This window comes from Schistocerca americana, chromosome 1 (genome assembly GCF_021461395.2).
Source record: "Schistocerca americana isolate TAMUIC-IGC-003095 chromosome 1, iqSchAmer2.1, whole genome shotgun sequence".
NCBI classification, from domain to species: domain Eukaryota; kingdom Metazoa; phylum Arthropoda; class Insecta; order Orthoptera; family Acrididae; genus Schistocerca; species Schistocerca americana.
In genome coordinates this window covers 568,079,528-568,151,616 of record NC_060119.1, presented here as the reverse complement: position 1 = coordinate 568,151,616, position 72,089 = coordinate 568,079,528, and the positions used below count along the sequence as shown (strand labels likewise).

Sequence of the window (72,089 nt, the reverse complement as noted above, 5' to 3'; positions counted from 1 at the left end):
TATCAGCAAAACTTTGTAAAAGCTGGTTTTTATATGCAGATGTGAATTAGGCTTTTGTACATGTTTCAAACTCTTCTTAAGAGGAGGTGAGGAAATAGGATTTACAGAATATTACTTGATAGTGCTAGTGAAAGCTCATTCACCTACAAATCCATAACCATTAATGTAAACTCTCAGAGTGTTGTTAAGCAGAATGGAAATGTATTAAAAAACTAAAAACCCACTTCGATTGTGAAAAAAGCACCTAGTGTTAACCCAGGTTTCGGCGTAGATAACTACACCTTCTTCAGAACAGCAATAAAACCCACAAGTGCCTAAGAAGACCTTTGTCAATGACTAAAAGAACACCATAGCTATACATTTATAAACAAAAAAGAAAAGGAAAACACAAACAGTACATATGTACAAAGTGAAAACCGCTTCTTAACTAAATAGGGTACGCTCCACCTCACACCGACCTATGTTTGATGGGCCATGACCCGCCATAAACTGCAGCTACAAATTAAATTTTTCTCAAACTAATTTTATATGTTCACAATCGTCGTATCTTATTTCACAGTCATTAAGCTTATTCTGTTGATGGAATCTGTGTTCCTTCAAATTTCTTCCAACTATGCATATAATCATATGGATAACACCTTTCTTGCTTACTAGATTGAATAGATTTTGTAGAAAAAATTTCTTAATATTTTTCATTTTACTCCTTTGAGATTTGATGAAACTTTGTCAAGGTTTGAAGACATGAACTGAAATGTGTCAGTAAAACTCATATTCGAATTTTCTGTCGTGTTTCAAAAACTAATACACTTTGCCTTCATTTTTGGTATTCAATCTATATCCTTTCAATCATAACAAAGTTCTTTTACAGACAAATGAGAATTGTATCGTGAAAGATTATGTAAATAAACTGGTACAAAACTTCAGTTCTTTGATGTATGACTGGATCCTTGTAGTGTCTATTGATGTATTTAATATACTAACAGAAACCACTTGGTTCATGTTCGTGATATTTCATTGTATGTGAGTTTTCGAGATTCAGTTGACAATTATTCATCTTTAACAGCAAACTTTGAAAATCTCCAAAAATAATGAATGGAACATTCTGTGATTGTTGATAATTTTTAAAACTTACATATGAATCTGTCTCTCATAATTCTACTTCTATTGATTCGTTAACTAAACAGTTTGTTATGTGAATGTATAATTTTTTCTTACTGTTGAAGTGAAGTAAACACATATTACAAATAAATTTTACTTCTTCATGGTTCGTAATTTGACTTAAAACAAGCCCACACCAAGTGAGGTGGCACAATGGTTAGCACATAGGAGAGGCGTTTGGGAGGTTGATGGTCCTGACCTGTGTCCGGCCATGCTAATGCTGGGACAGTTCCTTCTCCATCCTTGATGCTGTCCAAGCTTGAGCTCAGTCTCAAACGACCTCAAATTCTACGAGACATTAAACTCAGTCTTCCTTCCTTCCTTATTCAAAACAAGCCTAGTTATCTATTTTTGTAACAGTAGTGTGATTTTTCACCATTTTTGGAATAAAGCGATTTTCTGTTTCTCTTTTTTACGTTTTATTTTTAACGGATATACTTAATTTTTTCTTCAAATGAATAAACATTAATAGATACCTTAACTCTAGTCTCAATTGTTGGTATATTATCAAACAGTAAAGGAAATTTAAAGTTTTCAAGTTTTTGATCTAGATCAACAGATTTATATTTTGTGACTCTAGCTGCATTTTTATTTACAGAATATAATGCAGTTTTTATGGACCAAAGAAAACATTTTGTATCATTATTTTTTTTACATTAATAGAAGATTTCATATTTTTACTCTTCTGGCAAGTCAATATAAGACGAACCTTTTAATGGAATGTAAGTAGTAATTCCTAACTTCAAGCTGATTATTCTGTTTAATGAGCAACCTGATTCTTGAGCTTGAAAATTAGACATTTTTGATATGATATTTTGTTTGCCTTTTTAAATTTTTTATTAACTCTCTCTCTCTCTCTCTCTCTCTCTCTGGTGAATTTATAGTTTTATGTTTGAAATCGAAGTTCCATAATATTTCCACTTGCCTACATTCTGTACTCACAAAAATGTTTAAATTTTAATTTGGACCCATGATTTATTTTAAGATAATTTTTAACGGTTTTCATAATTTTTGGCGCCTTCAAGAAGTAGTTTGTGTCAAGCAAGTTTCGATTCTTCTCATAATTTATAGTTTCTAGTCTTTTTGCAAAAGCTTTATCGACTAGATAAGAATCTAATTGTTCTTCTGTTTCTTATATCCTCAAATACTTAAGTAGGAAAGGAGATATTTCTTGTAGTTTCTACTTTCATTATTTTGAAGAATTTCACCTCATTTCCAATTTTAGAATAAGTAAATTGTTTCCAAAAATTTCAATCCTGGTGACTATTAATATGTGTAATTAGAAAAGCATTAGTTAATTTACTATATCAAGTTAAATTTTTTTTGTGCAATGATCACCAAGTTGGGCAATCATGAACTGACCCAGTTTAGTCTCTTATTCAACCCTAAAAGTTTTACTAAGGAATTTTAAAAAAGGCTCAGTCAGATTATTTATTCTGATATTTTTTGAGTACATTATTTTCTATTTACTGGTAAGGTTGTCTTTACAAGATGTGTTTGGGTAACAACAATCTATCTTTAATTTCTTGACAATTTTCACAATTTTTTGAATTTGTATTTTCTTCATCGTTTTTTCTATGTTTTGATCATTTTTAATCGATGATAATACTTTTTATGTTCTTCACGCAGGATTCGTTTTAAGCGAATTTTATAACGCTAATGTATATACTTTTTTCACAAGCACAAGGAATTCTTTTACCATAATGGTCTCTTATAAGATATTTATTTATACATTGCCTACAATTGCTCTATAACTATCTTCTGTATATTTCTGTGACGAATAATTGTCAATTGATTTTCCCCCTCCACAATATTCTCATATTTTATGTCTCATGGCTGCCATTTATTTAGAAAAAACTCTTATTAGGAACTTGAAAAATTTGTATGTTCTAATTTTTGCAATGCATTTTTTTAAATAGTCATTACCTCTGGAATTAATCCTGATGTTTTACTGCTGTCAATACCAAATAGTGACAGATCTCTTGGAACCAGCTGTAACTACTTTTGGGTGAATTTATTATATTCATAGAAACTATCATCCTTGAAAAATACAACGATCCATTAATGTACCTAAAATGAATTTATTACAGTAGGTATTCCTGGAAATTCTCTTGCTATAACTCCTTGTGTTGTATATTTAAAATTGCATTCATTTATCTACACATAGAAAATTTCGTTAAAGAATGAAAATGTTCTAAGTACAAATGTGTTGGGTACACCATTTAATAAATTCTTTTTATATAATTCTGTACTAGATATTGGTTTAGGATATCCTAAAGCTAATTTTAAAGTATGAAAATTCATCATATATATCATATGATCAACAAATAACACCACTTCACCATGAAGTCTTTGATATACTCAATCTGTTTTTTTGAGGATTGCGAGGTAAGAATGTTAACCAATTAGTTATTAATTGAGATTTCATATCTCTACCTACACACCCACATCTGATAACAGATATAGAAATCTCCATCCATAAATAGTAAGTGATCAAAATGCTTCTGTGATTCAGTTGGTTCAGGTATCATAATTGGTACAGTTTCTGAAATAGTTGATTGTGCTGCTGTTGCTTTAACATACAAGCTTTGAATAACATAAATATCATTTTGAGATAATTCTAAATTCCTCTGTAAACATCAGTGTGCTCTAGACCTAACATCTGACCAGTTTCATGAACTAGAACTTCAGATAGATTTGTTTCATCTTTTGGTGTATTCTCATCAGTGTCCAAAGATCACAAATCTTCATCATCCATATGAATTTCCACTGGATCATTATTCATGTTTGTGAAAAAAATGCAAGACCTAACACAGCACTTTTCCCATCTAGATCCTTTGAACAATGATGGCCATATATGTCATAACTGTATACACATACTTTCTTTATTACAAAAATAACAAAATTATTGGTACCCTGATGAAACTGAATGTCAATTAACTTTTGCCATAAATGAAATAGTGCTTTTCTTATCTATAATACCTTTTCAGTTGCACCTTTGTAATACCATTTCAACTTTTGTTATTCCACTTATACATACTAGTTCAGTAGCCAGTATTTGTATCTTTTGCACCACATCTAGGTTTATTCATAACATATAAATTATCTTCACTTGACTCAAAATTTATTCCAAGGCTGTGCGTGTTCTGAAATATCATTCATTCTTCTTAGAATACATCACTCACTAGGGTTTTCCATCTGTTATTGAAATACACAAATAAAAAAATCATTTAAATATTTTTTGCATTACCCCTGTCTCCAACTACTATTTTTACAAGCAGCAATAGTAGAAGTGTCTTCATTTATTAATAACAAGCTTTCACATAATAGTAAACAAGTATTTATAATTATTGATGAAAAGAATAGCCCATAATTTTATGCATATCAAGTTGCTGATTTTTAGGATATGACTGTCCAAAGATAGGAATTCAGAACCATGTAATACAAAAACATTGTTAAACATACAATAATTTTGGTAGTCCCTTTTTTGTACTACCTAAATATGTACAAAATTCTACAATATTTACCAATGAATCTTGTCTGTATTTTTAAGTTATGAGGTCCAATATGGCTCTTGCAGAAAAGGTCCATGTTTGGTTTTGTGAAGAAGTTTCACCTTAAATTTGTAAACATGGAGTGCATAAAATAAAAAAAAACCAAGTGACAGAAATGTAACAATGCCAAAAAATCTCACTTAGGAAATTTAAATCAAATTAAAGATGATGGAATTAAAATTTGAGATGACCATATAGATCATTTAATTGAGTTGGTTGATAATGCATTAAAATTAGTACAAAGAAGAAATAGAGAAATTATCTCATTTTGTACCTGAAACGACTAATGATGATTTCAACCAATTCTCACACTTTTAAAATTATTTGATAAAAACTTTGAATATAATTATTATGTAATTGGAATGCAAAGAAGAACCTTACAGAGGCAATTGTATAGAATTGTAGATAGAGAACCAAATCGTGTAGAAATGATAAGACTTAATTACAATTCTAATTCAGTAAATTTGTACCAAACAATGAAAGGATCTTTAAGAACTGATTATTTGCACAGTTATTTGATTATTTTGGATGACTACACATGAGAACAACTAATTAAACATAATAAATCTTCACCAGGTGTAACAGTCTGGGAAATATTTCTCATGCCGCTAATTTTATCTACATTTCTACACACTGGAAAAGAAGAACTATCTACTAACTATTTATCAGCACATTCTTTCTGAAATAAATTACTACGTTCTGTTCTTACAAATTGATGATGTTGATCAATACAACATGTAGAAAAATCTTCTGTTTGTGACGTATAATTTTATACACTCCTGGAAATGGAAAAAAGAACACATTGTCACCGGTGTGTCAGACCCACCATACTTGCTCCGGACACTGTGAGAGGGCTGTACAAGCAATGATCACACGCACGGCACAGCGGACACACCAGGAACCGCGGTGTTGGCCGTCGAATGGCGCAAGCTGCGCAGCATTTGTGCACCGCCGCCGTCAGTGTCAGCCAGTTTGCCGTGGCATACGGAGCTCCACCGCAGTCTTTAACACTGGTAGCATGCCGCGACAGCGTGGACGTGAACCGTATGTGCAGTTGACGGACTTTGAGCGAGGGCGTATAGTGGGCATGCGGGAGGCCGGGTGGACGTACCGCCGAATTGCTCAACACGTGGGGCGTGAGGTCTCCACAGTACATCGATGTTGTCGCCAGTGGTCGGCGGAAGGTGCACGTGCCCCTCGACCTGGGACCGAACCGCAGCGACGCACGGATGCACGCCAAGACCGTAGGATCCTACGCAGTGCCGTAGGGGACCGCACCGCCACTTCCCAGCAAATTAGGGACACTGTTGCTCCTGGGGTATCGGCGAGGACCATTCGCAACCGTCTCCATGAAGCTGGGCTACGGTCCCGCACACCGTTAGGCCGTCTTCCGCTCACGCCCCAACATCGTGCAGCCCGCCTCCAGTGCTGTCGCGACAGGCGTGAATGGAGGCACGAATGGAGACGTGTCGTCTTCAGCGATGAGAGTCGCTTCTGCCTTGGTGCCAATGATGGTCGTATGCGTGTTTGGCGCCGTGCAGGTGAGCGCCACAATCAGGACTGCATACGACCGAGGCACACAGGGCCAACACCCGGCATCATGGTGTGGGGAGCGATCTCCTACACTGGCCGTACGCCACTGGTGATCGTCGAGGGAACACTGAATAGTGCACGGTACATCCAAACCGTCATCGAACCCATCGTTCTACCATTCCTAGACCGGCAAGGGAACTTGCTGTTCCAACAGGACAATGCACGTCCGCATGTATCCCGTGCCACCCAACGTGCTCTACAAGGTGTAAGTCAACTACCCTGGCCAGCAAGATCTCCGGATCTGTCCCCCATTGAGCATGTTTGGGACTGGATGAAGCGTCGTCTCACGCGGTCTGCACGTCCAGCACGAACGCTGGTCCAACTGAGGCGCCAGGTGGAAATGGCATGGCAAGCCGTTCCACAGGACTACATCCAGCACCTCTACGATCGTCTCCATGGGAGAATAGCAGCCTGCATTGCTGCGAAAGGTGGATATACACTGTACTAGTGCCGACATTGTGCGTGCTCTGTTGCCTGTGTCTATGTGCCTGTGGTTCTGTCAGTGTGATCATGTGATGTATCTGACCCCAGGAATGTGTCAATAAAGTTTCCCCTTCCTGGGACAATGAATTCACGGTGTTCTTATTTCAATTTCCAGGAGTGTATATACAGGGTGTTACATAAAGGTACGGCCAAACTTTCAGGAAACATTCCACACACACAAAGAAAGAAAATATCATATGTGGACATGTGTCTGGAAACACTTACTTTCCATGTTAGAGCTCATTTTATTACTTCTCTTCAAATCACAATCATGGAAGTGAAACACACAGCAACAGAACGTACCAGCATGACTTCAAACACTTTGTTACAGGAAATGTACAAAATGTCCTCCATTAGCGAGGATACATGCATCCACCCTCCATCGCATGGAGTCCCTGATGCGCTGATATAGCCCTGGAGAATGGCGTATTGTATCACAGCCGTCCACAATATGAGCACGAAGAGTCTCTACATTTGGTACCGGGGTTGCGTAGACAAGAGCTTTCAAATGTCCCCATAAATGAAAGTCAAGAGGGTTGAGGTCAGGAGAGCGTGGAGGCCATGGAATTGGTTCGCCTCTACCAATCCATCGGTCACCGAATCTGTTGTTGAGAAGCGTACGAACACTTCGACTGAAATGTGCAGGAGCTCCATCGTGCATGAACCACATATTGTGTCGTACTTACAAAGGCACATGTTCTAGCAGCACAGGTAGAGTATCCCGTACGAAATCATGATAACGTGCTCTATTGAGTGTAGGTGGAAAAACATGGGGCCCAATCAAGAAATCACCGACAATGCCTGCCCAAACGTTCACAGAAAGTCTGTGTTGATGACATGATTGCGCAATTGCGTGCGGATTCTCGTCAGCCCACACATAAAGAGAACATTTGCACTGAAATGAGGATTGACACATTGTTGGATGAACCATTCGCAGAAGTGTACCTGTGGAGGCCAATCAGCTGCTGATAGTGCCTGCACACGCTGTACATGGTACGGAAACAACTGGTTCTCCCGTAGCACTCTCCATACAGTGATGTGATCAACGTTACCTTGTACAGCAGCAACTTCTCTGACGCTGACATTAGGGTTATCGTCAACTGCATGAAGAATTGCCTCGTTCATTGCAGGTGTCCTCGTCGTTCTACGACTTCCCCAGTCGCGAGTCACAGGCTGGAATGTTCCGTGCTCCTAAGACGCTGATCAATTGCTTCGAACGTCTTCCTGTCAGGACACTTTCGTTCTGGACATCTGTCTCGATACAAACGTACCGCGCCACGGCTATTGCCCCGTGCTAATCCATACATCAAATGGGCAACTGCCAACTCTGGATTTGTAAACATTGCACTGACTGCAAAACCACGTTCGTGATTAACACTAACCTGTACTGATGTGCTTGATGCTAGTACTGTAGAGCAATGAGTTGCGTGTTAATACAAGCAGCGAAGTCAACATTACCTTCCTTCAATTGGGCCAACTGGCGGTGAATCGAGGAAGTACAGTACATACTGACGAAACTAAAATGAGCTCTAACGCGGAAATTAAGTGTTTCCGGACACATGTCCACATAACATCTTTTCTTTATTTGTGTGTGAGGAATGTTTTCTGGAAGTTTGGCCGTACCTTTTTGTAACACCCTGTATAAATTTTCGGTGCCTACAATGTCACGTCTTTCAGTGTCACATAAATTTTTATTTTTAAAGAGGATCACTTAAGACTATTTCCATGGGTTCGCCCCTCAAATTTCTCCCTTATATCACAAAATTGATGTCTGATGTAGAACAAACTGAAAAAAAATTCCTTTTAAAGCACAGTTTCGTATATAATTTATATTCAAAATCTTACACCTGTGTCACAGAACAAATCCTACATCGAGAATACTTTACGCAAGTTTAAGGGAAGAAATGCTTCTGATAATTATTGCAGTATTTAATGAACATCAAAATATGAACAGGCTGAAAGGAACAAACAGTACATGAGACTATGTTAATCAATTCAACCGTAAAAAGCTAAGGAGCATATTATTAGCAAAATGAGAAATATGCGAAAGTGAAATGCCAAAATGAGCACTTCTCAATTGGGAGTAAATCAAAACAATCAGAATGGCTGAAAGAGAGCACAATAACATCAGCCATAAACGAATAAGAACTAAGCAAAAAAGAGAATAGGCAAAAATGAGATGCAACAAAAATGAGAGCTGGTCGAATTCCGTCGGCACTTATATAAAGTTGCGCTCGTGGCGGCACCTCACGGCCTGTACGCAACACGCGCGCTTGCGATCGAAATGCACTCTTAGCGCTCGCGGCGCGTCTAGCGGTCCGTACGCAAGTTGTGCGATTGCTATCGATCCTTAATCTATGATGTTACATGTGGTAGATAATATCTCATAAGACTTATTATTTCTTGTGTGAATGGTTTAGATAAATTTTGATCACTTAAAATATTATCGCAGTTACCTTTATGTTTAAATTACATTATAATATATTCTGCTTTTTTGTTCAACTGGCATTTCATCCCAAATTATTTTGTCATGAAATTTTCTCTTCAAATCTTCAGATAAACTCTGAAAGATTGATATATCATTCCAAATTAATTTTCCTTGAAGTTTTCTTACAAAATCTTCAGGCAGTTTATGCCCACCTGATATTTGACTCCAGTCAATTGTCTCATGAAATTCTATGATAAAATCTTCAGGTAATTTTTGTTACTTTGATATACATGTTCAGGCATATTAAGTAAATGTAATTTTCTTTTTAATATAATCAACTACTACAGTTCTCTATGTTTCATTTTTTAAATACAATTCATATTATTGTTCAAAATCAAAATATTTACACATAGGATGAATGATTTGAATATGTTGTTGTTCTTTAGCTTTTCGTTCATTCACCTCATTATTATTATTGTTGTCATTAAAATCTATACATTGTTGTTTTCTGAGTTTAGAATAACCTTTTATCTCTAGCTGTTGTCTCTAGCTTTTAATTCGATTACTTTTAGGCTCTCCATTATCAATATTAATTTTTTGTAAGAAAAATTAAAGCTACCTATTTCCAGAAAAGAGGCGAATCGGTTCCTCTGAAGAAATTGAATAATATTTTACAAAAATCATAAAAAATTATTTTCTTTAAATAAAACCAAAAGCCAAGTAATCTAATTAGGGATGGGCTATGATGGCGCTCGTGAAACGCATAACGCGATTGCAATTTCTTGAGAAGGTCTCGGGTATGCTCGAGAAGTGGACAGTGCTGTGCTCTCTGAGAAATTGTGCAATCCTTCACTACATGAAGCACTGAGCCACAGCGGTCATACTCGTCGTACGTATGTGCACAGAAAACTTTGAAATTCTATGATTGATATCAACTGTACTACTGTTATTAATGTGTACTGAAGTATTACTATATGTCTCATAAGACAAAAATCGTAGAATTGTTGTTTAAAACAAAGCACAGAATTCGCATGAAACAGAAGCTTTATTCTTACAAAATAAATTACCTTGTACATTCTACACGTATGCATGCATGCTTGAATGTAAAAGAGAAGTGCTATAGCCTTTTATATGCAGAAACTGCATACATGCGTTTAATTACTGAAGAAAGAAAGGAATTAAAAGTTGTTCAGCAGAAGGTATTTTTACATCCCACTGGTGCACTGCCGTCGATTTTTGTTTAGAAATATGATTTTATTAACCAATTGGACTTTTAGTCTGCTTCTTTGTTTGTTTATAAGTAGTACTGTTTTCGAAAATATTCTTTCACAGGGAACAGAAGTTGCAGGTATTGCAAGATATTTTTTGTCACGACAGCTAGACCTGGGTAACTGTTTTCATTTTTTTTCCAGTGGTGTAAAGGATTATCCGTGTGTTGTAGGTATGGTTCTTCCAAATATCGTTGTACCTCCATGTCTATGCTATCACAACCGCTTTTCATTAGATTTTTATTGGAAACCTCTTCATCGAAAGAAGCCCACAAGGAAATACTTGTATTTTGTACGAAATGGTACTCGTGGCTAGTGTTGTTAGCAGCCGAATGAGTAGATCGTACGGTCTCTACGATGTTTGTGCACTCTGCAATTAGGCTTGCAACAGCATGTACTTTTTTTGTTTGTATTAATCCTAGCCAGGCTATTAGGGAGTTGTGCAGATGTTGCTGTAGCTCTTGCACTGTCGTGGTAGCCCACTTCCCATTGCATACGGTAAGGATTAGCTGTCTGATTATCGGAATAGCTTTCGAAAGAGAGGTATAGTTTTCAGTTGAGATTTCACTTGTTACCACTTCAAATGGCTCCAGTACACATAAAAATTCGCCATTCGTCAGCTGTGAGATTCTCTACACCTGAAGACAAAGATTATAAACACGCTGCAATGCATTCCTTTTGCTCCACTAGACGTTGTAGCATATAAAACATACTGTTCCATTGGGTTTCGGTTTCCTGAATCAATTTATGAACAGGTTTTTTCATTAGAACCTGAACCTCGTGGCGTTTTTCATTAGCATTGCAACTTGTTTTAAAATAACTAACAATTTTTCTGGCCTTTTCCCGCATTATGCAGAGCTCACTGTTGCTGTTCAAAGAACTTTTCACAACTAAATTGATGGTGTGTGGTAAACAAGGCACGTGTTGCATATCTATGTTGCCACTGTGAATAAGTTGTACGGCTGCCATCATGTTACTGGCGTTGTCAGTTGTGATGCTTACAACTTTGTTCTCAGTGTTCCATCTTGAAATCGCGTTATCTAATGCCTCACCAATATTTAGCGCTGTATGCTTTTCCGGGAAACGGAATGTCTCGAGAGCCAAAGCTTTCAGGCACCAATTAGTGTTAACGAAATGACCAGTTATAGCAATATATGAGGTCCAAAAATCGGTCGTTAAAGAAACACAAGTAGAGTCTTCCACAGCCAAGTTTACAGCCTCTTTCTGTTTATGGTAATCGTCCTCAATCATGCGGCACAACTTTTTTCTATTTGGTATCGAGTACTGTGGATCCAACAGTGAATCAAAACGTCGAAAACCATTGTCCTCGACGATTGAAAGCGGTTGAAAATCGTCTGTTATCATAGCCACTAGTGCTTCATCTAGCTGTTGTTTCTGTTTACTTCCCTCTATGAAGAGAAACGTAAGATTTAGATCAGTGCTCCTGCAAGGGGATACGTTATGCTCGACAACTAGTCCAATAAAATTACATATCGTATTGTGCAAAAGCTAGTATAATATAGGTTTGATTTTGGGGTATATTGTATGTTATTGGAGTATGATTAAAAGATCAATGTTTTTTAAGCATGGCGAACCACTTCGGACACTATCCGAACTTTTGCATGGAATTCACCTTTTGTACCATACGTACATGAATATTTTGTCTGCTCTCACTATTGGAAGAATGAGCCTCTGTATCCACAGACGTCGCCGTTTTATTGCTCGATAAATTGTGTAGTTTGAGATGTCTAATCATGTCCATTGTATTATTTGATACATTACAGAGATTTTTACGACAAATGTTGCAAGTAATGTTATCTCTATTCCTCATAAAGTACTGCTAGCATCATGATGTTCGTTTTCGAGTGTCCGTATTGATTTGAATAACAACTTTACTGGAATGAAACCTGAGACATACTAGTTACGAGCATAGCGAGCAGCGAGCGTGTTTGTCTAGCAGCTGCATTCAATTCATAAAACAACAGCGGCGCAGCATATGTTGTCACAGCCAACTGCCACGTAGTGGCACATGCTACCGAGTCGTTTCTCGTGAGCTTCTCGAGAATTGCTTGAGAACTAGAGGCTCGAGGAATTATCGGTGCGCTCGAGTCGCCGCGCCTCGCCATTTCATCACTGAATCTAATACTGAATAATCTATAATGATCATATTTGAGTTTATTCAGAAGAACAACTATCATCTAACTTTAAGTACTTGGTTTAAAGTCACATGGGTTCCTTTATTTGAGTAAAAAACAAGGTTTGAATACTAATGACATATTATGTTTTATTCACCACAGTATTTCAGCCTCCTTCAACCCAGAGACTGGAAACAGATGTTGATCACAAATCATATTTTATGGTGTATTTATGAGGAGTTCATGCTATCGAAAAAATTTCCATGCCTGGAATAATTCAGATTTTTCTAGGTATAAAAGAAATTAGAAGAAGAAAATGAGTATACTAAAATTATCTTTTTCCTAATAAAACTAATTTTCTTGAAATGAAACCAATTCAAAGCACTTCTGACTTTGTTTATAATACAGGAACACACTGAATGAATATATTTCAGTTTATTCAGATGAACAACTATCAGCTAAATTTAAGTACTTGATTCAAAGATATTTGGTTTCCATTGTTTGAAAAAAATGATTAGTGATAATATTTAACGTTTCTATATAATATCACAGGAACTCTGATTGTTCCAATGTAAATTTCAAATGATGTAAAAAATTTATGATGTATTTCTTGTAGATAATAACATAGCCTACAAAGAGCTAGAATATACTGATACATTAGCTTTAGAATATGAATGTATTAAAAAATATTTTTCTCAATAAAATTTGTTTTATTTAAAGAGAATCAATTCCAGGTACATCTGACATATTCGGATTTACTCAGAAGAAAAACTATCAGCTAAATTTAGGTAGTTTAAAGATATTTCAGTTTCATTATTACCCAAAAAGAGTATTAATAATTTATGGATTAATGAAACAAGTAGTGCTGATTATCAGCACTGAAAATATTAGAAGTATAAAACGAGGTTTAATTAAATCATTCACAAATTATAATTTAGAATGTAAAAAGATAAAGCATGATAATTCATTAGGTTTAGGATACTAACACATCCAAAATGAAATTAGCGATATAACACCTAATAATTAAAATAACAAATCTTGGATTTTACTATCAGTTACAAGTTTTAAAAAACCAGTCATGAGTTTTAAGAATTAAAATTGTTGATGAAATTAAGGACTATTACATACAACCGATGATATATTACTTGATTTTCTCAAGTATACAACAAATATAGAACAGAACAAATCTCAACAACTACAACAACTACTACAACGAAATGAAAAAAATATATGCTGTAAAAACATATAGTGTGTGATGTGGTGGAAATAAAGAAGGAACAAGTTATTTATATTGCCACATCTAAGCACTATGGCACGAGAAACGTCATAAAAGTAGATGATGTTCAATCTAAATTACATTTACACTGTACATTTTCTGCATATATTAGTGGCAGATTAGATGATAATAAATTACTTACGAATGTCATAATTATCAACTTGTTGAAAGCATACTTGAAAAATATTGAGACATAAATAAAGAGATAGAAATGCACTTTAATGATCTATCACACCATATCCTGCTACTCTGTGAAGATACCTATAGTATTTGATCCAGTCGTTATTGAACAAGAAACTGTGGTCCAGTTAACTGTGTAAACAAAATACATAAAATGAAAAAACAATTATGTGACATAATTAGTCTAGACATAAACTAGCTGCGATTATTTCTGAAATCTATGATGAATATCAATATAAATTTATTGCAGTTAAGGAAACATGAAAATTACTTCTGGAATCAAAAGAGTATAAAATTAAGGGGTAGATTATGATACAGAAATGTACAGAAAATATTTTAAGAGCAGTAAATTCACATATTAACTTTACATACTAATTGACACTTACAGCACTCAGAAAAAATATATATTTTTCTCAATTTAGATTGTATAAATAATTCATATTCTCATTGGTTAATTGATCTAAGAATGTGGATACTTCATCATTAGGACACATACAGTAAGTAAATATGAAAATATTCATTTTCTCATTCATATTGTATGATACATTTATATAACTAACTTCTTATTAGTCAAAAATCTCTTAAATGCAACCGTTTCCAAGCAGAACCACTTTAATGACTATATTCCAGAGTAACAAAGGAATTGTTTATAACAATAGAGAAGTGCATTTTATAGTTGATAAAGAAATAATCCTTGGTTTACAACTAAGGAAGTTTGTGATATATTGGAAATAAAAATAATAAGAGCGTTTTAAGAGAGCATGTATGTGAAAATTATAAAACTGAGTGCTCAGATGTCAGGGGTGACTTATGACCCCTTAGTTCTAATGAAAAAGATATAAAAGTATATATTAAAATGCTTTTCGTTGTAAAAAAAATTCTATTAAGTGCCAGCTGTTGCTAAATGAAATCTACCTATGATGAATTTATGTGAATTTATTCGGAACAACAACAGTTTTGTTGATAACAACAAAGAATTGTGTATTGTAATTAATAAAGACAATAAACCTTAGATTAATGCCAAACATGTTGCAGAGATATTGGAGTATAAGGATACTACAAATGCCATCAGAAAAAATATTGGTGTATATTAATCAAAAATGCTGGAAAATACATGTCGTGACTAGCAATCTCCTATATCCAATAACGAAATAAACATATTTATCAATGAATCTAGTTAATATTCATTAATTTTAAAACCTAAAAAAGAAGAAGCAAATCTATTCAGCAAACGTTATATTAGTGACCCTTTAGCGTCAGTTCGAGAAAATTGAAGATTCATAAATTGATAATGAAGATCTGAAAAGGCAAGCGGAAGTGTTTGTATCACAACCTGACGAGAAACATTAGATAATAAGAGAAATCAAACCAGCTGAAGGTATTAATTTGAGAAATATGTTTGTTATATTAAAATTATTTGATAATGACTGTCAATATAATTATTATGTCATTAAAATACAAAGAAGAAATCTACAAAGGTGGGTACATGGAATTAAAGATTGATATCCAACTTGTGAAGAAACGCTGAGACATAAGTACGATTCTAACTCCATATTTATACTAGAAAATTAAAGAAAATTTGAGGATTCTTTACTATCAGAACAACTTCAATATTTTGGATGACTACACATAAGAACAAATGATTAGTGATATAATTATCTTTATCAGATTGAGATTCTTATTCAATGGAAGAGAATATTTCATTACTTTTTCATAATTAAATGTTATGTATCATTCATAATTTTTCTACAGACAACTAATTAAACAGATGCACCAGAACCATAAGATTAAGTGAACTAAAATTTAAAATTCTGAAATAATTTCTTATGCCAAACTTATTAAGTTTTATTTTAATATCAAACCATATTCATCCTACTTCAATTAAACAATTTGCATCATGACTAATAATAATCAATACCAAACATACCAATGTTGTCAGTAATATTTCACATTTATGTACGTAAATCTCTTATGCAATAATTTTATCTTTGTTTATCAAGTAATTGTGTTAATTATCAAATCTTAACAAAGTAACAGATGCTGTATCAACAAGTTAGACATCAGGGTAGTTAGTTTTCTGTAACACATAGTCAAAAATATTTCCTTTCACTCCTTCTCAGTGTAAACGTCATAATTTGTGTGTAATAGAATCATAATGAGAAACATTTCCAATTTCAAAATTAATCTGTGTATCCTTTTTCAAAAATTCCATGTAGTTGTTAATTCTAACTTTATCACTTATTCTATAGTTTGGCTCAGAATATATTACATTTGTTGCACAAATATTTGATTTTTCTTTTGGTTTCATTTTTTGATGTTGAATGTGTTGTGTAGTGTTGTGTTTGGAATCCGTATCTACCTGCTTATGATCTCCTTGAAGGACAAACCTCTTCCGCATTTTTTCATTCAATTTTCTGTTATTTATTTCTGTTATGATGCTTCTAATTCTGTAAAAACTGAATAATGATTAATATTATGTGTTTCATTAATTCTTGAGATTCCTTAATGTAGATTTCTTTTCAATTATCAATTAATTAATTTCTTTGAGTTTTTACTTTAAATATATTTTCGAAAGCATCAACTACATTTTTGCTAGTTTTATCTTTAATTTGTATAGTCCATGCAAATTTTAAAATACGTCAATAACAGTCAATAAATATTCATATCCTTTATTTATTTTTGATAGTCCTTTTAAGTCGCTAGAATCTGTTTCTACTACAACAGATTGCTATAAATCATCTATACTGGATTAAACTAAATTTTTTCCTACAAAAATGTCTTATTGATTTATGTAATTTATTTATTACTTCACGAAAATTCACTCCCTCACTAACAAAGATTTTTTAAAGAATTTAATCATTTTCGTTTTACGTATTGTACATATCTCTTTCATTCTCTGTCTTCCATTTTGAGTTGTACTCTTTGATGATGATGTGTTTTTGTACATTTTCTACATTTCAAGTATGAGATATGTTTATATATTTATATAGATTAAAGATTTATAAATTATTGGTCCATTCTTTCATTGTCAAAAAAAATTCGCAAAATATGTGTAATTCGCCTAAAATAGGGACATTTTAATATGTTGATTTGGAAATGTAAACATTTTATCTTTCCTTTTCATTTCAAGTCATTGAATTGTGTTGGATATAAAATTTGTGGTTAATCTACATTACGTCTTTTTATGTCAATTTTAAAATCAGTAAGTGACAGGTCACTACTTATATTAGCTCCAAAAATAAAAATTCACTTGATCTTTACATCATTTCCAAATGTCTATTTCAATACTCCCTCAGAAGAACCAATATGAAATTTCACTTTATATTTGTCACACTTGATGATTACTTCATTGGTTTAAGTGTGGTTGTAAATCTGACTTTTTGTAACATAGTTTGTTTTATCACTATGAAGTTGTGTTAGAATTCTTGAGTATTCAGTTTTTGTGACAAGGTTGTCTAATTCATTTTCTAAGTATTGTTAAGTAAATACATCACTCCCACTAATTGGATCTTTCAACTATACTTCTTCTGCCTTAAAATTGATATAACTTTAATTGCTTTAAAAATGTTATGTAATTCTTTATGAAACTCTTTAATGTATTTTGGATCTATTTCAATCTTGTTGTATTCTCCATTATCCATGCCACCTTTAGCCTGCAGCTTATTTCTAAAAATGTCCATTTACTAGATTCAACTTATATTTATCTGACATCAGCTTAAATCAAATATTCACAAATGATCACAAATTATTTCATTAAAACTTTGTATTCCTCCTCTTTTATAGTACAACTCAGATCATCCAATTCCTGTGGAATATTTCCTCGGAATGAATCATATACAAATTTTACATCTTTATTCTTATAATAACAGATCCAATCAGCATCACCAGATGTTTCTTAAGTTACTATTTCCAGATCAGTATTCTTTAGGAGGATTAGCTAATTCATGAGTCATAAAAACACCACAAAAGTGTTTAATATTAAATTATTTGCAAGCTTTTCTACATAAAGGTTACTTACATCTACATCTACATGATTACTCTGCAATTCACATTTACGTGCATGGCAGAGGGTTCATCAAACCACAATCATACTATCTCTCTACCATTCCACTCCCGAACAGCGCGCAGGAAAAACGAACACCTAAACCTTTCTGTTCGAGCTCTGATTTCTCTTATTTTATTTTGATGATCATTCCTACCTATGTAGGTTGGGCTCAACAAAATATTTTCGCATTCGGAAGAGAAAGTTGGTGACTGAAATTTCGTAAATAGATCTCGCCGCGACGAAAAACGTCTTTGCTTTAATGACTTCCATCCCAACTCGCGTATCATATCTGCCACACTCTCTCCCCTATTACGTGATAATACAAAACGAGCTGCCCTTTTTTGCACCTTTCGATGTCCTCTGTCAATCCCACCTGGTAAGGATCCCACACTGCGCAGCAATATTCTAACAGAGGACGAACGAGTGTAGTGTAAGCTGTCTCTTTAGTGGACTTGCTGCATCTTCTAAGTGTCCTGCGAATGAAACGCAAGCTTTGGCTAGCCTTCCCCACAATATTAGCTATGTGGTCTTTCCAACTGAAGTTGTTTGTAATTTTAATGCGCAGGTACTTAGTTGAACTGACAGCCTCGAGAACTTATTATTTATCGAGTAATCGAATTCCAACGGATTTCTTTTGGAACTCATGTGGATCACCTCACACTTTTCGTTATTTAGCGTCAACTGCCACCTGCCACACCATACAGTAATCTTTTCTAAATCGCTTTGCAACTGCTACTGGTCTTCAAATGACCTTACTAGACAGTCAATTACAGCATTATCTGCGAACAACCTAAGAGAACTGCTCAGATTGTCACCCAGGTCATTTATATAGATCAGGAACAGCGGAGATCCCAGGACGCATCCCTGGGGAACACCTGATATCACTTCAGTTTTACTCAATGATTTGCCATCTATTACTATGAACTGCGACCTTCCTGACAGGAAACCACAAATCCAGTCGCATAACTGAGACGATACCCCATAGGCCCGCAGCTTGATTAGAAGTCACTTGTGAGGAACAGTGTCAAAAGCTTTCCGGAAATCTAGAAATACAGAATCAACTTGAGATCCCCTGTCGATAGCAGCCATTACTTCATGCGAATAAAGAGCAAGCTGCATTGCATAAGAACAATGTTTTCTGAAACCATGCTGATTACGTTTCGATAGATCGTTCCCTTCGAGGTGATTCATAATGTTTGAATACAGTATATGCTCCAAAACCCTACCGCAAACCGACGTCAATTATATAGGTCTGTAGTTCGATGGATTACTCCTACTACCCTTCTTAAACAGTTGTGCAACCTGCGCAATTTTCCAATCTGTAGGTACAGATCTATCAGTGAGTGAGCGGTTGTATATGATTGCTAAGTAGGCAGCTATTGTATCAGTGTAAACTGAGAGGAACCTAATCGGTATACAATCAGGACCCGAAGACTTGCCCGTATCAAGCGATTTGAGTTGCTTCGCAACCCCTAAGGTATCTACTTCTAAGAAACTCATGCTAGCAGCTGTTCGTGTTTCAAATTCTGGAATATTCCATTCGTCTTCCCTGGTGAAGGAATTTCGGAAAACTGCGTTCAATAACTCCGCTTTAGCGGCACAGTCGTCGGTAACAATACCATCGGCACTGCGCAGCGAAGGTATTGACTGCGTCTTGCCGCTTGTGTACTTAACATACGACCAGAATTTCTTCGGATTTTCTACCAAATTTCGAGACAATGTTTCGTTATGGAACCTATTAAAGGCATCTCGCATTGAAGTCCGTGCCAAATTTCGCGGGTCTGTAAATTTTAGCCAATCTTCGGGATTTCGCGTTCTTCTGAACTTCGCATGCTTTTTCCGTTACCTCTGCAACAGCGTTCGGACCTGTTTTGTGTACCATGGGAGATCAGTTCCATCTCTTACCAATTTATGAGGTATGAATCTCTCAATTGCTGTTGCTACTGTATCTCTGAATTTGAGCCACATCTCGTCTACATTTGCATAGTCAGTTCGGAAGGAATGGAGATTGTCTCTTAGGAAGGCTTCTAGTGATGACACTTTATCCGCTTTTATAAATAAAATTATTTAGCGTTTGTTTCTGGTTGATTTGGAAGAAACGACATTGAGCCTAGCTACGACGACCATGTGATCACCAATCCCTGTATCAGTCATAATGCTCTCTATTAGCTCTGGATTGTTTGTGGTTAAGAGGTCAAGTGTGTTTTCGCAACCATTTACAATTCGCGTGGGTTCATGGACTAACTGCTCGAAATAATTTTCGGAGAAAGAATTTAGGACAATCTTGGAAGATGTTTTCTGCCTACCACCGGTTTTGAACAAGTATTTTTGCCAACATATCTAGGGAAGGTTGAAGTCCCCACCAACTATAACCGTATGAATGGGATATTTATTTGTTACACGACTCAAATTTTCTCTGAACTGTTCAGCAACTATATCATCGGAGTCTGGGGGTTGGTAGAAGGAGCCAATTATTAACTTAGTTCAGCTGTTAAGTGTAACCTCCACCCATACCAATTCGCACAGAGTATCTACTTCGACTTCACTACAAGATAAACCACTACTGACAGACACAAACACTCCACCACCAATTCTGCCTAATCTATCTTTCCTGAACACCGTCTGAGACTTCGTAAAAATTTCTGCAGAACTTATTTCAGGCTATAACGATTTCAGCTTATGTGCTTTCTATTAGCGCTTGAAGCTCAGGGACGATCCCAGCACAACTACAACAATTTACAACTACAATTCCGACTGTTCTTTGATCCAAGCACGTCCTGTATTTGCCATGCACCCTTTGAGATTGCAGCCCACCCCGTGCTTTCCCGAGGCCTTCTAACCTAAAAAACCGCCCAATCCACGCCACACAGCCTCCGCTACCTGTGTAGCCACCAGCTCAGTGTAGTGAACTCCTGACCCATTCAGCGGAATCCGAAACCCCACCACCCTATGGCGCAAGTCAAGGAATCTGCAGCCAACGCGGTCGCAAAATCGTCTGAGCCTCTGATTCAGACCCTCCACCCAGCTCTGCACCAAAGGTCTGCAGTCGGTTCTGTCAATGATGCTGCAGATGGTGAGCTCTGCCTTCATCTTGTAAAGCAAGACCGGCAGCCTTCACCAAATCAGATAGCCGTTGGAATCCAGAGAGAATTTCCTCAGATACAAAGCGACACACGTCATTAGTGCCGACGTGTGCCACCACCTGCAGCTGGCTGCACCCTGTGCTCTTCATGACATCCGGAAGGACCCTATCGACATCAGGAATGACTCCACCCAGAATGCACACGGAGTGCACACTGGATTTCTTCCCCTCCTTAGCCGCTATATCCCTAAGGGGCCCCATTACGCGCCTAACATTGGAGCTCCCAACTACCAATAAGCCCACCCTCTGTGATTGCCCTTGAAGGCTGAGAATCATCCTCTGAAACAGGCCGGGCAGCTGCATCTGGCTCAGCCAGAGACAGTACCTGAAACCTGTTTGTCAGACACACCGGGGAGGCTTTCTGATCAGCCTCCGGGGACGTCTTTCACTGCCTGCCACGCCTTGGAATGACCTCCCAATCAACCACAGGCGAGGGCTCAGTCCGACTGCGTGCAGCAACCGGGGCAACCACAGTGGCAGGCCAATCTGGGCACAGACGGGACGAGGTTGACATCCCCGTGATACCCAAGTCCGGCTCCCCACAGTGGTGCCCATTGGCCTGCAGCTGTGAGCGAAGGGATGCCAACTCAGCTCTCATCCAAACACGACAATCACAGTCCCTGTCCTTTCTAATCGATGTTGAACAACAGTTACTGAAAAACGAGTCCGTGCCTAGATAATGCAAGGGAAACATGTAAAGAATGTATGAACTAACCTGTACAAATGCCTAACGACTGCACTACAATCTGCCTGAATTTACGATTACAGTAACTAAAACTGGAAATTACACCTCCTATACGAAACTCACACGCAATTTAAGTAAGAATCTGCGAAGTAAACATAGAAAAGAAGCTATATATGTATCTTTCTGCGCTGTCGATGTGCACCAACTGGGAGCTCAGGCCACACTGCTCTCTGAGAGCCTACTAGACAGACAAGTGCCACTGATGTACCATAACAAAACAAATGCCTAACGACTGCGCTACAATCTGCCTTAATGCATTAGGATTTTGTTTCATTTCCTTTCTTCTCCATCGCAAAATTTTGTCTCTTTTTTTTCTTCTAATTCTGCATCCCCTTTTTCTTGCCCATTATTTCCTTTCACAATACCTGCTGCTCCAACAGCTTGTGAAGCAGTAGTTGCTAGATATGGTGATGCTACCAAAGTAGTGGAAGAAAACATCTTTCATATTTTGTTGGTCCTGAACCTTTTTTCCTGTTTTGTTAGACATTCAATTTTTACAACAAGAATACCTAGTGTTATGAGTAAATTGCCACCAGTTTTTTTGTCTCTCTTTCTTGTTAAGAATTTATCAGTGCTTTGTAAATGATCATTATTTAGTTTAATTTTAATTGATTTTGGATTAGTTTTGCTGCTTGGTAGCAAAGTACAATCAGTAGTGAAGTTCTTCATTCATATAGATGAAAATGTTATAAGGATAGATATTTTTGTGAACTCCATCCATTAATCATCAAGCTCTAAACCAACACGTAATTTTCTTTTTCCATACATTATTCCTCTGACTTGTTACTGCTGATTTTTCACAAAGAGGAGCATCAAACAATGCATTCTTTCTTTTGTGGCTAATTGGAGCTCTGTATCTGCTTCTTGTCCTGTTCTGAAATCTTTCTTATGCCTACACAGAATATCATGTTTTTGCAAGCTTTATCTAGTGGATTTATTCCTTGACCTCCTCTAGTGAATGTTTCGTTTAATTTGGTTTCTGGACTACAAAATTGGTAGTCCGGTTGATGTGTTTCAAATGGTAGTTTGTCACTCATAGTGTTAACTAAGCCTTTCATTTCATTTTTTGCCAGAATGTGTGAAAAATATTATTGAGAAATCTAAGCCAATGTGAAATTCATTTTTAATGTATGATAATGTATTCGTTAACATGTATGTTACTCCTAATTTTTGAGTATGATAATTTTTATTTCTGACCAATTCTTCACCATGAATTACTGCTAATCTGTCGATTAAATTCTTAACATCATTCATCTAAACATATTCAGTTAGTTTTCCTGCATATTGCTTAATTTAGCTGTCACCTGTTTTTGGATCTGAATAATGTGAATCATCTGATTCTGTTCTTTTGGGTGAGCAACATCGAAAATTTCGTTTACAGAATAATCACATAATTCATCCAGATTTATTTGTTATATATTTAGTCATGGGAAAAAAGCTTTAACAGTTTCTTTTATTAATTTATTGTAATCTTTATCTTTCCTCGATTTTATTTTATTATTATTTGATCAGAATATAAAGTTCCTGAATGAAATAATGTATCTGCATAATTTGATAAATCAACGTCATCAAAATTTCATTCGTATCATTTATAGCAATCTGTTTTTAGTTAAAAGCTTCATCAGTCCATGTGTACTTTCATACGGCTTTCCACTGATCATTATCATATCTCCACTGAGTTCAAGTGGATAACTACTGACTGGTCCCGATCCAAGCACTTGTGTTCACTGTTGTTAATATACTTTATCATTGTTTCACATATATATTCTTTTAATAGCACCATGAGTAGCTGTTTTAATTTTTTCTGATTTTAACCTCTTCTTCATACTTCATCAATGCATCTTATATTTCTGATTCACTTATTGTATTGTCATACTAAGCAGGATGGTTATCAGACCATTCAAATTGTGGACTTTGGTATCTTGGTAAATCACCACTATAAGGAACCATTTGTTTTTCAATCTTTGTATTTTCTTCAATTACTTTCAGAGCATTATCACCTAATCCTTCAATTCTTCTTTAAGTTTTTCGATTGCATCAATAACACATTCATCTTCGTTTTTATATTCTTCATATTCTGCTCTCAGTTGTTTCTTCCATTTTTTGAAGTCTTCATTTAATCCTTCAATTTTTTCCTATTTCATTTAGATTTTTTAAACAACTTCTGGGTCATATTTTCCAAACATTTACATATGTTAAAAACATAAATAAATTGTTTTCAGATGTTTATCTGTTATGACTATAAAAATTAAGAAGGTATTGTACTCTTCTTTTGCACTTATCATATTCTAATAGGTATGCAAAATCATCTTTTAAAACACTCAAAAAACAATAATAAAATTATTATAAGAAATATTTTGTATGACATCTGTATTTCACTTCATTAGATTTCCTAGTCATGTCCATCTTGAAAAATCCAAATTTATCATTCCAACAGTTACTACACATTGATTCAAAATTATCAAACTTTAAACCACCTCCAACAAACTCATGATAAATATGACTTAAATTTGTGTTGTCGTCTCTCAAAATATGAAAAATATTTAGATTATGTCTGACTAATTGTTTAGTTATTTTAGAATATGTCCAAACACAATAAACAAGCTATTCCCTTATGTCTACCTATAGTAAAATATTCTCTTACTACATTCTGATTTTCAAGAATGAAACCGTCGAGTGCTACTAGTGAATTGTCTTGGCACTGGTTCTGCATTATAATTTCATCATTATCCTCAATAAAAGCAGTAATCTTATTTTTTATCTTCAAATTTTTTATTCATTTTTGAAATTCTTGATACTTCGGTTCATATAAGCTTTTTGAATGAACATGCGAGAGATTTATCTTATTCCAGGTTTACTACCCTGGAGGTAGAATCATTAATGTTGTTTTTCCACATACACTTGGTTCTATTATTGCACATGAAATAGAATTTATTAAAAGCTTACCATGTTTATTTTTTTATTGCCTCTCTAGAATTCTTATTTTTGGTTTCCAATCAATTTTCATTTAATTAAATAATTTTTTATTAATGTTGAATGAGTCACCTATTTCAGTTCATTGGTCATCATCTGTTCTCAAAAAGAGATTGACTGTACTTACTCGAGAAAGTTATACTAATTTTGCACTAGATGGGTTTTTACAACATTTCTGACTCCAAATATTAGACAAAAAATAATAAATTATAATGTGATGGAGATACAATGAAATTTCCGATTGGCCAATATACACAGTCCGTCAGAAAATGTATACAACCTTTAAGGAACGACAAGTATTACTTATGTGTTTATTTTACATTTGATAATTGATCTCACACGTTGTATAACCTTCAGTTTAGCACATGGTTACTTTCAATGTTCAAAATGTTCACTTTTGGCGGCTATACACATAACAGAACAGCGAGCGGTCGCCGCAAGTACAACAGTCAGTTTTACAGTGGATATCGCTGCACATGTTGCTGTGTAATCTCCTGGCGAAGTTCCTCCAGCATGCATGGCTTACGTCGATAGACGTTATCTTTCACAGCTCCCAACAAGTAAAAGTCTATAGGTCTTAGATCTAGCGACCGTGGAGGGAACTCAATAAGCCATCTTCGTCCAATCCAGTGCCCTGGAATACTGCCATTGAGAAAGCTTGTACAGTGAGGTGTTAGTGTGGTGCCACCTCGTCCTGTTGTTAGAAGACATCAGCTCCATAAAGCGCATGTATACCTGTCAAATTTAATGTGTGTTACATTTCCAGATACACTTCTCCAGTGACATAAAAAAGGGTCTTACTAAGCCCCTAGATGGTAGTCCACACCACACATGAACCCCTGGTTGATTGACCGCTTTATCCACATGAACGTGTGGATTTTCCAGTGCCCAGTACACACTGTTATGCTGATTCACGGTTCCATGGTGTAAATTGTGCCCCATAACTCCACAATACCTTTGTCACAAATTGTTGATCATCAGTTATCATTTCTGATGCCATTCGCAAAATTGGATTCAGCAATCAGGATCGTCATCATTATTCACGTGCAGTAATCATGGAATGTATACTTTCCACTTTGCAGTTTTCAGAATTCTTTGTACATTTGTATTGCTAACACCCACTTCACATGCACATTGTGTTGCAAAATTCTGTCGAGAATTAACAAACGTTTCCAACATGAGAGCCAGCCAAGCAGGACTTGTAGCTGTATGCTGTCTTCTTTATCTTGCTTTGTGAATATCACAAATCGTTCCATGCAGTTCAAACTTGTCAGTGATGCATTTAATTGTTAGGTGGGTTGGCGGTTCTGTTCCAAACTCCCACCTCCATTGATGTTGCACTTCAGCGGCATTATCAAACTTGAAGAACCTCTTGACAATATATTTCATTGCTCGAATGTCATGCGTGCTCCATCTTGTTTTCTCAATACTGAGATGAAAGCACTAACATCTGTTGAGCCAAAGACCATACTACAACACATTCGTAACTCAAATCGAACATCAATATCTCGATAGAGTCTGACAAAGATTGTATACATTTTTCTGGCGGACTCTATAGTTTGAAAAGGCTGGAAAAATTTATTCATTCAAAGCAAGTGACTGAAGCAGACTAAATTTTAAGTAGAATAATTATCGAGAGTGATGTTAAATTATATGCAGTTAAAAAATATAGTATTGGAAGTGTGCTTGGATTTAGCAGTCAAACTATTGAAGCTAGTAAAATAGCTGTTGCTTGTGATATTACTAAAATTATTCCATTTTAGTTGATTAATATTAATTTTGATTTAGCTGATGTAATGCTTGTGAAATATACAGATAATTTTCATCGAGATACTAATATTATTGCTTCATTCAAACCAAATGCTGATTTTGGTGGACTGCCACATTCCTGTTTAAATTCCAATTTTTAATACTATTCAGGATTTGTAAATTACTATGACTGATGAAAATGATAATTTAATTGACTTCAATGGTGCTACTGAGACAATTAGTTTAGAAATATCTTAATAAGATTTTATTGTTAATAAATAATGGCCGGCCGTGGTGGCCATGCAGTTCTAGGCGCATCAGTCCAGAACCTCACGACTGCTATGGTCACACATTCGAATCCTGCCTTGGGCATGGGTGTGTGTGATGAAAGCAAAATTATAGTCGAATCTACGGAAATTCGTGTGCCTACTCTTAAATTCGAACCGACTGATGAGCAGGAACAACTAGAAAATATTCTGAAAAATCCCTAAGTTCCTACATCGTTTTATCAACTGCAAACTGTTGACATAGCAAGATTAAGTGGGAAGAACAATTTCAAGCTAGATATCATCAATTACCATAATCAGTAGAGTTTGATATGCCTTATTCATATTTTTTGCTTTTCGAAAAAATGGTGAAAATTATCTGTTACTTGATGCTTCATTGTTCGACCACGTTAAGCTACAGATCATGTACCTTAAAAATGGAAGAAACGAAGTTTTCTCTCACATAATGCGGAATATTTACCCAGCACACGATTTTCTGAAAGCATATGATGCATTTCTCGATTTTAAAAGTGTTACATTACTGAAAGGAGATGTAGATGTTAGTCATTATAATTTAATAACAAATTATTCAATGTGTGCGATTAATATGACTCATAGAAAAATATTGTTACAAGTCAGAAGACAGCAGTGAAACTAGTTGCAACTTTTAATGAAAACATTTCTGCAAATAATGTAACATATGTAGTTATGTATGGTACAAAAAATTTAACATATGACACTTAGCATAAGATACTAACTGATTCTTTGAACTTAAAAATTTTATATATTAAATTTTATACATTGTAATTTTTATGGATAGTTCTTTTTATGTTAGCACTTTGAATTTTTAAAATTGTTTAATATTTGGCTGAGAAATGAATGAAAATCGATCTATTTGGAATACTGTTGCTAAATGAGTTACTGTGAATGGGTACAATATGACAACTGTGTCTTCAATGTAACCAGGAGAGGAAATCAGATAAAGATAACATTGCAGGTGGTATCATGCAGACTGATTAAATTCAAATGTGTGTGATATCTTACGGGACTTAACTGCTAAGGTCATCAGTCCCTAAGCTTACACACTACTTAACCAAAATTATCCAAAGGACAAACACACACACCCATGCCCGAGGAAGGACTCGAACCTCCGCCGTTACCAGCCGCACAGTCCATGACTGCAGTGCCTTAAACTGCTTGGCTACTCCCGCGCGGCGCAGACTGACTAGCTATCGCGAGATAATGCTGGGCTTCCACTGAAAGAGATATAAAATTAAAGCCAAGGGTCAGTAGCTCAGCATGCTAGGTGAGTGGATTAGAATCATTAAATGTTTGTTGGTGATATTTTATGATTTAAATCCTGTTCAAATAGAGCATTTAAAAAAATCCTGCTTTGTGTGATCCAGTGATCCACAGTTTCTCCTAACGAGATGGGCGTTTTGCTGAAAAAATTGTGTTTTAGTAGTAAATATTCAATAAAAATTTAAAGTTGTGGTTTTTTATTTGTCATAGTAGAGTATATTCCTTGTTTGAAGTTTATTTTTTCCTTAATAAAAATTTTCAAGAATTTCATAAAGATAAGTATAAAAAATATGGCTATCATTATACATGTATCTTTTTACCATGAAACTGAATTTACAGGTATAAAAATCAGTTCATAATTATCTTATGTACGCTAAAAATAAAAAATTATTGAATATGTGGAACATTTAAAAAATTCAATAAATGGAGCCCATTTCTCTTATTTTTTTAAAGTTGATTTAATATGAAAAAGGGAACTGAAGAAAAAACCATCCTCCTCATTTCTTTTCTCTTAATTTTATACAGTTTTTTCAATAAAATTTATATTTTTTTAATTTTCAGGTAAAAAATGAGCAAGTGAGCTTACTTTTAAAAAATTTAGCCCAAACATGCTATTTCCTTATACTTCAGCAGTCTCTCACACTATGAAATGGTCCATTTCCTTAACTGTTAATGCTGAACAAGATATAAAATCCACTAAATCTGAATTCAAGACCATGGTGAGTAAGCCAGAAGCTGGTTAAAGATACTCCTCAAAAACCTGAACTAAATGGTGTATATAGTAGTCTTGGCATGAATGAAAAATACAACACTTTTTTAAATAAAGTCCTATTCTAAATACTACAGATATCAAAAAATGTTTTGATCGACACTGTTCCCAGAACTCCCGAAGACAGATAATGGCTCTGGATATGGTATCGCAGAAGCAGTCCCTTTGAATGAATCAGAGATGTCACTAAACTCGCCCAAAGCAGTAAACAACCATGTATGAGCAGCACCTATTAGACAGAGGGGGTCCGACAGCTGATCAGTTCCAGTCATTCCACCAGGAAGGAGGTACACGGCTCATGTTGTTCGTAGTTCAATCATGCCTATAGGGTCAATACCACAGTTCGATCATGGATCATGCCTGCATTGCTACTTTGTTCCAGGAAGGGCTCTCAACAAGGAAAGTGTCCAGGCATCTCGGAGTGAACCAAAGTGATGTTCGGACATGGAGGAGATACAGAGAGCCAGGAACTGCTGATGACATGCCTCGCTCAGGCTGCCCTAGGGCTACTATTGCAGTGGATGACCGTTACCTACGGATTATGGCTCGGAGGAACCCTGACAGCTACGCCACCATGTTGAATAACGCTTTTCGTGCAGCCACAGAACGTCGTGTTACGACTCCAACTGTGTGCAATAGGCTGCGTGATGCCCAACTTCACTCCCAACGACAATGGTGAGGTCCATCTTTGCAACCACAACACCATGCAGTGCAGCACAGATGGGCCCAACAACATGCCGAATGGACCACTCAGGATTGGCATCATGTTCTCTTCACCAATGAGCGTCGCATATGCCTTCAATCAGACAATCGTCGGGGACGTGTTTGGAGGCAATCCAGTGTGGCTGAATGCCTTAGACACTCTGTCCAGCGAGTGCAGCAAGGTGGAGGTTCCCTGCTCTTTTATTATGGTATTATGTGGGCCCAACGTATGGGTTGGTCATCATCAAATGCTCCGTAACGGCTGTACAATATGTGAATGCCATCCTCCGACTGATAATGCAACCATATCAGCAGCATATTGACGAGGCAGTCGTCTTCATGGACGACAATTCGCGCCCCATCGTGCATATCTTGTGAATGACTTCCTTCAGGATAAAGATATCGCTCGAATAGAGTGGCCAAATGTTCTCCAGACACGAACCCTATCAAACATACCTGGGAGAGATTGAAAAGGGCTGTTTATGGACAATGTGACCCACTAACCACTCTGAGGTGTCTACGCCGAATCGCCATTGAGGAGTGGGACAATCTGGACCAACAGTGCCGTGATGAACTTGTGGATAGTATGCCACGATGAAAACAGGCATGCATCGATGAAAGAGGACGTGCTACTGGGTATTAGAGGTACCACTGTGTACAGTTATGTGATTTCCTGTCAGAGAGGTCACAGTTCATAGTAATTCTCAGAAAGTCATCGAGTAAAACAGAAGTTATTTCTGGCGTTCCTCAAGGTTATGTTATAGGCCCTTTGCTGTTTCTTATCTGCATAAACGATTTGGGAGACAATCTGAGGAATCGTCTTAGGTTGTGATGACGCTTTCGTTTATCGACTAATAAAGTGATCAGAAGATCAAAGCAAACTGCAAAACGATTTAGAAAAGATGACGAAAAATGTGTGGTCATCCGCATGAGTGCCAAAAGGAACTCGTTAAACTTCGGTTACACGATAAATCAGTCTAATCTAAAAGCTGTAAGTTCAATTAATACCTAGGTATTACAATTACAAACAACTTTAATTGGAAGAAACACATACATAATGTTGTGGGGAAGGCTAACCAAAGACTACGTTTTGTTGGGAGGACACTTGAAAAATGTAACAGATCTACTAGGGAGACTGCCTACACTACACTTTTCCGTCCTCTTTTAGAATACTGCTGCGCAGTGTGGGATCCTTACCAGATACGACTGATGGAGTACATCCAAAAAATTGAAAGAAGGGCAGCACGTTTTGTATTATCGCGAAACATGCGAGAGAGTGTCACAGAAATGATACAGGATTTGGGCTGGACATCATGAAAAGAAAGGCGTTTTTCGTTCCGATGGAATCTTCTCACAAAATTCCAATCACCAACGTTCTCCTCCGAAACTGAAAATATTTTGTTGACACAGACCTACATAGGGAGAAACGATCACCACGATAAAATGATCTCGGACGGAAAGATATAGGTGTTCTTCTTTCTGCGCGCTATACGAAATTGGAATAAGGGAGAATTATAAAGGTGGTTCGACGAACCGTCTGCCAGGAACTTAAATGTGATTTGTAGAGTATCAATGTAGATGTAGATGAAGATGTGTTACGGTACTGTAAAAAATTTCTGCTATAGTGGGCTCAAAAGAGCAAATAATTCTTATTATGACTTTACTGTCCAGCCGTTCGTGCCAGCTTATACTTTATAATGACCATTTGGCCGAAAATAGTAGCGAAACGAATTGTGCAAAATAAAGGACAAATGAAGGTTCACCATGAATTTTAACGTACAGTATGTATTGACAGTACCGAGAATATTTTGACGTTCATCAATACTTCTCGTCAATATTTCTAGTACTGACAATAGCCTAAGCGCGCCCTCAGACGGTTAATATATTGACTGTTTGACAATATTTTTGAACGTGTAAGTGTCCCTTTAACGGATGTCTCCGCAATTCAAAGAAGTTCGTCGTGACGTTTAACTTCCACCACGATAATCACGGAGCTGTCAGCTGTCTACACGTGTTGCAGTGACGTGTAAAGCTATTGGTCTGTCTTCGGTCGAATCTGTTTGGGCAGTCAAACCAGTGTTGTGACTGTGAAAGTTTGTGTGGTTGTGCTTATCGTTTCAAAGCATGAAGGTGGTTTGGATTGTTTTAGGCATATTTTTGATGCTTTGTGAGATGACATTTGGTCTTTATTTTCACATTGGTGAAACTGAGCGCAAGTGTTTTATTGAAGAAATACCGGACGAAACCACAGTTATAGGTTAGTAATGTGTATAATACAATATTGTTTCTTTAGATCATCGTTCTCCCTCCTTTATCTTGTGTAAACGTGAGAAGTGGTGTTTAAGAATCGGAGACAATTCTTTATTATCAATCATACTTCTTAAATAACGTTAATATTTATCTTTTGTGAGGAGTACTCAAAATCAATGGAAAGCGGCAATTGATGTTATTTGAATATTCATTAGTTTGAGTTTGGAATGCTGAACTTTTAAGTAGATAGGTTGGTGAACACTGCCAACAAAGATAATGTACGTTTTGTTAAATTTAATCTAGCCTACATTTAGGACAGACTTCAGTCAAATATGGGTAACTTTAGGAAGTAAGGAAAAATTTGTCAAAGAAGCTTATGTTATGTCAAGGGAAAAATGCTGTGGAAGAGATCTGCACTAAGCCCAGGGTAAAATGCTTTTGAGATATATTGATTACGTGGTTCTTCTTTAAGTCGAGAATGTTTCAATCCTTCATTGTGTATATGCCTTTAAAATATGCCATATGAAACAAATAAGGATGTTTCTCATTTTCAGGAACACAAGAAAATGAATCTCATTATTTGTAGTAGTACTTTGTTGCCGATTTGTGTACCAATTGACTTGGGTTTTATAGTGTCTTTTTCCCTCCCATCCTCTTCCCTGCCTGCCAGACACCAACAAATGTTGGTTGACTGAGTAACCTGCAGTTTAACCCGATGTGAATGTTATTTTGGAAGTTGAGAAATTTTTTTATGTCTAAGCAGTGCAGAGAGGAGAAAACCATTGATGTAACTATCTTTTTTTTGTGCTGCTTGGTCTATTTCAGTTACTGTATCTTTCAAGCATTCATTATTTTATGAAATACAGTTTACTCACTTTGTGATCTTCATTTTGCTGACTCTCTTGTTGTATCTCTAGTTGTATTTTTTTTTTAATTTTTTTTTTTTAAATGTAGTAGTGTAGTGGCCTTAGGCAATCGTGGCTTAATGGCAGGAATGTGCGTAGCCTAAGTACCAAATATGCAGTATTTTTACTTATTTTTAGTGGTGTCATTTGTCCACAAACAGAACAACAGAACAGAACATTGACAATAGCCTATTTCTTTTGTGTCTAGACCTGTATTATTTTTTGGAATGTAACTTATAATGGCATAGGCATACTGGTCTGTAGCAATGGCTGATGCCTTGGCTACAGTGAAAGATGCCAGTGTGGTTGTGAGTTAGCAAAGGAGTATCAGAGGTTTCCGTTAATCTACATTTTGTACCGATTTACTCACCCTACAGTTCTGGAACTACAGCAGAATGTAGCTACACACACACCCTGATGTTACCACCTAAAGTTTCCTCTAGGTGAATAAATGCCAAAAATTGAAATTTATAGTAAACCTAGTTATTGAAATTTGTGTGTTAGTGTGTGTTGTGGTGGTCTTTGAACTGTAGAATTAATTTTTAGGAACATAATCTCTGCTTTACAAGAACATTCCATCTGAAAATAAGAGGATACGTTATGACTTAAGTTCCACTTGAAACTACAGGCATTTAATAAACTGAGTAGATGAGCCTTGATCAAAATAACAAAGTGATCCCAGTTGGAAAGGGGACAATATAAGACATTTGCCTTGGCCAATGCACAAGACATGGCTGCAGCAGCAACAGCTGTTCACTCCAGTTTTACGTAGGTTCACATGCTCGCTGTGAATGAGCAGTATTGGGTTTACTTAGGGGGATGCTAACAGCCTTGTCAATTTCCTGTGTACTTTGCAGTTAGTTTAATATATTCTGTCACATAAAATGAACAAAACGTGTAGAGAAACCAGACAGACAGTATCAGTGAATCACTTTGTTATAGTACTAGCATAAAGTGCTGTCTGTAACTGACTTTGATAACTAGCTCTTGACATAGGAGAGTGAAATGACACCTTTGAATATGACTAGTGTGACCAAGCTGATTCCCTGAGTGGTTGTTGTTATGATAGTTGTCCTTTAAACAAATAGCTCTCAATCATGTTATTCTGATTGAAATGTAATTCAGAGATTGAAAGGAGCACATCACTGCAGACAGGATCTCACATTGTAGTGTGAGAACTCTACAAGAGGTATGCACAGAGAGAGGGCATTAGCCTCATAGTTGTAGATTTTAGCAGGCATTGTGAAACTGTATATTTTTTCTTCCCTCATCTGTTTGTGTATTTTAGGTAATCTGCTTGAAGGCTGTGACCTTTACGTATTTTAAGATAAGTCACCTGTGTTTATTAACAGTTGCATACCAATGGTTGGGGTCCGTAACTGGCCCCAACAAAGTTTTTGGGCTAAAACTCCTGTTGTGTTCAGTAATTTATTTAATAAATACATGACATTTATTGTAATTACAATTGCTACAATCGACAAGAAGAACATCTTTTGGTTTCTCTCATTGTTGAGTTATAGCGCTTGTTATAACGGAAGGTGTAGCAGGTCAACAATCACCACTCGCAGACAACCGGTAAACAGTGTGGTGAGTGGAAGGTAATATCTTTGTGGCATTTGACAGAATGTCCAAGAAATTAGAAATTAGAAATTTGCTTGAGAGTTTAGATGATGAATTTAGTGGTGAACTATCCGAAGGCTCAAAGAGTACCTGAAAGATCTTGCTCGTGAACTTTGTGACCTCAACGTGAAAAGACGCGCTCAAAATGCTGTAGGCCTACACTCAAATTACACTACAGCGTTATCAACTTTTGGGTATGAGTGTAATCAAAACCAAGGTGCTGTGAGCAGAGGTAAAAACGCTACGGAGCCGCGACGGAAAGTAACACATGGAGCTGTGCATAATCTGCCAAAGAAAGGACGCTGTTACTTATGCACCAGAAGCAAAGACCGTAAGTACATGAAGCCTTTGACTTTTTGCAGGAAGTTCTGCACGCAACAAGAAAGAAGAAGTAGTTCTTATTGTAAAGTGTTCTGAGTGATCCTTGTAATTGTGAAATTAATACAAGTAAATGTAAAAAAACTATTATTTTTACAAAAAATGTCATAGAAACCCTTTCCCAGTAATAATAATCAACATTTTAATCTTATAATCTGCCAAAATTATGGAAACACATAAGTAATGTGATTTATCCTAGATAGAGAATGTGTGATGGTTGTGGGGTTAATCGCTGACCCCTCCCATTGGTGTTGGCCAGTGCAACATACAGCATTGGTATGCAACTGTTAAGTAAGGATCTAAACCTAAATTGAAAAATGCAACATTACAAGACTGAAGAAACAAATATAAAATTTGCTAACCAACATCATACAACTGGAGGATGTGTCTGTGTATGTGCAAAGTGTACGATTTCTCAAATACTTAAATAAAACAGAATGAAAATAATTGCTTGGCTCTCTCACTGATCACAAGTTTCTAATTTGGTTCATAATATTTAAGTAATAATGGAAGAAAAGTTTTTCCGATAAAGAGTAATGTGGTATGTTTAAAGGACAGTAACAATCAACTATGGAATGAATATGGTCACACATTCTGTTGTGTTCAAAATTATGTTGCTCAGCTACTTCAACCATTGGTTCCCGCAGTCAGTTGCAGCTGGCACCTTAGACCAGTAATGTATCAGTGTGATTCATTGTCACTATATGTGTTGTTTCTCTACATATAAATTTAAAGTGTTTGGTCTTTTCTGAAAGTATTTGTCTGGAGTGTATCCTTACATGGGGGGAGTGAAACATCGACAGTATAGGCGAGATAGGAAAAGCTGCAGATGTGGTGCTACAGGTTAGGTGGGTGGATTGGATGACCAATTAGGAGATACTGAATTGAATCGGGGAGAAGAAATTTGTATGACAACTTCACTAAAAGAGGAGATTGGTTTATAAACATTTTGAGGCATCAAAGAATAATTAATGTGGTAGTAAAGGGAAGTTTGGGGATAAAAAGTTGACGGGGATATCAAGGCTTGACTACAGTAAGCAGGTTCACATGGATTTAGGGTGCAGTAGTTAGGCAGTGATGAAGAGGCTTTCACAGCAGGACTACGTAGTGTGCAGAGCTGCATGAAACCAGTCTTTGGACTGAAGACCATAATAGCAATGGGTGATCTGTTAGAACAGTGCAATACCTTGTTGATAGTCCAGTGGCACTATTGACACGATTGGGATATAAGCGTCAAGAAATGAAGAACAGATGGTATCACTAACAGTACGAAAACATTAGCAAAATATAAATTGACAGTCTAACAGAACCTACACAGGATTCTTTTTTTGTGATTAACACATTTAAAACTTCAAAAAGTCAGGTACAATGAGAAAGTAGGGATTTAGGGATTTCCATTATGGTCATAAATGTAACTATGGCATGCTCAATGCATATAAAAAATAATGTTATAATGCTTGTAACCAAACTATCACCTTTGAATCTACAGGGGCATCAGGGTACCCTACAGATTAGTCTGTCACTGCATCTTCATAAAAACCTGTGCAGTTAGTATGCAATACAAACCAAAACATTGTTCTCAAGGCTCACCAGCTCCACTAGGCCTATATAGATATAGTAAATAAAATTATGTGAGCCACCACCCACAAAATCTAAGCAAGTCATTGTGAACAAAATTCTCAACTAAGATCTAAAACTGAAAGATACAAACTAAAACATTCCAGGCACTATGTAACATATGATATCATTTTCAAGTAATGTATTCGTGGCTAATGTTGTTCACTAGACCCCCAACAACGGGTGGTTCTGAATGGCTCAGTTAGGACAATATTTCGCATGTGTTAGTGTGTGTGCACATGCACATTTTCATAAATAACTTACAATATAGGATGTTATTCTTTCTTCTGATTAAACCACTGTCATGTGTTATATATGCTCCCCCAAATTTTTCCGTTTCGTGCGTTTTGACTTGAAATCACTCCCGAGTATTAATGAAAGTAGTGAATTGCAGTTGTATTTGGGAGGAGTGAGATTAAAATCTCTGTTCAGCTGTCCAGAGTTAAGGTTTTTTTTGGTAGTATCCTGAATCACTTTAGGTAGAGTTGAGATGTTCCCTTTGATAAAGGCTGATGCCCTTTGCCATTCTTGTACAGTCAGAATTTGTGCTCAGTCTGTGGTGACCTTGCTGTCATTGTGATGTGAAACCATAATCTAGTGCTCCATTCTTGTAAATATTTCAAGGTTTCTACCAATTATTGTAATTGTTCTTAGCTGAAGCCACAAAAAAATAGAGAAAGGCAAAATTGTATTTTTAGATAAGGCCATTCCTTTTTTTTCCTTTGGTTGTAACTGCAGCGGATCATGCTCTCCTTACCTACCTTTTGCGCAATCTCAGTGTGTACAATAGTGGGAGTTATCATTCGGAATTCTGCCAAAGTGATTTCTGAAATACTATTGATTTTTTGCTTTATGGTGTCAGCTCTGGTTATAATTTGTTTGATTGTGATATTTTGTTTCAGTTAACTACAAGGTTGAATTATATGATCCCAAAAGTGGAGGTTTTATGCCATCGAGTCCAGGAATTGGGATGCATGTTGAAGCAAGAGATCCTGATGATAAAGTCTTATTATCAAGAGTAAGTCAAATAATCTACTATACAGACACAAAGGTCACATCATTATATGAAGTTTCAATTCAAAAGTTTGGATGAAGAAGTTATTAAGCATCTATACTTCTTGCATTAACTGTTAAAAACACTGTTTTGTTATACAATAAACGGAATTTTTTTACATGTATAATTGGTAGGTGTTGTAATTAAAACTGCAGGTATATTACTTAAGTACATTCTTAAGTGTTATGATGATGTATACATATTTCTCAGGATGAGCTTACAGTAGAGCTTTATCTCTTATAAAGGTTTGCCCATAGTTTTTGACTGGGAACATCACTGTTGTTCTGCAGTAACAGAAGCTAAACAGTCCCAAAAACATTTCAGACCGGTTGCATATCTACAAATCTGCATGGATTTAGATGCTAGGGCAGCAGGGAATCAAAGAAGAAGCCTTAGAAAAGAACTTTACTATAAAATAAAAACAAAGCAATAACTAACCAATTTCTGTTGGTTTGAAAGTGTACAGCCATGAAGAGTCAAAATCTGCTGCTGGGTAACATCCAGTACCATCTTGGTCCATCCTGTGCACTGCAACATGATTGGATCCTGCTGGATGTGCTGGTCCTCTCTTTGATGGCAACCTTCCTTGAGATCATCCACTGTGAGAAAGATCTGTGCAACTATGCACTACAAGATTCAACCAGTCGCCTTGTACTCAGCTGGATTCATACCCGGGAATACTGCAGGCAATTCAGTTCATTTGATGCCTGCCGTCTGGAGGATGACTTATAAGATGGGTGCAGTTTTTCATGCGTTATTGTCTCGAAAGTTAAAGCCATCATTGAAATGTTTACTTTAGGGTAATGTTGGTTACAGGTTCCTGTTCAGGTACTGCACATCCCTCCAATTACTCTTGAGAGTAGTGAGAAGTGCCCAAAACATGACTTAACCACTTACCCACTCAACACATGGGACTGTATGCCTGAGACATACATTGGTAATTGGCCACCACCAAACTGTGCGACGATGGTGATCTAGCTTCTGATAAGTCGTGCATTTGTCCACGAAGAGAGCCCAATGCCATATCATAGATGAAAGTCGTCCATTCATGTTCCCTCTTCCACCTTTGGTGCTGGCAGGTTTGTACTGTTCAAGCAATGCATGCCTCTAGGCCAAGTGTATTCGTGTGGCGGAGGTGGTTGCTTTCCGACTAATTAGAAGGCCACTTTGTTTTGTCTCCTGTAGCAGTGTGCTATGGTGTTGTGGTGCAAGAATTTAATGTGTACCAGGATTGCAGACAGGTACATACATACAGATAAAAAATAATTACTTTTTTTGAGGGTGTAATTGTTAAGAAAATCTCATTTACAAGGAATCATCGATAGTTCTGAAATTATAAACTTGATTATATCCTGAAAGACTGAAAAATTAGAAGCCTATGTAAACTATGTGAGGATAATGTTTATAATCACATTTTTGATTGTTTCTACAGTCTTTAATTGTAGAATGTACTCCGGGCATGCTACAAATAAAAAGAAACAAGAAACCAAATTTCATTGACACTCAGCATTATTATTGTAAAACATCAGAAACTGGAAAACCAAATTTCCATCAGCAATTTTCTAGCATTTATGTTCTAACAATATTTTAAAACTGTATCAGGCACAGAAGCATTGCTGAAGTTCCCTATTTTTAATGATGTGTTTTTCTGTGATACACAGGATGTCCACGTTAAATATATAATAATATAAAAGGTAATGATTAGAGAAGTAATCGAGGTGGTTTGCTTCAACAAAATGTTTTTGTTCTTGCTCTTGGCAGTTGATACCACTTGCACATGTGCGTAGCTGCTTTGTTTGCGTAAACTCACATTGGTAACCGCATAGACTCTACAACAGAAGGTATTCTGTTGCTTTTTCTTGTGGAGCTTAAGTCTGTTACACTGGTACAAGTGATTTTCAGTGAGAGTATGGACTGCGACAACTGACAATGCTCTCACTAATGTAACAATCAAGAAATGGGACAAGTGGCTTCAGGAAAGCGGGATTTAGTTTTTGATGTCTGACCGCCACACCAAGCACACAGTGCCAGAGACAACTGTTGAATTAAGCCATATGTCCTTCCAGCAGAGCCTATGTTAAGTAAATCCAACAAGCAAGCAGGTAGTTATAGTTACCTCGTTAGACAGTACATGATTTAGTCTGTATACAAACTGTAACAGAGTAAATCCTGAGGATAAGCTGTGATGGAAGGCATTCATGGAGACAATTCTGACAAAAATGGATGAAAATGAGGCTGTTTGCAATTTGATCTGTTTCCTGGATGAGGTTACATTCCACACATCCAGCATGGGGTGCTCTGAATGTGTGTGTGCGCCATGTAGAGTGTTGAAAGAGAGTTTTATAGGTCCATTGTTCTTCATGGAGCCTACAGTTAACACACCAATGTAAATAGCCATGTTGGAGCTGTTGCTGTGGCACAACTTCCTCGTGATGTGATCTTTCAACAAAATGGTGCCCTAGGGATGAGTAATTCATGAACAAATTAGTTGAAATGAACTAGTCCATGAAAGGAAATGTTCAGAGCAGTCTCCTTGCTTCCCCTACCTATTGGAAGTTGGAATGTGCACAAATAAATTTCCTGTCCCTAGATATGTGAGTATACTCCACTCCCAGGACCTAAGTGTCCATAGTCCTGAACGCCTAATGGTGAAATGTACAAACTGTGTCTGATCAGAAGTCCAAAACCGTATCGTTAGTTCACTTAGTTCAGCTCGGGCTGCAGTTCTGAACTGCGTGAACTTGTTGGGTAGTTCATTTGAACTAGTTCATCAAGCTAGACCAGTAAGAACTACCTCACAAGGAATAGTCCTGTTAAAAAGACCTACTTTGCTAATCTATGGTGCACCATTCCATTTCGCGAGCATTGAGGGATTTCTTGGATCATGAGTTCCCAGATTGCTCGAGTGGGACAGGTAGTCTATCGATTGCCCCCCCCCCCCCCCCCCCCTTCTCCCCCTAGAAGCCTAGACGTTAAGCTACTTGACTACTTGATTTTTTTTCTTGTGAAGTGATTAGTTTGTAATCTACCAGATGTGTACCTTTGCATTCGTGTAGCTATCGCAAATGTTATGACGGCAATGTTGCAAAGCACTTGCAGTAAAGTGGAGTACAGGTTAGATGTCTGTTGTGTCAATTGAGTTACCATTCTTGTAGAAGCATGTCATCAATAAATACCTCAATTACATCACAACTTATTACATTTTACACTGAGGTGACAAAAATTGTTGGAAATGATATGCACATATACAAATGGCGGTAGTTATCATGTACACAAGGTTTAAAAGGGCAGTGCATTGCCAGAGCTGTCTTTTGTACTCAGGTGATTCGAGTGAAAAGGTGTCTGATGTGAGTAAGTCCGCATGACGGAAATAGACTAACGGACTTTGAAACCAGAATGATAATTGGAGACTGGCAAATGGGACATTTCATTTCAGAAATTTATAGGGCATTCAGTATTCTGACATCCACAGTGTCAAGAGTGTGCCTTAATACCAAATTTCAGGCATTACATTGCACCACGGACAATCCAGGGACAGACAGCCTCCACCGAGGGCAGTGCCATTTGTGTAGAGTTGTAAGCACTAAGCGACAAGCAAAATTGCGTTGTACAACCACAGAAATCATAGTGGGACGTACGATGAATGTATCAGTTTGGACGGTTTGGTGAAATCTGGTGTTAATGAATGGGATATGATGGAGACGACAGATGTGAGTGAGTGCCTTTGCTAATAGCACGGCACCACCTGCAACACCTCTCCTGGGCTCGTGACCATGTTGGTTGTATCCTAGTTGATTGAAGAACTGTGGCCTGGTCAGATGAGTCCCAATTTCAGATGATAAGAGCTGATGACAGGCTCGTGTGTGGTGCAGACCTCATGAAGTCATGGACCCAAATTGTCAACAAGGCACAGTGCAAGTGGGGGTGACTCCATAATGGTGTGTGCTACCTTTACATGGGATGGGCTGGGTCCTCTGTTCCAAATGAACTGGTCATTGACTGAAAATGGTTGTGTTTGGCTATTTGGACACCATTTGCAGCCATACATGGACTTCATCTTCCCAAACAACGATGGAATGTTTGTTGATGACAGTGTGCCATGTCACTGGCCACAGTTGTTCCCAATTGATTTGAAGAACTTTCTGGACAATTTGAGCGAAAGATCATCACCCAACATGACTCCCGTAGAACATTTATGGGACCTAATCAAAGGATCTGTTTGTGCACAGAATCCTGCACCGGCAGCACTTTCAGAATTATGGATGGCTACAGAGGCAGCTTGGCTCAATATTTCTGCAGGGGACTTTCAACAACTTGTTGAGTCCAAGCTACATTGAATTTCTGCACTACACTGGTAAAAGGAGATCCAATGCAATATTAGGAGGTAACCCATTACTTTTGTCACTTCAGTGTATATTATAATGTGGTTAGCCTGGGCACCCTGTACTATAGTTTCTGATTCTGTTATGATTATCTACCAATTTACTAGTCAACTTCAATTAAGTTTTGCAGTTGCATTACAGATTTAAGCATTAGTTCACCTTGGACATCGGTTTCAAATTTTGCTGATGCTGTGGAAGATGCAAGTCCTGCTTCTCTTTTCGACATCACTGTGTGAGATAGTCAGTTTCCCCCGCAACTTTCAAGTGTAGAGTGACGTGTCCTTACCCTCCGTATCTGCCTCATAGCATCAAGGACAAATCATTGCTGATACAAATACTGGTTGATAAAACCTCAATTTCCTCTTGACACTTAAAAGTGCAGCTAGCCAGAGTAAAATGTATGCTTAGAAAAATGGCAGCATTTCTTTAATCTTGTATTTCTTATTTGCAGGGGAAACTAATACACACTTTAAATAGTTATACTTTCTGTTTTATATTTTTATTTGATGTTTGTATCTAAATATTTCAAATACTTCCCTCAGAAAAGGTACAGTGGGCAGTGCTGCTGTAATTACGAGACACAAGCTTCACTTGGTTGATGTGATTGCAGTATACACTCATTCATTCATACATTGTGCTGAGTGCATCATTTTGTTGCTACATTAGGTGGGAATGAGATACAACTTGTACATAAACAGAAAGATGATGGCAGTATTAACTATTGTAGGCAACAATTTATTTCTGCCATTTACACTCTAAAAGGCTATTACTGAACATATTGTTGAATTCGACAGAGCATTCAACTTGTGGAAAACGTAGCTAGAGTGGATAAGTAATTTCATGAGTTGTTAGTTGATAGTATTACCTCTACTCGTTATTTCATGTGTGAAAGTGTTTCTGGTGTTTTTCTTACCAGAACAGCATGACTGTCTAAAAATCTTAAGATGCCCTTTCTTTTGTAGGTGTATAGCTCCGAGGGTAGAATTTCATTCACATCGCAGACCCCGGGCGAGCATGTGATATGCCTGTATTCCAACAGCACTAGCTGGTTCAGTGGATCACAACTAGTAAGTAATGTGTAAATGGAGAAATAATGCAGTTCTTTTCTATCAAAACAAATTTCATACAGAGTGCATTTTTGTCTTTTCTTCTGCAACCTCTTGTACATACTTATAAGAAGGTTTCCAAAGTGCAGTAAATATACTACATTTTCATCACAATCTGATGTGTTTAATATATTGTAGCATAATAATATATCGGGCATTATATTCTGAGTAATGATACAAATATTGAAAGAATCTGACTGAAAATCAATACCTGCTTTAAAAATAAACAAGAGTATGTGACAATCATACCAGTCTGTGCACCACTATATTGACATTCTGATGATGATGTCAATACCTCTAAGAAAAATTATTGAATCTGATAAACAATAGCAAATCCAATAAAAATGATAAGAAGAATTTCAAGTGAAAGTAGGACAAACACTTTAGAATGAACATTCAGTGGGTAGCTTCAGATGTGACACCATAAATGACAGAGGTCATAAATGCATTTTATCAAACAGAGAAATTGTATGTTTTATAATGGTCCTAAACGACTGTAGAATTTCTAGGGTCATAGACTTTCAGGATGCAGAGTAAAGCTGAGATCAGAATTGTAGATTGTAGTATTTTTTGAAGAACAGGCAGATATGTCAGATTAAAAAAAATAACGACTTCAGCTTAGAAGAAAATGGAGGTTTTTCAGTCACACACAAAATAGGAAATTATTTAACAAAGGTACTATTGCAAATTACAAAATGTAGATATGAAGAAAGCAAAAGAAAAGATAATCTTAAACAAAAGAAGGCAACAATTAACCAGTTAGTGAGAGTTTCAAGCAAATGGTAATGGGGATACATACAGAATTACTGAGCAAGGTGGCATAGTAGTTAGCACACTGGACTTGCGTTCAGGATGACGATGGTTGAAACCCACATTCAGCCATCCAGATGTAGGTTTCCTGTGATTTCCCTAAATTGCTCCAGGAAGATGCCGGGATTGCTCCTTCCCCATCCTTGAGACCATCTGAGCTTGTGCTCTGTCTCTAATGACTTCTATGTTGATGGAATATTAAACCCAGTCTTCCTTCTTTCTACATACAGAACCAAACAAAGCTATTAGGAAATACACTGATGAGGCAAAATATTATGACCACCTGCTTAATAGCTTGTTTGTACATCTTTGGAACAAAATACATTGCCGATTCTATGTATCCGGGATCCAACAATTTGTTGGTAGCTTTGTGGAGGTATGTGGCATTACATGTCTAGGTACAGGTCGTGTAATCCACGTAAATAACAGGCTGCTGATTTGCTTGCATGGAGATGGTGACTGATAGTGACCCAGTTGCATTCCATAGGATTTACGTAAGGCAAGACATCAATGTGGGTTCATTACAATGCTCCTGAAACCACTGTAGCACGGTTCCTGGTCAGAGACATGGACGATTACACTGCTGAAAGATGACATTGCTGTCAGGGAAGACATCAAGCATAAACTCTTCGTTGATCCATTATGGACCATGGGACAACGGCTGGCATGTATTTCTTGATGCAATAATTTACCAACAACCATATGTATTGCAGAAATTTATTTTATGAGTTTCTTATGTGCTACCAGTTTCGGCATTACATTGATACCATCTTCAGGCCCCACACATCATAGTCGCAAAATCGCTATACACGGAAGGAGCCATATAACTGGATCTGTGAATCAAATTGTTATGCAACAGCTCTTGATGGCCAGGCGACACAGACTGAGGCGGTTTGCAAACATTGATGTTTGCGAACTGCCTCAGTCTGTGTCTGTGTCATATACCCACTCCTATGATTTGGTTGGACCTCTTATGTGACCCCAAGGAAAATGCTGATCTCACCATTCTCCATAACTATCTCAATTCGACATGCATCCTACACAGATAGGTTGAAAGTCAGTGACTGGGTTTTTCCAAGCACAGGGGGCAGGAGGAGCATTCTCTACCTAGTGCATGCAGTTCATGCTCTACAAATTTGGTCACTATATCGTGTGTCTATTGTTGAAGAGGGCCTTAAGGACCGAAAGCTATAATTGTGAGATTCTTTTTGTTGCGCCTATTTGCGACTCAGCACCTCTGCTATATTGTCAGGTATGATGTTGTGTGTTGAAAATTGTGTAATGCCTATCAGTTATTTGGATTTTAAAGTGAATTAATAAATGGCAGACTGCAACACATTTGGCATATTTTCAGAGAGATTGAAGTGTTCAGTTAAAGATGTGACCTGCAAGGCTTTGTGTCACACAGCTTTGAACCATGCTCATCTGTTGAATTGATACCAATATGAAAAAACTCTGTATGACTCATCATCATGTTTTTTGTTAAGCATGAGTATTTTACAAAGAAGCACAACAAACCAAAATGGGGACCGTTACAAGAAGTGTTCTTTGTATTATAAGGAGAAACTGTGTTTATCAGGAATTATCAAGCAAGTTATCCAAATTCTGAACTCTTTCACTGTACTTTACTATCAAATATTTTGGAGTCATGACATTTTCCTTGAACTGTTTTCATTAATGGAATTAGTCTTGACATACCAATAGCTGATTTCCTATACCATCATATAGACACCATGCTATAAAGCTCATTTCTTTTCTCTTTTTCCATTTGTTAAGAGGGTGCACCTAGACATACAGGTTGGAGAACATGCTGTGGACTACGCCAATGTTGCACAAAAGGAAAAGCTTTCTGAGATTCAGCTCAGAGTTCGTCAACTTCTTGATCAAGTTGAGCAGATAGCAAAAGAACAGAATTACCAAAGGGTGAGTTACTTTTACCAATTAAAATGAGCAGTTTTGTTGCCTTCTGTTGTTTCAGGTACTAAACATGTGGTGTTGAGTTATGGGTTGACAAAACTGTTGGATGGGGTCAATATATTATAATGTTACATTTTTATACATATAAAAAAATGAATTAGTGTTTAAGATGGCATGCAGCCGTAGAAATGAAATACAGATCCGAAACAAACAGTTCTACTTTCTTGTTATGATTTAATTTTCATCACAATCTAGCCAGTAATCTCAGTATGTGATTTTGTGTTATGGTAAATACTGGGTGTCTGGGTTAAACATACAATAATATAAAATGTAATGACTTGAGAAGTAATTTATTGGAGGTTTGCTTCCACATGTATGGTAACTCTAAATGTTTTCTGTTTGTTCGGCAATTGGTATCCTTGTGTGCATGTGTGTGGCTGCTTGCATCATGTAAATGCATGTCAGTAGCCATGTGGACTCCACAGCAGAAGGCATTCTGCAGCTTCCTCTTGTGGAACTAAAGTCTGTTACACAGTATGGACTGCGATCAACTAATGATGTCCTCATTTATGTAACAATCAAGAAATGGGACAAATGGCTTCAGGAAACTGGGAGTTTGCTTTCAATGTTGGCCACCATGCCAAACACAGAGTTCCAGAGCTTGCTATTGAATTAATCAGTACATATCCATCCAGCGGAGTCCTCATAAATCAATCTGACAAGCAAGTAAGCAGTTACAGTTATCTCATTTGAGAGCACACGATGTTGCCCATTAAAGGTTGTGCCTATAGGCATAAAAACTGCAACTTCATCACAAAATCAAGCCTGAGAAAGGCCAAGACAGAAGGCATTCAGGGAGGCAATTCTGGCAAAAATGCATGAAAGTGATTTCATCCATTTCTCAAATGAGGCTACATTGCACATTTCCAGCAAGGTAAACATGCACATTTTCCACATATGGGGAACTGAAACCCCCCCCCCCCCCCCCATCCCCTCTCCAGTGCGCAAACGTGACTGTCCGAAAGCGAATTTGCGGTGTGCGTTGTTGGAGGACAAGATTATAGGCCCCATTCTTTGTCGCAGAGCCTGCGGTTAATGCAATAACGTACATAGACATGTTGGAACTGTATGCTACACCACAACTTCCTCATGACATAATCTGTCAATAAGATGGCGCACTATGCCATTTTGCGAATGTTGAAGGATTTCTTGAATCATGAGTTTCCAGACAGCTGGATTGGCAGTTGTTATCAATCAGTTGCTTGGCTCCATAGAAGCCCAGACATTATGCCACTTGATTTTTTTCTGTGGGGTTTATCAGAATCGAGTGTACCAGACACCAGTTTGTGATTTACCATATCTGCACCATTGCACTTGTGTAGTTATTGCAAATGTTACACCAGCAATGTTGAAAAGCACTTGGAGAGAAGTGGTATACAGATTACATGTCTATTGTGCCACTAATTATGCTCATATCTAGGTGTATTACGTATGTAAAAAAACATATTGATTTACCATACATGCAGAAACGTACAATCAATAAATATATCAATTACTTCTCAAGTTATTACATTTTCTATTATTATGTGGTTCACCCAAGTACCTTGTTTAAGTTTTAGCAATAAGCACTAAGGTGCATATAACTTTCATTAGATGGGACTGACCAAATTATCGGACAACTAAATAAAGAATTTTTCCCAGCTTCATGATGTGTGATACAGAATTACTGCATATACTGGGCAAGTAGACAATACGCTGATAAGGCTAGTGCATAAGCATTCAAGTAATTTTGTATATAAAGCATGAATTGCGTAGTATCAGATGTAGAAAGCTCACAAGCCTTCACATTAAGACAACTCGCTCAAACATAGCCACCATCATCTCTGGGTCTTAAGGCCTGACACTTCGACCCTTACAAGGGTTTGTGTCAGCCTCAGTCTTAATGTCCGGAGACAGCAGTGGCCGTGTTTGTGTGTCTTATAATTACGTGAGTGTGTATGGTAATGTTTTGTTTGTAATGTTTGTAATGTTTGTTTGTAATGTTTGTTGTGTTTGTAATGAAGGACTTTGAAAGATGGATATTTCTGGCATTATTTTTCATTGTGACTGTCTGCGACTCAGTGCCCCCTCTATGTTGTGAGTAGCAATCTATCATTTCCATATTGTCAGGCAGCAGCAGCAGCCAGCTGAGACACACGCAGCAACAGGAAAGTAACTTTGTGACTTTTATGAGTTCCTAACTAGGAACGAATTTTGTAATGTCATCTGTATGCTTTAATAGTTTAGTTCCTTGAGTTTGTGCATGTTAATTTAATATTTAAATATGTCTGCTTGTGTCTGTATGTGTGGATGGATATGTGCGTGTGTGCGAGTGTATACCTGTCCTTTTTTCCCCCTAAGGTAAGTCTTTCCGCTCCCGGGATTGGAATGACTCCTTACCCTCTCCCTTAAAACCCACTTCCTTCCGTCTTCCCCTCTCCTTCCCTCTTTCCTGATGAGGCAACAGTTTGTTGCGAAAGCTTGAATTTTGTGTGTGTGTTTGTGTTTGTTTGTGTGTCTATCGACCTGCCAGCGCTTTTGTTCGGTAAGTCACCTCATCTTTGTTTTTATATTTAATTTAATATTTAATAGCCAAAGTTCTCGCGTTTTCGTTTGCATCAGAAAGTAAACCAATTTTGTCACATTTTAGAAGTTCCTACTCAGGGGCAAATTATTTAGTTTCACCTGAGTGCTTCGGTAGTTAGGTTTTTGAATCTCTGCGTATTGATCTAATTTATTAGACACAGCTTTGCATTTCCATCAGTGTCTACAGTAGAGTTGCTCTGCAGGTGTCGATAGTCCATTTATCTGCATAGTTTAGTTTTTCACGGTCTTTAGTATGGATGGGGACTGCGATTGTTGTCTGCAGATGAGAGCCGAGTTGGTGACACTTGTTCACAGCTCCAGTCTGTGATGGCTATGGTTACACAGCTTGAGGCTGCAGTGGATGGGCACAACTGTTGTGGGCTGGCTGTGGGGATCCAAATGACATCCAGCATTTCTGAGTCCTCCGATTGGTCTTCACCGGTAGCCAGCTCAGTTATTGCTCGCACTGAGGTCAACCTCTCACCTGTGGTCAAATGGGAGGTCATCCCGGGGCCCAGCAGGTTACAAAATACTTCCCAGGTGGCCGCATGTAAGGCCTCCTCGGTTTGTCTGACAAACAAGTTCCAGGTGCTGTCTGTGGCTGACACTGTTGCTGAGCCAGATGTTGTCACTTGTCCCTGTTTCAGAGGACAATCACAGAGGGTGGGATTATTGATAGTTGGGAGCTCCACTATTAGGTGCGTTATGGACATGGCTGCTAAGAAGGGAAAGAAAACCACTGTGCACTCCGTGTGCATACCGGGTGGAGTCATTCCAGATGTGGAATGGGTCCTCTCAAATGCCATGAAGAGCACAGGGTGTAGCCAACTGCAGGTGGTGGCTCACGTTGGTACCAATGATGTGTGTCACTTTCGATCAGAAGAGATTCTTTCTGGTTTTGAGCAACTAACAGAAGTGGTAAAGACTGCCAGTCTTGCTTGCAAGATGAAAGCAGAGCTGACAATTTGCAGCATAGTCGACAGGACCAGGACCGAAGCGCCTCTGATACAGAGTTCTGCTGAATAGGTCAGGTGGCCACTATATGCAGGAGGTGGCTACACAGGTAGCAGGTGCTGTGTTTTGAGGACTGGGCAGTTTTCTAGGTTAGAGGGTCTCGGAAAAACACAAGAAGGGCTTCATTCACAAAGGATGCAGCCTGAACACAGGAAAAACGTAGATACAGGAACCGTTGGTATAACAGTTGTAAATTGTTGTAGCTGTGTTGGGAAAGTACCAGAGCTCCAAGCGCTAATAGAAATCACTGATGCTGAAACCATTATAGGCACTGAGAGCTGGCTAAAGCTGGCGATAAGCTCGGCTAAAATTTTTGCGAAGATCCTATCGGTGTTCCAAAAGGATAGGCTAAACATGGTTGGCGGTGGTGTGTGTGTTGCTGTTAGAAGTAGTTTATTATGTCATGAAATTGAAGTAGATAGTTCCTGTGAGTTAGTATGGGCAGAGGTTATTGTTGGCAACCGGAATAAAATAATAATAGGATCCTTTTACTGATCTCCCACTTCAGAAGATACAGTTGCTGAAAGATTCAAAGAAAACTTGATTGATTTCAAACATGTACTCGACTCATATAATTATAGTTGGTGGTGACTTTAATTTACCCATGATATGTTGGTAAAAATACATGTTTAATTCTGGAGGTACGCATAAAACATCATCCGGAGTTGTGCTAAATGTATTCTCTGAAAATTTTTTAGAACAGTTAGTTCATGAGCTCATGCAAATAGCAAATGGTTGTGAAAACACTTGACCTCTTAACAACAAATAATCCTGAGTTAATAACAAGCATCAAAATGGATACAGGGATTAGTGAACACAGGGTTGTCATAGCGAGATTGAATATTGTAACCCCCCAAGTTTTCCAAAAATAAACGAAAAATATACTTATTCAAAAAAGCAAATAAAAATTACTTGGTGCCTTCCTGAGAGACACACTCTACTTCTTCCGAATTAATAATACAAGTGTAGACCAGATGTGGCTTGAATTCAAAGAAATAGTACCAGCAGCAATTGAGAGGTTTATACTAAATAAATTAGCAAACGACAGAGCTGATCCTCCTTGGTACACAAAACAAGTCAGAACACTGTTGCAGAAACAAAGAAACAAACATGCCAAATTTAAACAGACACAAAATCCCCAAGATTGGCGATCTTTTACAGAAGCTCAAAATTTAGCGTGGACTTCAATGCGAGATGCTTATAATTGTTTCCGCAATGAAACTTGCCTTGAAACCTGGCAGAAAATCCAAAGAGATTTTGGTCGTATGTGAAGTATGTTAGCAGCAATAAACAATCAATGCCTTCTCTGTGCGATAGCAATGGAGATGCTATCGAAGACAGTGCTGCCAAAGTAGAGTTACTAAACACAGCCTTCCAATGCCTTCACAAAAGAAGACAAACTAAATATTCCAGAATTTGAATCAAGAACAGCTGCCAACATGAGTAACATAGAAGTAAATATCCTCGGAGTAGTGAAGCAACTAAAATCACTTAATAAAAGCAAGTCTTCTGGTCCAGACTGTATACCAATTAGGTTCCTTTCGGAGTATGCTGATGCGTTAGCTCCATACTTAACAATCATATACAACTGTTCGCTCGACGAAAGATACGTACCCAAATACTGGAAAGTTGCACAGGCCGCATCAATATTCAAGAAAGGTATTAGGAGTAATCCAATAAATTACAGGCCTATATCATTAATGTCAATATGCAGCAGGATTTTGGAACATACATTGTGTTTGAACATTATGAATTACTTCGAAGGAAAAAAAAAGTCGATTGACACACAGTCAACATGGATTTAGGCAACATCATTCTTTTGAAACACAACTAGCTCTGTATTCCCATGATGTGTTGAGTGCTATTAACAAGGTATATCAGATTGATTCCATATTTCTGGATGGCTTTTTACACTGTACCACACAAACGACTTGTAGTGAAATTTTGTGCTTATGGAATATCGTCTCAGTTACGTGATTTCCTATCAGAGAGGTCACAGTTCGTAGTAATTGACGGAAAGTCATCGAGTAAAACAGAAGTGCCTTCTGGCGTTCCCCAATATGGTGTTACAGGCCATTTGCTGTACCTTATCTGTACACACGATTTGGGAGACAATCTGAGCAGTCGTCTTAGGTTGTTTGCAGATGACGCTGTCATTTATTGACTAATAAAGTCATCAGAAGATCAAAACAATTTAGAAAAGATGGTGCGAAAATTGGCAGTTGTCCCTAAATAATGAAAAGTGAGGATCATCCACACGAGTGCTAAAAGGAATCCGTTAAACTTCGGTTACATGATAAATCAGTCACATCTAAAGGCCATAAATTCAACTAAATAAATAGGAATTATGGTTATGAACAACTTAAAATGGAAGGAACACACAGAAAATGTTCTGGGGAAAGCTAACCAAAGACTGCATTTTATTGGCAGGACACTTAGAAAATGTAGCAGATCTACTAAGGAGACTGCCTACACTGAGCTTGTCCGTCCTCTTTTAGAATACTGCTGTGTGGTGTGGGATTCTTACCTGCTAGGATTGACGTAGTACATTGAAAAAGTTCAAAGAAGGGCAGCACATTTTGTATTATTGCAAAATATGGGAGAGAGAGTCACTGAAATGATACAGGATTTGGGCTGGACATCATTAAAAGAAAGGTGTTTTTCATTGCTACGGAATCTTCTCACGAAATTCCAATCATCAACATTCTCCTCCAAATGCAAAAATATTTTGTTGACACCGACCTACATAGGGAGAAACGATCAGCATGATAAAATAAGGTTATTCAGTGCTTGTATGGAAATATACAGGTGTTAGTTCTTTCCACGCACTATACAAGATTGGAATAATAAGAGAATTGTGAAGAGGGTTCGATGAACCCTCTGCTGGGCACTTAAATGTGATTTGCAGAATATCCATGTAGGATGTAGACGTTGGTATTCCATATGAACTTCAGTTGTTTGAACCGTGAATTGCCGGAAAGTTGTACAAATGCTGATAGCACATCAAAGGTATTGTTACTTCTTGCGTCGCACAGCTGTGATTCCAACATATTTTGTGGGGTTCAGAATTACAATTTGACCTTTTACTATCTTGGAATCTTTGTGAAATTAGGAAACTTCATTTCACCGTGTTCTCCAGTATAGTTCCCTAGACCAAATATTGATGAATTTTTAAATTTATGTTTTGTGAGCAGTCTCTGATGTGGGAATAGTAAAGTTAGTATGGGATGTGGGGATAGTAAAACTGAGGCATTACAGATCATTTCCAGGAAACAAAAACTATAAACAGTTCCAAGAAAACACTGCCCCACACTTGTATTATATAGGTTAGTGTTCAGCAGTATCACTTTTTCCTGTACACACGTCAAAGGCCTCAATTTAAGCATTAGTTCTTAACGAAGTGATTTTCATATTGGACTTCCTCAGAGTAATTTTTTGCAGTTTACAGATTAGTGTTAATCATAATTGCTTCACATGTTGAATGAAATTACTGTTTATTGAAGGATGCTGTTTGCCATAAATGATAGTTCTGTTTTGTGTACAGTGTTTTGTATTTATAATATCTATTCCATAAGCCACCTTATGATGTGTAGTAAAAGCACTTCTGTTACCACTATCTTCCCCCTCTTTCCTAATCCATTTAAAAATGGTGTAGGGGAATAATGATTGTCAGTAGAGCTCTCCATGTGACATCCAATATCATCATGATCACTGTGGCAGATCTATGTGGGAGGAAGTAATAAGTTATGTACATTGCATCACAGCAATAGTGTTAAGTCACACAGAGCGAATTAAGTAAGTATGGTTTTGTTAAGTGTGTTTCAGTAGTTCTGTGCCAATATATACATTATATGAAAAAAATTGAATGACCTGTAGTGGGGTCATCTTATTTTTCCTGTTTGTGGGAGCTGCTGGTGACAGATGTTGACTTTGGGATCAACTGCAATATGTTAGAGCGAGCAATATCTATTTTATGAAAAACTGTGTGCATCAAACTGTTTCACAAATTACACGTGCATCACAATTTTGTCTAATTATCTGTTTCTAATGGATCTCATGGCATTGTTTCACAAGACAATGAAATGAATGACTGAAGATCAAACTGAATCCATTTTTCTTGTTGGTCTGTCAGTTTGTTGATATCTGACAGGAAGTGCAACGCTACATTAAGTTTTGGTAAAGATCACTGGTGGAAGAATTATTTGTAACTGTATAGTGCCTCTAAGAAAATGAGACATGTGTTTATCTCTTGAGAGTGTCTCTGATTCCTTGCTTTATATGAATAGCAGTGTAACTAAAGCCAGTGATTCACTATGTAGTAGTAGTAGTAGTAGTATTAGTAGTAGTGGACAGGCTTCTGAGCTACAACTTGTACCCAGTGAATGAACTTACTGTTCAACATTGAAATGATATCTTGGAAGCAAGCACACATCAGCATATCATTGTAGATGTAACATGTCAATTTTGTTTCTTATGTAACTTACAGTTTCGTGAAGAGAGATTCCGCCAAACAAGTGAGAGCACCAGTCAGCGAGTTCTTTGGTGGTCGATCACACAGACAGTCATTTTGCTCGCAATGGGGGCTTGGCAAATGCGCCATTTGAAGAGTTTCTTTGAAGCCAAGAAACTTGTATAAATCTGTGCTGGTTGCAAGTGACACCTTAGTTGTGCATGGCCAGAAGTGTAAATAACATTTGAACATTTTGCAGAGTGAACACAATGTTATTTTCATATGGTGTAAAATTTACATGAGTATTTATTTGCTGTTGATATAAATTTGGATTAAAAAATAAAAATCTTAAATTTGTTTACAGTTAATTTTCAGAAGGTAACTTATAATGTAAGACATCTAAATACTCGTTGCCTCTCCTCCTACTTTCTCACCCTTCCCCCGTCTCCTTTCTTCTGTCCCTCCCTCTTTCACAGTCTCTCTTCGTGCGTTCTTTTTATTTTGATATTGTTTGCATTAAAAAAATTAAAAGATCTTTTGTTGTTAACCATGTCTGTGTGTGTAATATGTGGACTTCATTGTTAATGTAAAATAACTGAGTGATTGTGACAATTTTTATATTGAAGATAAATTTGTTTTGTCTTTCTGAGTGGAAAAATGGCTATAAGGTTATTGTGCAGTTGCGAATCAGAACAAAGACTGTAAAGAGCTTGTTTAAATAAAGAAGCTTTATTAAAATAAAGGAGAATTTCACTACAAAAATTTTTATATGTAGAGTAGTCTGCTTATTGATAACAGAGGTTCTTACAATATTGTAATTATTCAGTGTGTGCAGTTACACAATATGAATATTTGTAAAATTAAGGGCAAAAAATGAGATCTGCATTCATTGGTAATAAAAAAGTGAAAACTGATTTAGCTGACAGAAAAACATAAACTCAAAGCTCTCCTTCCATTCTGCAGTTCTACTTAACGCGATAGGGTATTTGCTAGACAAGTATGCCCACACTGAAACTCAACAAATTGTTTCATTGAGTGAAGGAAGGTCTTGGTTGTAGGGTACCAGTTGTACGGAGCTAGCTTGTGAATGGGTGAAAAGTACACGTGAAAGACGATCCACACAGTGTCCGAACAGTGGCATGGTACAAATTCAGAAATTTTGAAATCAACAATAGCGAAATGTAGCTTTAAAAATGGCATAATGAGCTCACTGGAAAAGTTAGTAGTTTTCTTCTTAAAAGAGCACACTGGTTACTTAGAGTGCTGTAAATGGTGTAGAAGGTACTAGCATCATATGACTGTGAAGTGGTGTGCATGTGCCAGTCGACTACATGGAATCAACATAGTAAGGTAGGTAGTGTTGAGACGTGACGGAATGACACAAAGGAGATATTTTGTGTGGATATGCCCATAACTGTACTGTGAATGAAGTTGTCCAATTTGTTGGTGTATCATTGCAGACTGTCCAATGTGTCAACAAGCAAAGGTGTACTGCTCAACAGCCATATGATTGTGTAATAATAGTGATAGTAAAAACATGATAACTGACAGGGACCAGAGACAGATTTTATTCCTTGTCAGTGGCAATCAGTTTTGTTTGTGACGAGAACTGCATGTGCCCCCCCCCCCCCTCCCCCCCTCCCACACACACACACACTCACACAAACAGAAATTATCAACAGCTGGTTATAAATTCTGTGCTGTCAACAGCAAATGCAACAACATGTGCCTTTGGGTGAGATCGAACCGCCAAGTTAGCTTATCAGAGTGCCATGTCAGCCCAGTCAAAGCACCATGAGATCCAAGACCCTTTATGTATATTCCTTGTTTTAATACACTGATGTTTGAAATTGCAACTGCTTTTCACCACTTAGTTATTCAGATATATTGCCCACATTCAGGAATATATGTCTTAGTTCCGCAAAGAATTGACATTTGGCTTGTTTGATAATGATGAATTTTGGTGGCCAGCAAAAAGGAGATTAAATAATATCTGAGCACAATTTGGATGTCACCACAGTGAATATGTACAGGTCGCAAATTTTGGCCTCGCCCCTTGGTGATCGGTTGTAGTCTGCTGACTTCATGCTGCTTCGGAATGTTTATGCTTACTACCCACCTTCACTACATAACACTATTGTGGCCTGTAGATGTAAGTAGCCATTGTGAATATACTGTTGATCCATGTGTGGTGTTGAGCCTAGTGACTACGCTGTTGAGTGTAATGATTTTTATTATTATTATTTGCAAAAATGAGTGAGGAGGCTGTACCTGGTCCTTCTGATGACTCTCCATTGATTTTCATATAACTTCTATGATGAATTAATCCATTATATGTTCGTTTCTTTTATAAGTTATAAGCTGACTGCTCTGTGAGAAGGAGATGGGGCTTGTACCAGCAGCCAATTTGCAATGAGCTGTCCCTAGGTTCCACTCTCTCAGCATCCATAGGTCAGGGGCCGAGTAAAAGTGTGCAATCTTTACCTATTTTCATGAACGCTCAGGCGCTATTGCAACTTAAGTGATCCCGTAAATTATCCAATCGCAGTCTGATAGATGATTTTAGGGTTATCTGGGACAATAGATGAAACATAACAACCAACATCTTCAGAGCATGGTAGTTCTGTAGGATCTAATTATCAATGACTGGCTCCAGATGGTTGTGGATTACCTGAAGAAACTCATGCACTTGATATCCTGTAGAATTGAGGGCATTGTCAGGACTAGAGTTGATATTACACCGTACTAGTAGATGTCTCCTGACGGTGACTAATTTTTTGTCCATTGTGTTTACCAGCTTTTGATATGACAAGTTGTGTTTCATTGTAATTATTGTAACTCACAACATAAAAAATAGTGAGATGACATGTCCACAACAAGTATATTTAACTCTCTCACAGGACAATAGTCTACTAGGGAAACAATGTTTGGTGTAGCAATGTGGCAAGACAGCCCAGTTGTAGATAGTGTAGTAAATAGCATGATGCAAGATAGCAAGTTGAGGGTGATCGCATAGCATACACAGATGGCGTGCTGCGGGTGGCACTGAGAGGTCTCTGCATAGCTGAGCTGCATTGTCTGGTGGCCATGCTTCGCAATAGTGACTGTCACGTCATATGTAGCTCTTGTGTGACATCAGAGATGTTGGTTGGTGCCCGACATCTAGGTGGTAGGCCAGTGAGTTACTGTATCTCTCCTTCCATGAGGAAGCAGCAAACCGCATCTCGCTGAGTTGACACCCAGCAAGGTGTCAGGTAGAACTCCAGACCAGGCTGATGTCTATCAAAATGTTGGACGCCCCTTCAGTTTTACTAGTTCCTGGTCAGCGTAGATGGGAGTGTAAAGCTGCAAAATCCTTGCCCTGACACTGCAGTTGGAATTGTGGTCGCTTTGACTAATAGCAGAGGTCAATCTGTATTGGGTCCTGGCATGGATCCTGCAGAGGCAGGAGCGGGGCTGGTACCACATCCTGATCTTCTCCCAGCATCTGGTTTATCTCAGGTGACCTATAAACTAAGGGAGATGGCAGTGTGGTGGGATTGATGAATAGGGCTAAGAAACAGAGGTCAGGAATAGATCGGGAGCAGGAGGAGAGATAGCAGAGGGTCCAGCAGAAGAGAAACAGAAGGTGGCATTGCCACAATGTATTTCACCCAGAGGTGGCAACAGCTGGATCCACTGCTGCAGATGGAGCTGATCTTCATGGTGTGTCCCCATCTGGACTCTGGCTTGAGTGAACACATGGCATCCCTGCTGTTGCTGGATAACTGACAGAATCTATTTGTCCTGGCATCTGAAGCACCTAACCCAGACACGGGTGCCCACCTGGAGGTGTGGAGACAGCGCTACAGCCAGACCCACAGGCATTGGCAGCATGAGATGGAGGAATGTGCTGGGATGAGTTCCTCATCCATAGAAGTGTCAGCCAGATATTTCTTCATCTGTATCCTAAAAGTATGCAGGAGTCTTTCGCCCTCCTCATTTGATTCAGTAGAAATGTGGAGACAGCAGGTGTTGAATGCCATTACTGCAGCAGAATGCGCCAAAAACCTGGAAGTCCTCTCAGTTAGCTTTGCCAGAGGGAGATCAATGGCTTATGATCAATAATGAGGTGAAAGTTTATTCTGTATAGGAATACATGGAATTCTGTCAGCACATAGATGATCGTGTGTGTCATTGAGCATCTCTGACGCAAATGGAATCAGATGTTCAGAGACTTCCATGTCTCTGTGTGCCACGACATTCCCCAGGCCCTGTTCAGAGGCATCCACCGCTATGTCTCCTCCTCGTAGTATGGCAATAGTCAACCATGAATTCCCACTAACTACCTCTGTAGTAGTGCAAGAAAAATTAATCTTACACCCTACAAAAGTAATAGGTCCTCCTAGTAGTTGCTGTTGTGCTGTAGGTTTTGGTGTAACATCAAAACTGTCTACATTCTTGTAAACTGGTAGTAGATTCTTCCTTGAATATCTTCTGCGACGGTAAGGCATGGCTGTGTGTACGGTGCGGCTGCCTTGAGTCGAATGAACATGCTGTTGCCTCACGAGAGAGACTGTGCCCCCTCCAGCGGATGTCGTTACTGATAAGAAAGCCCCAGTAGCCAATCAGCGAGCGCCGGAAGGGCGTCGCCGCACCGGAAGCGAGCAATAACTGCGGATCGCGCTCTGTTAAAACTAGAGCGCGATCCTGCGGGGCCCTGATGGCAGCGAGTGGAACTCGTTTCAAGGTCACCCACATGGCGCAGCGTTGCGCAACTGCAACACAGCCACTGCGTTTTTGCCCAGTTGAAATGTGGCAAGACATGGTACTGATAGGAGGGTCTGTTTCAGAGTCTTGAACACCTGTTGACAAGCCTCTAACCATTCAAAAGGCACTATCTTCTTCTGTAGGTCACTGAGGGGGTATGCAATTGATGCCATGCTGAGAATAAGCTTTCTGTAATAGATTGTTTTTCCCAAGAAGGACCTGAACTATTTTAAATTTGTGGGGCGAAGAAATGCAGTGACAGCTTTGACCAGCTTCTGTGTGGGCTTAATACCTCCATGAGAGATGATGTGTCCTATGTTGAAAAAAGAAAATATTTTTGAGATTGCATTTGAGGTCTGCAGGGTGTGGAACAGTATATGCAAGTTCCCTAAGTGTTCTTCCATTGTGGCTCCCCTCACCACAGACTAAGCATATGGAACGATATAATTCATGTGGCATGATGAGTACCAGTACTTTCAGTGATTTCTCATACAGGGGTAGATGTGAGCTTTGAAGTGATCGACCTTTGAATGTACTGGCCTCCCGCAAGTGCAAGGGAACACTTGTTTGGTTTCAGAATGGGATACATATCAGTCTCTGACTGAAAACTGACCGTAACCTTAAAGTCTCCACACAGGATTGGTTTCATTGACATTTTTTTCACAATAACAAAAGGTGTTACCCACTCATATGTAGATATGGGTTCAATGACGTCCAAAGGCTTTGAATTTATCTAGCTAATTCTTTATGGAATCCCGCAGTGTGAGGGGCATGGGTCATGCACAGAAGAAGCGAGGATGTGCCGAGTTCTTTAATGTAATGGGTGCCATAAAGTTCTTCGCTTTCCCTAGACTGTAAGAGAAAAAGCCAGGGTTTCCAATTGTCTAAACAGTACTTGTTCCGAGACCAGGTGGACTGATTAATGGGTGATAAGTCCGAAAGCAGAAAAATCATCAAGATTGAATAGATTCTCAGTATCCATTCCATGAATCACAGAGAAGGTGAGGTGTCATATGCATTTTTCTACATTGTCCTGATTCTGAATTGTCCTTTGAATGGAACAAGTTGTTGTTATATACCACCAAATGGCAAGCTGTGGATTGAAGGGGTGGCACTCTATAATTTCGAGAAATGTTTGAGAGAGTAACAGGGATATAGAGGCATCAGTGTCAACATGTAGCTGAGTTTGTTTGTTGTGCAAAGTGAGCCTGATGAACCATTTCTTACAAGGGAACCTCCCCATCACACCCCCCTCAGATTTAGTTATAACTTGGCACAGTGGATAGGCCTTGAAAAACTGAACACAGATCAAAGCGAGAAAACAGGAAGAAGTTGTGTGGAACTATGAAAAAATTAAGCAAAATATACAAACTGAGTAGTCCATGCGCAAGATAGGCAATATCAAGGATAGCGTAAGTTCAGGAGCGCCGTGGTCCTGTGGTTAGCGTGAGCAGCTGCGGAACGAGAGGTGCTTGGTTCAAGTATTCCCTCGAGTGAACAGTTTACTTTCTCTATTTTCGCAAAGTTACGATCTCTCCGTTCGTTCATCGACGTCTCTGTTCACTGAATAAGTTTAGTATCTGTTTTGCGACCGCACCGCAAAACCGTGCAATTATTAGACGAAAGGACGTGCCTCTTCAATGGGAACCGAAAACATTTGATCGCAAGGTCATAGGTCAACCGATTCCTCCACAGGAAAACACGTCTGATATATTCTATACGACACTCGTGACGGCATGTGTGTCACATGACAGGAATATGTTGTCGACCTACCTAACTTGTACACTTGGCGAATGGGTAAAAAGATTCTTCTACCTTGCCCGGTTTAGGTTTTCTTATGGATGGGATAATCACTCCCAAAAAAGTGATGAAAACATAAGAGTTTGTCACATAAACTGCAACAAATGAATGCAACAGTTTCACAGTCTCTCTGTTTTCCCTGTGCTCTGTCAAAACATATGTTTTTAACGTTTTCAAATTTTTCCGTGTGTAGACCGTCAAATCCTGGTTGTGTCTAAGCAAATCTGAACATGTCCTGGAATTTTGGAGAGCGAAGTTGATTTGTGTGAGTGCCTGAACTTTGATAATTGTCTGAAAATAAAAAATTAAATTTTTCACTCGGGGGAAGACTTGAACCAAGGACCTCTCGTTCCGCAGCTGCTCACGCTAACCACGCGACCACGGTGCTCCTGAGCTCACACGATCCCTGATGTTACTTATCTTGCGCATGGACTATTTAATTTGTATATTTTGCTTATTTTTTTCATAGTTCTTCACAACTTCTTCCTGTTTTCTCGATTGATCTGTGTTCAGTTTTTCAAGCCCTACCCACTGTGCCAACTTATAACTAAATATGAGGGGGGTGCGATGGGAAGGTTCCCTTGTTAGTGCCACCACTGTGGTGTGAGACTCCTTTGAAATTACATTAATACTGATTAGGTCCTGTCGAGGTGAATGTTCTTCATCCTGCAGGCAGGTGTAAGATATCCTTCCTTCTGATATACCTAGCACTGTGTGAAGCTTTCGGGACAGTCCTCTCTGATGTGTTTGAGAACAGTCTGGGCATGGTGGAAACGAGCACTGGTTGGGGTGGGGATAGGGGGCAAGACTTCTATCCTTGTTTATTACATAGAGCTGGAGTGCACTTGTGTTTGCACTCTACTGTTGCTGCATTGGCTGTTTTGGCGAAGTTGGTTCACTCTCCTGGGTACAACATGAGACGCACTACTTCACCTGGTATTCTAATCTATGGCTTATGGCCTGGGAAAGTTGGAAGGATTGGGCTCATTTTGAAACACCCTCCAAAATAAGGTCCTCCTCATGTGGATCCGCCTGAATGATTGTCCTCCTAATGATTACATCTGCATACAATTCTTTATATACTGTAGTCACAAAAGGGCTTTTCCAACTGAGTCCCTGTAGTTCAGCCTCCAATGCACCATAGGTTTTAACTAATTAGGCTATTTATGACTGATAAAATTCCACAGGGGATGCATCGATATGACAATGTTCTGAAAGTAGATAGTTGATAGAGCACACACTTCATCAAGTGCAAGGGGCGCCAGTTCTGTGAGAGGGGAAAGTTTCCTTAAAAGCTGGTATGTACTGGGCAGGATCTGTGATAGCCATGTGCAGGACAGGTACAGTACAGTTCTAGCTAGGATAGTAAATAGCAAAGTGGCCGAGAGCAGACTGAGGGCGATCGCTGGGTGGCAAACGCATATGTAGACAGCATTCCACAAGTGGCCCTGGGAGGCACCTGCACAGCCATCATGTATGGTGTCTCTCCCTGGTAGCCATGATTCTTAATAGTGGACACAGAATGACTTTTGCGTTGTATAAGGGGCTTTCAAATGAAACCCGGTCACTAGTAATGATTTTATTAACTCAAAAATGTAGTTATACACAGTACACAAACTCAAAAATAGTCACCAAAACTGTTGGCACATTTATTCCACTGTGACAGTAGCCGGTTGATTCCATCCTTGAAGAAGCTAGTAGGCTGCTGTCGGATCCAGACCTGGACCCAGTCACACACTTTGTCGTCCGTTGCGTATCGATGTCTGCGATTAGCTTGTTTTAGAGGTCCAAACACGTGAAAATCACACAGTGAAATGTCAGGATTGTATGATGGATGTTCCAGCGTTTCCCACCGAAACTGCTGCAATGTTGTCTTCACTGCAATGTCCATGTGTGGGTGGGCATTATCATGTAGGAGGATAACGCCACTGGACAACATGCATCAGCATTTCGATTTGATGGCTCATCTAAGGTTCTGTAAAGTGGCTTGATAACACTGGGCATTGAGGGTAGTTCCCCGTTCCAGGAGCTCGACAAGCAGTATGCCCTTGACATCATGACCTTACCAGATCTGGTGTGCACGGCCTTTGATTTCTTTGGAGGTGGTGAAGTCGCATGTTCCCATGGCTTGCTCTGACGATTGCTCTCTGGTTCAAAATAGTAACACCATGTTCCATCACCTGTGACAATACACGAGAGAGAGCCATATTCCTCCTCAACATTGGTGCCATTCGAGTACTGCGCTGTTCAGCAGTCAGTTGCGCACAGATTTTTCGAAAGTTCAAGTGTTGTTGCATTACGGATACCCATTAACCGATGGATTTCATCCACGGTGATTCTGCAATTGTCCAAGACTAAAGCATTCACTTCTGCAACCGTTTGCGATGTGATGATACAATGAGCCTGCCCAGGATGAGCATAGTCTTCCAGTGACTCGTGGCCCTCAAGGAATCATTTGCACCATTCCACAACACTTGAATGACACGGACTGTACTCACTGTACACAGCCTTCATTCGTCGATACATTTCACGGCCTCCAACTCCCTCCACCACCAAGAGTTGAATCACTCTTTGTTGTTCCTGCTTACTTGCCTGCTTGTTCGGTAGTGGACGATAACTTGTGTGGCCACTTTCTTTATGGCGTGAGATCACACTGGCGCTATGCAACATCAAATGGTGCAAATCATCTCTCTACCAACAGATGGTGCCAGCACACTTGCAGTTAAGTGGTGCCATCTTAGATGTAAGGCAAAGGTAGACGCACTGACCAGGTTTCATTTGAATGAACGTCATATGTGCTAGTCATGCAACGATGGCTGACTTTAGATGGTGCCTAAGGTGTAGGTGGCAGCCAGTGTGTTAGAACATAATTAAACAGTCTGATATAAAGGATATAAACAGGAGACGAGGTACTGGCTGAATTAAAGCTGTGAGGACGGGGCGTGAGTCGTGCTTGGGTAGCTCAGTCGGTAGAGCACTTGCCCGCGAAAGGCAAAGGTCCCGAGTTTGAGTCTCGGTCTGCCACACAGTTTTAATCTGCCAGGAAGTTTGATATAAACAGATGTTTTCACAGAGTTCGATAACATTTTTGTTGTTTTGCTGCATGTCTTCATTGTGATATGTATGTATTTTTTCTTTCATGACTCATTACAGTATCACTTCTTCATTTTTTTTAAGAGTTGACGAATACATTTGAATGGCTAAATAACAGCATTTTAATTACCATATTTTACAGTCTTATGATCTGTTTATGGCATGTACAATGCGGTAAAAGGCAGTACTAGCACATTTGTTTTTCTGCTTCTTGGTGCTATTATCTTTTCTTTATGATGAGAATGGTATTGTATGCTGCTGGCTAGGAAACTGACGGTAGTATTTCTTGGTAGAGACCATATTGAACCATCAGTGTAAGATTTGACACTCAAAGCAATTACTATTTGAAGCATAAACAAGGTGTGCGCAATTTAAATCTATTTCCGAGAGACTAAAACAATAAAATCATAATGGACAAAACCAATCAGTATTAGTTTGAAAGGAGACAGATACTGCTGTTTGTAACAATTAGATGTTACTGTTACATGTTAAGGAAGAACCTTAAATCAGTCACTGCTTCTTTGATGTAGCTAGAGTGCAGTACTGTATTTCGCTGTTTTATGTGAGTCATTTTATGTAAATGTTGTGTGGCTTATCGTAGAGAACTAGATTTCAAGAATTGTTTAGAGGCAAAGAGGCACTGTAATTTATTTTTTACCTGTTAGAACAATTTGGGTTGGACCAACCTTTTGTGATTACTAATAGATGTGCCATATTAAACCAAGTTAGGGCTCACCTGAACTAGATTCACGAGCCAAGGGACGTATATTTCCTGTTCATTTAAGGATGCAATAAGTGTTTGGAATTACACTGCTCACCACTAAAATTGCAACACAACGAAGATGGCAACAAATATCAGATTAGTGTGAAGCATACGATCCAAGGAGTATGAAAGGTGCCAGAGTGCATTTGTCACTGTCTTACGAAATCAGTGATGTGATGCTATGGACTGTCATTGTGTAACAACATGACCACTTGTGGTTTGGATAGCTGGTAATTTGGACAGCAGACATAGTATTTTTCTGATGTAATGAGGTGGCTTATTATAGAGGTCACTGTGACATTATTTTTCTATAGGATAATACAAGACTTCACCTTTCCCATTACTGTCCTGACTTACCTTGGTACAGCAGGAATCCGACTGTAAAATAAAACTTAATTAATTAAGAAATACCTTTTATGTAATGTCACTTAATACGCAAGTTGAACATTAAAACTGCTAATAGTAGGAAGGATAGAAAATAATTAAATTTTATTTATTGGACATACACAGTATAGTACAAGAAATAGTTGATTAAATTTGGGGGTACGCATGTACAAATTCAGAACACGCAGCTGTAACATCTGGCAGCAACAGTGGATCTAATGCTTCTAGGCACGGAGTTGAACGGAGCTTGGATGACAGATACGGGTACATAATTTCAACTCTGTACCAGAATTAATCTATTGTAGTGGTGAGCACGTGGTGCCATGCAGTCTCTTGACAAGTCTTCAAAAGATGTTTTCAGTCGTATATGTGCTGGTGTACTGAGTGACAACATGCACTCCTATTTCATTTTTATTTAATTTTCATTGTTCTTGTGTTGATTTTTATTATTGTAGTAACCAAGTAATACACAAAACTGATCCAACCTTTATTCATAATCTATTAACTATAATGAAATAGCTTCTCGGGACTCCACAAGACATAGTACACTGATGTGAGAGATACAAACTAGAATAACTCAGAGAGAGAGATCAGTTGGTGCTTCTCCCCTCCCCCTCCCCCCTCTCACACACACACTCACACACACACACACACACACACACACACACACACACACACACACACACACACGCGCACATACCGGATGATCAAAACGTCAGTATAAATTTGAAAACTTGATAAACCACAGAATAATGTAGATAGAGAGGTAAAAATTGACACACATGCTTGGAATGACACGGGGTTTTATTAGAACCCAAAAGAAAAAACAAAGTTCACAAAATGTCCGACAGATGGCGCTGGATAGCAAAACGTCAGTGACTGCGCATGACAGTCGTGTATAAAAGGAGCTGTAATGAGAGAGATAATCAGCTGCACCAGCAGTCGCAGCATGTTGACGTTACCTGAAAAGGCGCTTTTAGTGAAGCTGTATTATCAGAATGGGGAATGTGCTAGTTCAGCGTTATGATCCTATCGCCATAGGAAGGGGATTCGAACGGGTAAAGGTCCATTGACAAATGCAGCTGTAGCGAGAATGATTTCGAAGTTCGAAGCCATGGGTTGTTTAGATGATAGACCCTGTAGTGGCCGACCGAGCACAAGGCGTAATGCTGCTGAGACAGTTCAAGAAGAAATGGAGACTGTAGTGGATTCGACTATGCATGGAAAAGTCAGCGCTCGTGCAGTCGCACCGGCATTCCATACACTACTGTTTGGTTGGCACTGAGGCGTACCCTCCAATGCTATCTGTACAAAATCCATTGGCATCATGAACTGTTACTTGGCGATTTAGTAGTGAAGCGGAGGGCATTTGCGGTGTGGGCGTTTCAAAAGTTGGCAGAAGATGACGATTGGTTGAGTAACGTCTTATGCACCGACGAAGCTCATTTAATGCTCCGAGGGTCTGTCAATGCCCACAACTGCAAAATTTGGGCTACTGGAAATCCTAGAACTGTCGTGGAAACTCCATTGCACGACGGGAAAGTCACGGTATGGGTTGGATTTACCATAGCTACCATTATCGGGCCTTTTTTCTTTGAGGAAATGTGTGATTCGGTTTTGTAACTGCTACCGTGGTGGGTGAGAGGTACGCCGATATGTTACAGAATCACATCATCCCCAGCCTGGCTGATAAACACCTGCTGGAATGTACAATGTTTATGCAGAATGGCGCTCCACCCCATATTGCTAGATGTGTGAAAGATCTCTTGTGCGCGTCGTTTGGTGATGATCGTGTGCTCAGCCGCCACTTTCGTCATGCTTGGCCTCCCAGATCCCCAGACCTCAGTCCGTGCAATTATTGGCTTTGGGGTTACCTGAAGTCGCAAGTGTATCGTGAACGACCGACATCCTAGGGATGCTGAAAGACTACATCCGACGCCAATGCCTCACCGTAACTCCAGACATGCTTTACAGTTCTGTTCACAACATTATTCCTCGACTACAGCTATTGTTGAGGAATGATGGTGGACATATTGAGCATTTCCTGTAAAGAACATCATTTTTGCTTTGTCTTACTTTGTCATGCTAATTATTGTTACTCTGATCAGATCTGTCAGACATTTTTTGAACTTTTGTATTTGCTTGGTTGTAATAAAACCCCATGTCATTCCAAGCTTGTGTCTCAATTTATACCCCTCTATCTACATTATGCTGTGATTGATTCAGTTTTCAAATTTATACTGTCTTTTTGATCACCTGGTATATAATTATGCGCGAGTTGCTGTTAGACAGCTTGGTGGACACTGCGCCATGTGCACGCCTCCTACAGGTGGCCAGAAGTGTTGATACAATTGGCAGCCGATTGAAGCTCACATGTACTGTGACACTCTCATACACAGCATACATAGCAGGATACAGCACATCTCTCCCAGGCAGTGGAGGAGATGCTGGTGGCCCTACAAGAAAGACATCCATCGGTTCCAGAGTGGTGGAATTGGTGCTGATGGTTGGGGGTGGGATGATGTCCTGAGTGGGCACCAAGTATAGGGCTAGAACGCGCAGGGTTGTGGGCTTGCCGTGGGCCTGCACAGTGACCAATGACAGTACTGAAGAGGAGGGTGCCATCACCTCAACATCAGCAGGCAGGTTCCAGTGTGGAGGAGATGGGTCTGGATCCATCAGTGGCGATGGGTGTGACGAAGATGGTGAGGCAGCTGGTGGAGGCGGCCCAGCTGAAACAGCAGGCTGCGGCAGTGGACCAGAGGCCAGAGATGGACCAGCGCACGGTGCTAGGAAGCTGGAAACCTAGGTCACCACCCTTGGAGGAGGTGCCAATTGGATGTGGATGCCTCCAAGGTAGGCAACAATGGGCTCGAGGCTGAGGGCAGTGGGCTGGGCTGCGCCCATGAACTGGTAGCTTCCGGCGGTGACTGGGGGCCCACCCAATCAAAGTGGTGAGCCACCAGTCCACCGGCCATACAGACATCACAGAGATGAAATCCCCGGTGGGAGACAAGAGTCCCTGGTATCCACTTGGGCCAGTGGTCAAATCCACGAACCGACACTGGCGATCCTGGCACAAAGTTGCCAGACAAATCTGCCAATGCCAGGTGTGGCATAGGCCACAGAAGGTGGAAGAACGTGTATGGCTGCTGGCCACGAAGCAACTCAGCCGGGCTCCAATCCCTCATAGGCATGTAGCGTTAGGTGCTCATGCTCAGAAAATGGAGAAAGGCATCATCCAGCAGAGAATTCACAATAAAATTTTTCATTTGGGACTTGAATGTACACACTAGTTGTTCCTCCTCACCGTTTGATTGAAGGGACATATCAATTAAATGGTGTGAAAAAAGAAATGGGGCCATTATCAAAACTAAGGTACAAGGCAACTCCTCAAAAAGAAAAAAGAAAATCTTCAAAAGCATGCAAATTGTGACCTCAGCTGATGTCAGCACACACAGGAGAATGTAAAGAAACTGAGAAAATGCACCCACAGCCAAGAGGCAATAGGAATTCAGGAACAGACTTGCAAAGTCTGCATGACTGTGTTCCAATGGCTGGCTGGGAGCAGGCCAGCGGGATGTGGACGCCTTGGGACCTCCCTGTTCTTGGGCACACTGCTCATAAGCCGCGACAGAATGGACAGTTCTGACATCAATGCCTGGCCGAAAAACATGTCGCCTAGCTAACAGTTTAGTGCGTGAAACTCCCCAATGGCCCTGATGGAGAAGGTGTAGAACCTCACACTGTAATGCGGCAAGAATGACTTCTCTGGAAGAGAAGTCTTCGGTGGACAACAGCAAAACACAGTCAAAAACAGAGAGGCCATACAGTGGTTATCTGGCCAGACCTGTTGAACAAATCGAACCACCTGGTGGAGAACTGGGTTGACAGCAGCAGCAGCAGCTGCTATGCTTGAGCTCGTAAATGGGAAACCCTTGACAGTGGCCTGTGTTTCAGTATCAAAATGGAAGCAAAGCAATTATTCGTGATCAGAGAAGAGATCAGGACCCATAGGAATGAGGGACAACACCTCCGCATTGGCATGTTTAGACGCAGGTCAAAAATGGATTTTGTAATTGTAGCAAGACAAGAACCGCATCCAGCATTGTAGGCAGTGTGCTGCGTTTTTAGGCAAGGAAGTTAAGCATGGCAACAAAGGGTTTATGGTCAGTAATAAGGTGAAACTTGGAGACATAAAAAAAAAAATCATGAAATTTCCTGAGAGAATAGATGAGAAGAGCCTCTTTTTCCACCTAGAGTAATGCTGATGGGCCAGATTGAGAGATTTAGAGGCGAAAGCAACCAGTCATTCAGACCTGCCAGCATATTGGTGTGCTAGGACCATGCCAAGGCCATACTGTGTGGAGTCAGCCACCAAAACCATATGCTGGTCCATAGAGAACGTAGCTAAATAAGGGGCCGAGAGGAGTTTGGATTTCAACATTTGAAAAGCATGTTCGCAATCTGGGCTCCATCAGAAAGGTTCATTATTGCCTGACAAGGCATGGAATGGGTGGGCCAATGTGGCCACCCCCCGACAGGCTATCTTCACTAGGAAGGCCTGAAGCTACTTCATGGACAAGGGGCAAAGCATAGATGTAACAGTGCAGATATGCTCTGGCAGAGAGTGAACGTCATCCCATGAGACCTCAATCCTCAAATAAACAGCAGAAGGTCTTTTTTTTTAAAAAAAAACAAAACTGAGATTTCATGATGTTATGCTGTAAGTCCATGGATTGTAAGACAGGAAACAAAGTGCACAAATTTTTCAAGTGACTGGCCACGAAGGAGCTCGTGACAACAATATCATCCAGATAATTAATCCAACCGAGGACAAGCAGAGTCAATTGCTCCAAAAATCAAGGGAGGTGCAAATATGTGTATCAAATCAATTTTACAACAGTGCTGGCCACCTAATATTTCCGCCAATAGTTGCTCCCAGTGTGGAAAATGATATGTATCCTCAACTGACTGTGCATTGACAGCAGTACTGAAGTCACCACGAAAGCAAAGTTTTCCCCTTAGCTTCTGAACTACAATCAGTGGAAATGACCATTCACTAGCCACAACAGGTTGTACCACCCCTAGGGACCGAAATCTGTCAAATTCTGCTTTCACTTGATCTTTTGGGGCAAGAGGAATAGGATGCACGTGACAAAAATGAGTTCAAGCTATGGATTTCAAAGAAACAGGAGAAGAAATATTCGTAGCACACCCTATATCTTCCAAAACAAGTCTGAAAACTTCCCACATGATGTTTCCAATTGAGAATTTGGTACCTGATCAGACACAAAGTGAACTGCGTTGGTGGTAGTAAATCCAAATGCCTGAACTGCGTCCGTCCCGAACAAATTCTCAACACTGATATCAGCTACCACCAAAAATGTAATGGAAGAAACCTATGACTTGTAAGAGGCAGATGCCATAAATTGTTCCAACAGCTAATTGTTTGTTATAACTGACCAGCTTCCATGTGACAGCTATCAACGACAGCTAGCCTAAACTAACATAGGTTTGAGAAATCAGTAATGTCACTGCAGCACCTGTGTCAAACTGCAGCCAAAACACTTGGCAAAAAACACTTAACTCAATAAAGAGCTTGGAAGAAGTTACTATCATTGGAGCGATGCAGTTTACATCCATGTCTATACCCTGAGCAACCTGCAGTGAACAACACATGGCGGCGATGTGGCCTTGCTTCTGGAAAGCATTGCAGGTGGTTCAGTGCTTAGTGCACTCTGAATATTTTTGCTGGACAAACCAGAAAGGACAAGATGGAAACAGAGAACACTGATGCTGGTGCTGCGGTGGTTGTGGCTGCTAAGGCTGGCCTTGGTGAGCTTGGTGATGGGCCCACATGTTTACCGCTGCCACTGCCACTTCCTTGTGTGAGCTGTCCGACATCCTAGTAGGCACGTCTTGTGACACTACTGCTACATCACCCCATGCTTCAATTTGGTCACCTGCTGCCTGAGAAACCACAAAAGAGTGTGCTATTTGCAAAACTTCAGCCAGTGGGGAAGGGGGGGGGGATGTGATCGTTTCAGTGGTTTCATAGAGTAGAGCCTTCTGGCGCATTTGCTTGTCCATAGCTAAACAGATAATTCCACCACACACCATAGAGTCTGCATAAGTCATTATGAGCCTCAGTAATGAACTGAGACTTACGGCTAAGATCGTGAAGTTCAGCTGCCCAGGCCTGTGTGACAGGTTTGGTTTCTTGCGACATTGGTGGGATTCAACTCGTGCCACTATGACGTGTTCATTTGCAGTGGTAGCTGGACAATAAACTGTACATTTGATCAAAAGTAAGAGCAGCTGGTTACTGAAAAGGGGCAACCTGACACAGTAATTGATACATCTTAGGTGGAATCCACAAGAGGAAGAAGGCTTTGCACAAATTCGAGTTTGTCACACTGAAAGCCAAAAAATGCTGTCCAAGTCTTTTTCTATAAACTATCCAATCCTTGGGTGAATCATCATACAGAGGAAAAGTGAGTAGATGGACCAGTGGAATGGAAGTCACAGTTGAAATATGCTGGTAACACAGCATCCGTGATGAATAAACCCGATGAAACCACACATTCCAAACTCATCACCAGTTGTGTAGTAACCAAGCAATACACAAAACCAGTCCAAGTCTCACAAATATGGCTTTATTCATAATCTCTGAACCATGACAAAAATATCCTCTTGGGACTCCACAAGACACGGCACACTGATGTGAGAGATACAAATTAGAATAACACAGAGAGAGGTCAGTCAGCGCTACTCTGTGCATACATATGTGCAAGTCACCAGCAGAGTGTGGTGGCGGAGACCGTGCCATGCTGCACCCTACTCCCATAGGAGGACTCCAGCGGGTGGCCCGTGCTGATACAGTTGGCAGCCGATTCAGTTGCACATGCATGGTGACACCACACTTGCTGCACTCACACTCACACGCCCTGGTAGCAGGACACAGCAACTATTACATTTTTGTTGGATCAAACCGCCACCTTTCCATTCAGTTTCACATAAGAAACTTCTTGCAAGCTTAAAACTATGTGCTGGATCAAGAGCCCAACTCAGGACTCCAGATATTTGATGGAGGTAACCTGGCCTGAATTTCAGAGATGAGATTTTTTTAAATTTCTTTGTGAGGGAAACATTAACACATGTTAAAATTTGTTTTATTTTGGCAGGTCTGGTGTGGATGATGGGATTTTTATCAGATATGATCTTTCTGATTTTGCAAAAGTTAAGGCATTTTGAGCATTTTATACAGCTTAATGAATCATTCACTAAACCTTTCAGACATTAAACAAAACAACACATATTAAAAAAGTAAATAAAATGACATCTCATAAAATTTTAAACTACCTTCCTATTCATTTTAGTCCTTTCTCTGATTTACATAGA

At 38.7% G+C, this 72,089-nt stretch overlaps 1 protein-coding gene across 1 annotated transcript; it reads left to right on the top strand.

Moving 5' to 3' along the window:
* Window positions 1–31,805: 31,805 nt before the first annotated feature.
* On the top strand, window positions 31,806–54,638 carry LOC124625011 (transmembrane emp24 domain-containing protein eca). The gene is made up of 5 exons (XM_047149144.1): window positions 31,806–32,025; window positions 37,441–37,556; window positions 42,937–43,041; window positions 45,667–45,813; window positions 53,933–54,638. The coding sequence occupies exons 1-5, from the start codon at window positions 31,893–31,895 to the stop codon at window positions 54,080–54,082; spliced, it is 651 nt and encodes a 216-aa protein (XP_047005100.1). The 5' UTR covers window positions 31,806–31,892; the 3' UTR covers window positions 54,083–54,638.
* Window positions 54,639–72,089: the final 17,451 nt, after the last annotated feature.

What these genes read in the sequence shown, in the direction of transcription:
- LOC124625011 (XM_047149144.1), top strand. Translation starts at nt 31,893, where the DNA reads ATGAAGGTGGTTTGGATTGTTTTAGGCATATTTTTGATGCTTTGTGAG. An exon ending in GGACGAAACCACAGTTATAG is followed by an intron (nt 32,026 to 37,440) that starts GTTAGTAATGTG and finishes ATTTTGTTTCAG; the next exon opens with TTAACTACAAGGTTGAATTA. An exon ending in ATAAAGTCTTATTATCAAGA is followed by an intron (nt 37,557 to 42,936) that starts GTAAGTCAAATA and finishes TTTCTTTTGTAG; the next exon opens with GTGTATAGCTCCGAGGGTAG.